At 37.6% G+C, this 72,089-nt stretch overlaps 1 protein-coding gene across 4 annotated transcripts; it reads right to left on the reverse strand.

Moving 5' to 3' along the window:
• Nucleotides 1–20,520: 20,520 nt before the first annotated feature.
• LOC131163789 (lipid phosphate phosphatase epsilon 2, chloroplastic) lies at nucleotides 20,521–37,862 on the reverse strand. 4 transcript variants are annotated; one of them, XM_058120540.1, is made up of 4 exons: nucleotides 37,211–37,862; nucleotides 22,725–22,950; nucleotides 21,984–22,057; nucleotides 20,521–20,989 (listed from the first exon to the last, which is right to left on the reverse strand). In XM_058120540.1, the coding sequence occupies exons 1-4, from the start codon at nucleotides 37,526–37,528 to the stop codon at nucleotides 20,762–20,764; spliced, it is 846 nt and encodes a 281-aa protein (XP_057976523.1). In that variant the 5' UTR covers nucleotides 37,529–37,862; the 3' UTR covers nucleotides 20,521–20,761. The 4 variants fall into 4 exon arrangements, with proteins under 4 accessions (XP_057976523.1, XP_057976532.1, XP_057976546.1 ...); XM_058120549.1 differs by having other exon boundaries at nucleotides 20,521–21,222; nucleotides 37,211–37,856; XM_058120563.1 differs by having other exon boundaries at nucleotides 22,796–22,950; nucleotides 37,211–37,825.
• Between the last annotated feature and the right edge of the window lie 34,227 nt (nucleotides 37,863–72,089).

The following is a 72,089-nucleotide window of genomic DNA, read 5'->3' on the forward strand; positions in this document are numbered from 1 at the left end:
CGATTAGCCTACCCAATTATGGTCCGGATCCCAGAGGGTAACACAACCCTTCTCAAGCCCAATCGACTGTCTCGCCACACTCTATACAAGACGTGTGGTTGCACTAACACATATGCTAGCAACGGTACCGTGCTCTCAGAATAACTCTGGTCCATCAGGGTTCTCATTTCCACATTTTAGTATTTCAATTTCATCATATCTGTATAATTCTCATCACATCTGTATATATATATATATATATATATATATATATATATATATATATATATATATATATATATATCTCATCATTTTTGTATAATTCTCTATTCAACATTTCTATATAAAACATCTCTATGTATTTCACATATCATCATTTTAGTATACAATATATATGTATTTCTCATTTCATCATTTCTGTAAAATATTTATGTATATCATATTTCATCATTTCTTAGTAAAAGCACATATGTATATAAATCTAATATCACCATGTGTATATATATATAACATAACTGGGTTTCCCATAACTTCACATCAGAATAAAAACATATCTGGGTATCTCATATTATCACATCTCTATATCATATATTTCAATATCAACCACATTCCTAGTAATAAAATTGTTATTTCATGTTCCTCATGCCACACAATTTTTAACTGATAATCATAATATAATAATCACAGGAAAAATATCAAAATCATAGTTTTCAAAACTATATACCATATGCTCATTTTCACATACTTTAATCAACCAATCAATTTCCCAAAATATCTGTTATAATTTATTCTCCTTATCTGCTTACTGAGAAAATTCCTACGAAGATCCTAAAACCTAAACCCGCGGTGTTTTGGAGCTCAAAACCCTGAAATCACATTTCCCCAACTCAATCAACTCAACCCTAGAATTACAATTATTTTAACATTTCCTAGGCCCACACACTCCCATTAACTAATTAAACCTTAAAAATAATTAACTGATTTGATTTCATTATCTTTACCTTAGTCTTGGAGTGATGTCTAGAAAACCCAAATTAAAAATTTACTGCGATTAAAATGACGAGGATCGAAGTTAGGACCCCATGGTGGTGTCCGATTGTTGATTTGACTGAAAATTTGAGAAAAAATTGAGGAGAGAGAGAGAGAGAGAAAGAGTTTACCTTATCCTAGGAGTGGTGGCTATGACGCCTAAATCACGAATCAATTCCGGTTAAAATGTTGGTGGCCGAGAATAGAACCTAGTGGTATTTTCCGTTCTTCAATCGGTCGAGAATCGGAGAAGGAATTGAAGAGAGAGAAAATGAGAGCGTGATGAGAAAGTGGAGAGAGAGAGAGAGAGAGAGAGAGAGAGAGAGAGAGAGAGAGAGAGAGAGAGAGCTACCTGAGAGAGGTTCTGGGAAAAGATTTCAATTGAAATCTTTGAAATCTCCAAAAGCTTAATGCTTTAGGAGAAAGTAATGTATATATATAATATTATAATATTATAATATTATAATATTATATTATATTATTAAATTAATAATAAAAATTTTTTCATTTATTTATTTTATAATTTAATTTTTTTTTAGGATCATTCGACTAATCTTCTTTAACTTATTTTTGAGGTCGTTACATTCTCCCCTCCTTATAGAAATTTTGTCCTCAAAATTTGTTAAATATAATCCTACTCTTATCACAATCTCCTCTAGGAATCAGTGAAATGTTTATCCGGCTCTAGGAAGAGCCAATGGCCACCCACATAGTAGCCTCGTCTCAAATTTATTAATAACCCTCACTTGTGGTGGAGGAATACCGTGGTTACAATAGGGTCTTGGGAGATTACAATCAATCCTATAAAAGAAAACTCTCCCAAAACCATTTATAACCTAAACCAAAAACACTAACTACTCTACACTGTACAAGTCAATATACATACATTGTCATTTACTTTTACTTTTCTAGTCTTAATTTTGGGCCCCACTAAATAGGTGTGGATATCCTTGACGCATTTTCTCCTCTAATTCCCATGAAACTTCTTCTACTGCATGGTTGCGTCAAAGCACTTTTACTAGCGGGATCTTTTTAGTACGTAGTTCCTGTTCCTTCCGATCTAGAATCTGCACTAGCACTTCTTCATATAACAGGGTATCCTTAAGCTCCAATGCCTCATAGTTGATTACATGTGAGGGATCGGGGGCATACTTCCTCAACATAGATACGTGGAATATGTTGTGAATTCTGGATAGCATCGGTGGAAACACTAATCTATAAGCAAGTGGACCCACTCTTTCCAATATCTCAAATGGTCCAATAAACGTAGGGCTCAGCTTACCCTTCTTCCCAAATCTCATAATCCCCTTCATCGGTGCAACTTTTAAAAACACATAATCCCCTGCGTCAGACTCCAACTCTCGACGGTGGTTGTTAGCATAACTTTTCTGGTGACTTTGGGTCATCTTGATATTGTCCCAGATAATTCTAAACTTTTTTAAAGTTTGTTGAACTAGCTTTGGCCCCAAGACCTGCTTTTCACCAATTTAATCCCAATATAATGGATATCGGCACCTCCGACAGTACAACGCTTTATATGGTGTCATCTCAATGTTGGTCTGGTAGTTGTTATTATAAGCAAATTCAACTAATGGCAAAAATTGTATCCAAATACCCCCAAAGTCCAACACACATGCTCGCAGCATATCCTCCAATATCTGTATGGTTCCCTCTATCTACCCATTGGTATGAGGATGAAATGTTGTGCTAAACTTAGCTGAGAACGCATGGCTCTTTGCAAACTCTTCCAAAACTGAGATGTGAACCGTGTGTCTTGGTCCGATACTATAGACATTGGCACGCCATGCAGTCTAACTATATCCTATATGTATAATTCAGCTAGTCTACTTATGGAGTAGTTAACTCTAATGGGAAGAAAGTGAGCAGTCTTCGTCAATCGGTCAACAACTACCCAAGTGGTAACTGATGATGCAATCAGCTCTAGCCACCTCCTCTGCCTCATATTTAATTTCTTCAGTGTGAAAAAGTACTTTAGGCTTTTATGGTCAGTGAACATCTCACACCTATTCTTATAAAAATAATGTCTCCAAATTTTTAGCTACCAAAACCACCGCATCGATTTCCGACTCAAAGCATCAGCTACCACATTAGCTTTTCTGGGTGATAACTAATGGTGAAGTCATAATCTTTAATCAGCTCTAGTCACCTCCTTTGTCTCATATTTAATTCCTTCCATGTGAACAAGTACTTTAGGCTTTTATGGTCGGTGAACATCTCACACCTACCCCCATAAAAATAATGTCTCCAAATTTTCAGCTCATAAACCATCGCTTCTAACTCCAAATTATGGGTAGGGTAATATTTTTCATATTATTTGATCTGCCGTGAAGCATATGCTACAACTCTCCCTCACTACATCAGAACATACCCGAGCCCTTTGTGTGACGCATCACTGTAAATTACAAAACCTTCTTCCCCAGAAGGAATCGTCAGAACCAGTGCAGTGATAAGTCACTACTTTAATTCCTGGAAGCTCTGTTCACACTTATCTTTCCATTCAAACCTTGCATTCTTCTTGGACAATCTGGTCAAAGGGCCTGACAGTTTAGAGAACCCTTCTACAAATCGGCGATAGTATCCTGACAGTCCCAAGAAACTCTTGACCTCTTGCAACTTTTTTGGTCTTTACCAGTCCACTACCGCCTCAATCTTACTCGGATCTACAGAAATGCTGTAACGACCCGAATTTAAAAATGAAATTTAGATAATAAGGAAAGGGAAATGGAAACCGGAAATAGAAGGAAGCCGTAGACTTCGTCGACGAACACGACATTGCATTTCGAAAAAGAAAAACAAAAAGGAGGAGTTACAGGGCTTCGTCGACGAGAAAATACCGAGAGAGGTTCAGAGGCAGTCTAAATTTCGTCGACGAACACAGGGCCTTGTTGACAAAATTTGTGAAGGACTTGTCGACGAAGGTCAGGCTCATCGATGAAATCCTGTTTTATAAGAGTGAAAAATTCGGGAGAAATATCATATTCTTAAGAAAACTCTCACTCTCCTCTCTCTCTCTCTCTCTACGGTTCTCTCTACGTTTTCGGCCCCACCAGTCGTCAGATTGACGATCCGAAGTCACCACGACGCTCGTGGCGGAGTTCTCTCCAAATCTACTATAGTGGATCGTGGGAGAAAGCTAGTTGGAAATCATCCCAAAGTTGAGGTAAGGTTTTTTAAACCATATTTGGTCTTGCACTAGTTAGAAGAAGTGTTATACGCATGAAAATACTAAAGTTTAATACTAGGGGTTTTCAGTTTCGAAATATTTGTCAGGAAACCCCTCAAGTGTTAAACTTGAATGTTTTTGGGTGAAAACTTTCTACCCAATATTTGCGTTTTTAGAAGTTGAGGAAAATATTGTATGCTTCGAAATACTGAACTTTAATTCTGAGATTTTTCATTTTCAGGGTGTTGAGTTAGGAACCCTGGGGGTGCGGGGAAGATTTTCTTAGGGGCTATTCAGGAATCAGGTAAGGGGATAAACTAAACTAGTTCTCTTTGTAATATGTATGTATATATTTATGACACTCGTTTTCAGGAAAAATACATATGTTATGTATATGTTTTATACTTGAGAAAACCCTGTTGAAAATAATGATATGATGTATACGTGGAAAACTGGTTTAGTGTGGCCTGAGTAGTAATGATTGTGACATAATGTTGTTTTGGGAATGTGGTAATATGGTTATTATGATGGGAAAACTGGCTTATGGGCCGAGATTTTTATGATGAGATTTTGTGTGATTTGCCAGCATACGGGTCGTGCCATGTGATGTGAGTTGCCGGCGTACGGGCCGTGCTATGTGATGAGATTTTCCAGCGTACGGGCCGTGCGATGTGATGTGATTTGCCGGTGTACGGGCCGAGCTATGTGATGTGATGTGCCAGCGTACGGGCTGTGCTATGTGTAGCTGGTGTAAGGGACGAGCTACGATATAATATGTAATACCGGCATACAGGCCGATGATTTTCATGATACACTGATATATGTAAAATGATATGATTAATGTGAAAATGAAAGATATGATATATCTCTGTATCACAATTTCAGTATATGTACATGATATCAGAACCTAGTTGGCTTGGTTTAGGCTAACACTTGCACGGTACCGTTGCTATGTGTCCATGGTTCTCGTGATCATGATATCTGTGTTAACGTCATTGTACAGAGTGGTGTGAGATTGGATGGTTGATGTGGTTATGTTTGAGGAGTGTGCTGTTATCGCCCCTGGTGTACGGACCAGTCTGGGTAGACCCATTGGACCTACAGACTAGACTATCGACTTGACAGTGGTCGGCCAACCATTGTCAGGCCCTGCCTTCGGGCCACACAACCCAGTCATGTGGGGGTAATACATGACAACAGCCAGCTAACCTACCAGGATGTTTTTATGTTATTATTATGATATGAGATGAGTTATGTTATGAAATGCAGTATGTTCTGCCATGATTTTGATATACGTATGTTTTCCCAGATTTGTTAAACTTGGATATGATATGTATGTTATATGTAGAACACAAATTACTCATGTTGCCACACACTAGTATTAGTTTATTTCCCTTACTGAGAGGTGTCTCACCCCTAAAATTCATACATTTTTCAGGAACCCCTGATAGGAGAGCGGGAAAGGCCCCGCTGAACTAGATCAGTTGTTTGCCCTCTTTGGAAGGGTAAGTTTTGGTAGGGATAGTATAATTTTGTGGGAATTGTCCTTAGATTTCATTTTTAAGATGTATATATGGGAGTACAGTGACTGTAATAACTCTGGTACATTGTGATGTATGTTGTGATGAAATGAATATGATTGTATATTTTTTGCTGTGTAGGCTTCTGCTGTATGTTGTGTTTTATCCTTGGTACCCATGGGTCCAAGTGAATGGTGACCTGCTGAATTGGATGTGGAATTTGTGTTATCGATAATATATATATATATATATATATATATATGTGAAAAATGAGCAAATCGTGACAAATGCCACCTCTGGATATCACATGTCCAAGGAAGGTAACTTGCTTCAACCAAAACTCACCCTTCTTGAATTTTGCATACAACTTTCTTTCTCTCAGCACCTGTAAAACCATCCTCAAATATTTTTCGTGCTCCTCAGTACTCTTTGAATACATCAGAATATCATCAATAAAAATCACAACAAACTGATCTAGGTACTGATGGAATGCCCTGTTCATCAAGTCCATGAATACGGTAAAAGCGTTTGTTGGTCCAAACGACATAACCAGAAACATATAATGGTCATACCAAGTTCTAAATACTATCTTCGAAACATCCTCTGCCTTGACCTTCACTTGATGATACCCAGACCCGTAAATCAATATGGGAGAAAGTCTATGTCCCCTGAAGTTGGTCAAACAAATCATCAATGTGGGAAAGCGGGTATTTATTCTTGATGGTCACTTTATTTATCTCTCTGTAGTCAATACACATTCTCATTGACCCATCCTTCTTTTTCACAACAATATCAGCGCTCCCCAGGGTGACACGCTGGGCCTGATCAACCCCTTGTCTAACAATTCCTGTAGCTGTTCTTTCAACTCTTTTTAATTCTATCGGCGCCATTCTATACTGAGCTTTATAAATCGGCGTTGTTCCCAGAGACAAGTCAATAGAAAACTCTACCTCACGATCAAAAGGCACTCTCGGAAAATCCTCCGGAAACAAATTAGGAAAATTCCTCACTATGGGGATATCCTCCAACTTTAATTTCCCTTTCAGAACTTCTTTTACACAAGCTAGGTATCCCTGACATCCCTCCAATAGCAACCTCCTCGCCTAAATGGCTGATAATATCTGTGGTGGGGTGCGCACACATGACCCCACAAATCTATACTCCTGCTTTTTTGTGGGTCTGAATATTACCTCTCTCGAATAGCAGTCAATGCTGGCATAGTTGGCAGCTAACCAATTCATCCCCAGAATTATCTCAAAACCATGCATATCTAAGACTACCAAATTAGTTGGCAAGGACCTCCCCTGTATACTAATTGGACAGTCTTGAAATATCTTCCTACATAACACTACAATTCCGGTCAGCATAGTCACTAATAAACTAACATTTAAGGACTAAGTTGCTATATCACACATCTTGATAAACTCCCGGGCTATAAAGGAGTAAGTCACCCCTAAATCAAATAAAACAATAGTTTTATATGAAAAAATTGAAATAATACCTGTCACTACATCGTCGGCCGCCTCTGCATCTCCCGATGCCAAAGCATAGACCTGCATTGGGGCGGTATTACTCTGCTAACTGCCTTAGGGTACCTTGTTATCTCCTCGATACGGTCTAGGAGCCGACACATTGCCTAGTGGTGCATGACAATCTTGTGCTATGTGTCCTGATCAACAACATCAATAACAAATCACCTCTCTGACCCGACATTCTCCTGGACGACTCCTATGGCACCTAGGACAGGGAGGGTACACTAGTCTGCCCTGCACAGCTCGGTTTCCCATCCCTTGTCTCTAACCTCCTCTACCACCATGCCTCCTCCAAGGCCCTTGGCTAGTACCTACTTGAAAATCGGGAAGTGTGGGCCTCTTCCTTTGGCTCTGTGCTAGGGCAACTCTTTGTAGGCTGGACTCAATAAATGTAACTTTATCTACCAATTCTGAAAAAGTTAGACTTAAAAGCCCACTACCTGCTCATATAAACCCTGTCTCAGGCCCTTCTCGAATTTCCTCGCCTTCTTTTCCTCGTCTGACATCATGTATAGGGAAAAATAGGATAGCTTAATGAATTTAGCAGCATACTGTTGTACCGTCATATGCCCCTAGGTCAAATTCAGGAATTCTATTGCTTTAGCGTTTTGGGTAGTAGCAGGGAAATACCGCTTGAAAAATAACTCCCTAAAGCGGCTCCAGGTTATGGCTATAGGCACAGACCTCTGCTCCTCTAGTAATATTGTTGATCTCCACCAGCGTGTAGCTTCTCCTGTCAACTTAAATGTAACAAATAATACCTTCTTCTCCTCAGCACACGGGAGAACTGCCAACGTCTCCTCAATCTCTTGGACCCAGTTCTCAGCCACGAGTGGGTCAGCCCCTCCAGAGAATGACGAGGGATTCATACATGTGATATGCTCAATCGTGTAGCTCTACTCCCCTAAACTCCTAGTCATCTCTGCCATCACCTGCTAGGTGATACTATGTAGCATCACAACAAGATCTCCGCCACCCATACTAGAAGGCCCTACATCATCACCTCCAACATGTGCATTCTTACTTCCAGGGTCCATCCTAAAAATGGAACAAAATAGTCTTAGAACTTTATCATCATAACACAACCGATACACTCATTGGACTAAGAACCATAAGATATTCTTCGATAACCATTCATCTTAACATTCTCATTCCCAATTTTAAGATTCAGTCTTACCACTCGGAAATAAGAACTGGAGATAGTTTACTATGGTTTTTCTGAAATTGTCACCCTAGGAAAATCAAAAAAACCACCACAGAATTTCCTATCTACAGGCTTCGAGACAGAATCCTAAATACCAATCTTAACCTCCAACAAGGACTTACTATAATCACAGTCTACCTGTCTCTTATCCTCATCAAAATCCATTTCTATACTCTAGTATTGTATTCCGCTGAAATCTGCAGAACCTAACAACTTAGGCACTAATACCAAACTATGACGACCTGATTTTTTCCTATCATTTTTTTATAAAAAATAATAAACAATGATAAATCATCTATTGAATATCTCTGATACCATATATCAATATGACCCGGCCAGAAGTGGGGAACCGGGTGATCCAACCATCACTCAATAATAATACCAAGCAGCGGAAACAAAAGATGTATATAACCCCAACTACAATACCAGAGTACTAACATCATCAAATACATCAATATCTTTCTCCAGACCTAGACTTTAATACAATATTAGGAGTCCCAAAATATCATTATACACATGACAGATCTCACCAAAACTTACCCTGAATACTAAGGTAAGTAGATCTCCTCTACCTCGGAGCTCTCTCTACTCATCTATCTTGATTTCCTGAAATGTTTAAATTTTGGGTGAGACACCTCTCAGTAAGACGGAATAAATTATTAACAATGTATGGCAACATGAGTTTTTTTATATCATAACACATTCATTTAAATAATTATATCAACTGCTTTTCATAAGCTTCCATTTCTCATAATCACATCCACCAGCATATAGCAGCACGCATTTGTAGTTCATGGTTGTTCATTTTATCATTTCATTTCTCATATCCATATTTTAGCCCATGAGTATCCACCAGCATATAGCACAACACATCTTTAACTCATGGCATACAATCATCGTGTCTATAATGAGAAACCATCTTGAGGATATTCATGCTACATCGTCATGTATTCACCCCACATGACCAGGTTGTGCGGCCCGTAGGCGAGACCTAACCGTGGTTGGCCTACCAAGTTAGATAAAAAATAAACCCGTCTGTAATATGATTGGCCTACCCAATCCTGGTCCAGACCCCAGGGCGTAACACAATCCTTTTCAGGCCCAATCGACTGTCTCGCCACACTCTATACAAGACATGTAGTTGCACTAACACATATGCTAGCAACAGTACCATACTCTCAGAACAACTCTGGTCCATCAGGGTTCTCATTTCCACACTTCAATATTCATATTTCATCATGTCTCTATAATTCTCATCACATTTGTGTGTATATATATATCTCATCATTTATGTATAATTCTCTATTCAACATTTCTGTATATAAAACATCTCTATGTATTTCACATATCATCATTTCAGTATATAAAACATATTTGTATATCATATTTCATCATTTCTTAGTAAAAGCACATTTGTATATAAATTTCATATCATCACGTATATATATATATATATAACATAATTAGGTTTCCCATAACTTCACATCTGAATAAAAACATATCTGGGTATCTCATATTATCATATATGTATATCACATATATCAATATGAATCACATTCCTAGTAATAAAACTGTTATTTCATATTCCTCATGCCACACAATTTTAAATTGATAATCATAATATAATAATCACAGGAAATATATCAATATCATAGTTTTCAAAACTATATACCATATGCTCATTTTCACATACTTTAATCAACCAATCAATTTCTCAAAATATCTGTTATAATTTATTCCCCTTACCAGCTTACTGAGAAGATTCCTACAAAGATCCTCAAACCCAAGCCCACGGCGTTTTGAAGCTCAAAACCCTGAAATCTCATTTCCCCAGTTCAATCAACTCAACCCCAGAATTATAATTATTTTAACATTTCCTAGGCCCACACACTCCCAATAACTAATTTAATTTTAAAAAAATTAACCGATATGATTTCATTATCTTTACCCTAGCCTTGGAGTGGTGCCTAAGAAACCAAAATTAAAAATCTACTTCGATTAAAATGATGAGGATTGAAGTTAGGACCCCGTAGTGGTGTCTGATTGTCGATTTGGCTGAAGATTTGAGAAAAAATTGAGAGAGAGAGAGAGAGAGAGAGAGAGAGAGAGAGAGAGAGAGAGAGATATTACCTTATCCCAGGAGTGGTGCCTACGACACCATAATCACGAATCTGCTTTGGTTAAAATGTTGGTGGCCAAGAATGGAACCCAGTAGTATTTCTATTCTTCAATCGATCGAAAATTAGAGAAGGAATTGAAGAGAGAGAAAGTGAGAGCATGATGAGAGAGAGAGAGAGAGAGAGAGAGAGAGAGAGAGAGAGAGAGAGAGAGAGAGAGAGAGAGAGAGAGAGAGAGAGCTGCCTGAGAGAGGTTCTAGGAAAAGATTTCAATTGAAATCTTTGAAATCTCCTAAAGCTTAAGGCTTCAGGAGTAAGTAATGTATATATATATATATATATTATATTATATTAATAGATAATTATATTATATTATATTAATTAATTAATTAATAATTTAATTTAATTTAATTTAATATTATTTTTTTTCGGATCATTCCACTAATCTTGTATAACTTATTTTTAGGGTCGTTATACAAGCAATACTTGAACTTCTCAAAAGTAACCAATTGCATCAGAATATCTGCTGCATTTTCAGACGTGTGAACTTTCTCCAACACAAGCTTACCCGAAGCAATCAATTCCCTAACCCTGTGGAACCTTATATCAATGTTGAACCATGGATCTCCAACATACCAGTCCTCCTATAAGTGTAAACACATATCCCTTTGTAGACTTTCTGTCATCCATATCTCTAGTATAATTAGCATTTACAAACCCCATAACTAAAGGACAACCCGATTGCTTGCTGAACATGATGTCATATCCTGATTTAACGTATAAGTATTTGAGTATCCATTCGATGGCTTCCCAATGCTGCCTTCCTAGATTAGAGAGAAACTTACTTATCACGCTCACCGCATGAGCCAAATATGGCTTCATACACACCATGACATACATTAAACTCCCCACAACACTAGCATAGGGGACTTTTGACATGTCCCGGATTTCCTCATTCATAATTGGGAAACTTGCAGTAGACAACTTAAAATGATTCGCTAAAGGTGTACACACTGATTTTGCATTAGTCATGCTAAACCTCTCCAACATCTTATCCACATAACCACCCTGAGATAGTCGTAATCTCCCTACAGTTCTGTCAAGAAGAATCTCCATCCCATGTATTTTCTTGACCGAGTCAAGATCCTTCATGTCAAATTCCTTATACAACAGGTCCTTTAACTGATTCACCTCAGTTAAATCTTTTACAGCTATCAACATGTCATCGACGTACAATAACAAGAAAATAAGATAACCATCCCCAAGCTTGTTCACATATACACAGTAGTCATGCTCACACCTTTTGTAGTCAATCTTGATCATGTAAGAATCAAACCATTTATACCATTACCTTGGAGACTATTTCAGACCATAAAGAGATTTCTTCAATTTTCAAACTAAATTTTCTTTTCCTAGTTCAATGAATCCCTCCGGTTGTACAATGTAGATTTGTTCCTCCAAGTCACTGTGAAGAAACGTTGTCTTCATATCCATTCGTTCCAAATGAAAATCATAATGGGCTACCAACCCCAACACAATTATGATAGAAGTATGTCGGACCACTGGAGAAAAGATCTCATCATAATCCATCCCCTTCTTCTGTGAGTGTTTTGCCACCAACCGTGCCTTGAATTTCTCTCATTCTTTTTTTGAAATTGTCTCCTTCTTCTTATATACTCATTTTCAACTATCGGTCTCTTCTTATTTGGAAGCTCCACCAAATCCCAAGTTTGGTTCTTATGTAGTGATTTCATCTCCTCAATTATCACACCCATCCACGTATCTTTCTCCTGGCCGTGCACTGTCTCTTGAAATGTAGTTGGATCGTTGAAACTAGTAAGGAAAGCATAAGATACTAACTCTTCAAATCCATACCTTGGTGGAGGTCTGATAGTGTGTCTAAATCTCTGTATAGGAATATCATCAACTTATTGGTTTCTCAAGCTAGAACTCCCTGCAACCATAGGACCATGATCATTGTTGTTGCTCTGAGTTTTCAACTCCACATGCACAATATGTTCATCACTGCCCCAGCTTTCTGGTATTTAACCAATTCTTGACTTATTTGTTTGATTTACCAATCACACAAGAACTTAGTTCCATTTATACAATCAACAACTCAATTACTTAAACAATCAAGTAACCAATCAATCAACCAAACCAATTATCCAACCAAACACAATATTCAAACCAAGATATAAGATACAAGATTTCAGCTTTTGTTTGTTTGCAACCCTGTAAATATGAAAGTTTGATTCAAGCCCTGTGGTTAATTCAATCCTTTTGATAATGAATTATATTTCTCAAAGTGATTTTCAACAAAGCATTCACACTCTTCCCAAAATTCAGAATTCAAATAAACTCTTAGTTAATTTATCTTTGGGTGTTTAACCAATTAACGTACTCCCTTATGGTTTCCGCAAAGTATGGTTTAACCAACGTACTTTCTTTCGGTTTTCGCAACCCAAATCGAAGTTAGACTTTAAGTTTATTTAATTTCCAAATATACATAGTATATATGATTAAGAAATTAAATCATCCATGTAATTTATATGTGCTAAAAATAAAAAGTAAGGGAAAGAGAGAGTGAGACCACTGTTTTTACAAGGTTTGGCTTATACCCAGCCTAGGTCCTCACCTTTGGAAAATCACCAAAGGATTACTAAAATCAGTTCCTTTGCCGGCGGAACAACACCGTTTACACACTCGTTTGATTAGAATAAAGCCCGCCTCTCCAAACGATATACCCTTGTTCAGTCACTCCTTCAATTAGGCTAGAGCCCATCTCTCTAAGAGATATCCCCTCGCTTAACCAACGATCCAACAATCCTAGAATTGTCACAATCTACAAGAGATACAACAAATAGATATGTACAAAGAATGCTCTCAAATAGAGCTGATTAGTACAATTTAAAAACTAATATACTTTAAAGTAAATAACAATATGGAATTTAACTTGAAACTCAAGGGAGTACATCACCAATTAATTCTTTCAATCATTGAAAGATTTAGAACTTGTAGCACAAGATTGGTGTCTGAATGTCAGCAATACTCAATTGAATTTGTGCACAAGATATGAGCAAGAGTGTCTTTCAATGATGAGAGCAGTTAAGAGAGTTTGATAGCTGAATTCGATTCTTGGTAATTAATTCAATGATCTTAAGACTTATTTATAGACTTGAAAAAGTATATAACTTGATCCCCAAGTGACTTGGAGTATCCCCCAAGTTTTTATAACATTTAGATTTAAAAAAATAATTTTTAGAATTTTCTCGTTAAAGGTCAAAATTTAAATTTTCGTAGGGTGAGTTGGTTGACCAGGCGACTGGGTGGGTGTTTATATAGGGTCAACTGGATGGACAGGCGACTGAGTGCTTTCTATCTCCCAAAAATCAATTCTTTTAACTGGTCAGTTGGCTGACTGAACACAATTCATTCTGGTCAATCGACTGACCAGACAATTTTATGATGTGCTGATAGCTTTGACCCTCTTTCAGTATTTTGGTAATAACTTTTTATATACAGATCCAAATTAGTTGATCTTGGTATAAAAATAAAGCTAAGATAAAATCCTACAACTTTCATGTTGAACACTTTTTAAAATAATGAAGTTTTGATAGAGAAAATGTACCTTAATGCTGATGTATAAAAATTAACAGCATTTGGAAAGTCCTATATTTGATGTTTTTCATTCCAAAAATGATTCTAACCTTTTTGAAATAATTTTTGACCTTATAAAAATATTTTCCAAGTATTTTAAAATATATCTAGGTCCAAGTAATTAACCTAAGAGTTTCATGCATCCATATTGAAATTATTTGAAGTACTTACATAAAATTTCCTTAAGATTCTAAATCCTTCATCTCTTGAAGTCTTCATGTATGTTCATGCTTTGAGTCCATCATTTCTTCAAGCTTTTCATATCAAGTTCATACTCTCATAGTCGTCAATATTTAATATATCATCCATGCCTTTAAGTATTCTTTAAGCTTCATATATGATCATGTTCCTTTGGAATATAAGTTTCAATTGATCCTTGAGAGTACTTGACCTTGCTTTCACATATGTGAGATCTGAAATATCATCACTCATCCAAATATGTTAAGTTCCACTTGTTTGTTAGGATCAAAATAGGATGTTAAGTCTTGTAAGGCCAACATTCTCATCAACTACTACATCCCTATTGATCACCACCTTGTTTACCACTGGGTCCCATAGCCTGTACCCCTTTACACCTTCTAGATATCCCAAAAATATACAATGACGAGACTTTGGGTCAAGCTTAGACCTCTCCTCACTAGGTACGTGAACATAGGTTGGACACCCGAATACCTTCAATCCGGAGTTACTACATTTCCCATCCAAACCTCTTTTGCCACTCTATCTTCTAATGATGCCCTTGGTGATCGGTTTATCAGAAAACAAGTCAAACTCACTGCCTTGGCCTAGAAGTTCTTTGGTAGCTCTGAATTAAGCCTGAGACACCGAGCCCTTTCAGAAAGAGTCCAGTTCATCCGTTCAGTCAGACCATTTTGCTGAGGTGTCCGACGAACTATAAAGTGTCTCTTGATGCCTTGCTTTGCACAAAACTCTATAAACCGAGAATCAGCATACTCGGTCCCATTATTCAACCTTAAGTATTTGATTCTCCTCTCTGTCAGGTTTTCTACTTCATCCTTCCAAATATTAAACCTAACAAACGTACCTAATTTGTGACGCATGAAGTAAACTCAAACCTTCTGTGAGTAATCATCAATAAAACTCACATAATACACATTTCCACCCTTTGATGCAACTCTAACTAGGCCTCAAACATCTGAATGCACATAATCAAGAATACCCTTTGTCTTGTGTATAGCTAATCTGAACTTTACTCTGTTTTGTTTTTCAAGAACACAAATCCTACAAAATTCCAGCTAACATGATTTCAAGCACTTCAAAAGTTTCCTCTTGTGTAGTTCTTTCATGTCGTGTTCCCCCATATGCCTAAGGTGCATATGCCACAAGACAGTCTCATCTGATTCTGCATCTATGGTTGTAGCTCCACCTATAATGGTAGTTCCCTGCAATGTGTAGATATTCTCATCCAGGTTTTGCCATTTCATTATAATCATATCTCTTTTCCATACTTTCATAACTCCACCTTCAGACTTGTATTTTAAACCATTACCATCCAAAGTTCCAAGTAATATCAAACTCTTCCTCAACTCTGTTATATGTCTTACATTACACAATGTTCTCACAGCACCATCAAACATTTTTATCTTTACATTTCCTATGTCAATAATCTTGTAAGAAGCATCATTACCCATAAGAACTGATCTAGAATTCACTAACCTGTAAGTGCTAAACCACTCCTTCGAAGTCATGTGATAAGAACATGTCGAGTCAAGTATCCAAGAGTCCGTTAGATTATCCGACCTTGCTAAAACTGATAGAACATCACCATCACTACACACTGAACCTCCTTCTTGAACAACATTCACATATTTTGAAGTACCCTCATGTTTTTCCAAAATTTCCCTTTTTCCAATCCGAACACCTTGGTTTCACACGCCCCTTTTTTACCGCATTTATAACACCGGATTTCTTTCTTCTTCTTGGATTGATTGCAGGATTTTTGACTTAATTCATGTTTGGATTTTCCTTTTCCTCGCTCATTATTACCCTTTTCCACAAGTCCTTCTCCTTCAGCATATATTTTTAATCTTTTATGAAAATTTTACAAAGCACTTGTTATCTCTTCAAGATCAAGAGTTTCTTTTCCCCACGTAAGAGTGGTCACAAAATTTTTATAGGTATGAGTCGAGGGCAAAGAGTTTAACAACATCAAAGTTTTGACATCCTCATCAAACTTAACATCAACTCTCATCAAATCACTAATAATTTAATTGAATGCATTAATATGTTGATCTAAGTTTGATCCTTTAACCATCTTAAGACAATACAAACGTTGTTTAAGAAAAAGTTTATTCTTGAGAGATTTGGACATGTACCGGCTCTCTAACTTTCACCATATAGCCGCTGGAGAATCCTCCTCCATCACCTGAAGGAGTACTTCGTCGGCCAAACACAAGTGTATTGTAGAAGCGTTCTTTGCTTGCAATGCTCCCCATGTTGCCTCATCCATTACATCCAGTTGAACACCAAGTAATGCCTTTCCCATTCCTTGTTGCACAATAATGTCCTTCACTCTCCTCTGCCATAAACCAAAGTTCTGGGTTCCATCAAATTTAATGATGTCAAATCTTACAGAAGACGATCCCGATGCCATAACAACAATCCCTCTTATACCAATTTGTTGTGATATGGATTGGATAAATATGAAGCACAGCAAAATAAATACAACAAGTAGATTAAACACAACCAAAAAAAGATAAACAACAAGAATAACAACAAGATTTATGTGGTTCAGCAAAGCCTATATCCACGGAAGCAATGGCACAAGAATTTCACTAAGAAAATCTCAAAGTACACAATACTCTTCTTAAATGATCACACACACTGTCAATACACGCCCAGAATGACATATATAATAGTCTCTCATTGGTTTCCCTCCAATTACCCAACAACCTCAACGTTCAAATTCAAAATTAAAAAAACTGCTCGCAACCTAGAAAGACTCGTCGACAAGAACAGGGGATTCATCGACAATCTAGAGAAGGAAACTCATCGACGAGAACAGGGCATTCGTCAATAAGCCCATTTTCTGCTCTCGATATCTCAGGATCTCTGAGTTTTTTTTGTTACTCTCGGGATCTACTTGTCGATGAGAACAAGGCACTCGTCAACGAATCCCTACTATACAACCCCCTTATATTCTTCTTCCTTCCTTTGTTTATGAAACTCCAAGTATAAGAACCACACCATAAACAACATACTTCAACTTGAAAAACTATAATACAATACAAGGCGTAGCATGAAGGGACCAAAGTTGGCTAAATAGGAACAAAAAGTATACCGGACCTTGCCTTGTGCCAAAAGCAATCAATCAACCAGGCAGAGGCTAGAAATGGTCACCTAGCCCCTGAAGACAATCAGTCGATTTGGAAAAATTTGCCTACAATGGTATTCTTCTTTTCTCCAACGACTAGTAAGCAGTCGACTTGACCCTGTAAGAAGTCAATCATTCTAACTTCTAAAAAAACTCTAATAGGGCATATATATATATATATATATGCCCTATTAAGCCTTGATAAAGTTAGAAAACGTACACACACTAAATATCCAAGTGCTCTAGTTTCAATTCTCTCTTATTCTCTCTTTATGTCTTATTTTGCTCATCTTTGAGCGATAGTTTAGAAAACTCTTGAGCTTTATTTTGGTCATTTTATGAGAGTTATTAATTTTGAGAGCACTAATTGTGTATCTTTCTTGTAAGAAATTTGAGTTTGTAAAATTTCTTGTATTGGTTCCTTGGTCTTCGTAAAAATAAGGGTTGTTTTCGTTATCTCCTCTCCATCAAAACAAAAGGTGTAATTGGTGTCCTTGCTGCCGTTGAAGGAAGAGGAATTAGTAGAAACTCAAGATGGTTGGTCTTGAGAGAGTTGACGTAGGCTGGTTGCTCACTAGTATAAAAGGAGTTCGTTGTTCTCTATTTTTTCTCTCTTTATATTGCTTTGATATTTTGTGAATTGTTTGATTGTTTTAATTTGCTATAAATTTTTATATCAAGTACTTTAATTTTATCAAACCCAATTCACCCCCTCCTCTTGGATTGCCTTTGGGCCAACAAAAATTACTTTCAAAAAGGCCAAATACACACATAAAAAATAAGTATGATAACCATTCATAGAATGGGTGTTACAAGGTGCTATTTTATTGAATTTCAATAAAAATGAATTTAAGGACTTACTTTCCTCTTCACGAAAGTACTCCCGAACCTAACCTCCTTTTAAAAAAGTTTTGCTTTATTTTAAATTTTCAAAACTAACTCCGCTTGTGATGCACTTAATGTCCTAATCTTTTCACACACAATCAGTCTCATGCTCAAGTAAAGGAGGAGGGTTGTGTTAGATAACTAAAAATCAACATAAAACTTGTCAAATAATTATAATATGAATCCTTACCTATTATTTGTTAGGGTGTCCCCTACGAATGATGAGTTGCACTTATACCACACGGTGTAGCAGAAAAATGGGCGAGAGTGGACTAGGTCGTCGCCCTAAAGTGACTCACCATGTCGGCACCCAAGTATAGTGCCAAATATAAAAAAAGAAGAAGATGCATTATCATTAATAACTTTAAGCACATTCAAAACAAATAAGTCTTGACTACAATATCCCTTAGCCACAAATACATTATTATTTATATGTTTATCAGACTCAAAAGGCTTTTGCCTTGACCAAAAAAGATACAAGCACTACATTCACTCTAATGGGAAGGATGCAAAACGCATGTAATGAAGACGGGACTTCTCCATATGTAACTTTGAAAAGAATCTTCCACTTTCATTATACACGAGTGAGGCTCGAGTCGCCCATGTACACTAATTTTTCCGTTTCCATATTAGAGTCTAGGAGGTAAAGACACTTCAATTTCCACAAATGTCCCTGATGGCACCAAAGTCTACCACCAATCTTTTCTGTCTGCAACAATGTTTAATCAAAAAATGATTGCAACAATAATCTCTGCTTCATCTAGGTTTGCATTTGGTTTGGTCTAGTTATTGTTCCTCTTGTGTCAGGTCGAGTTATATGTTTTATAGTCCAATCTCCTATACTTGTTACTGTGTTTGAATTTTTTATTATGTGATTTGAGCTTTATCTCAATCAGATTAGCCTGGAGGGCAACCCTAGGCTTTGCAGTCTTGATTTGAAGTAGGTTATTATCCTCCATGATAATGTGCACTGTCACATCTCTAAAGACATGCTTTCTTTTGTGCTTTAATTGTCCCTTATAACTATTCAAATTCAAATAATTTTTCAATGAGACAACCCACCACAAAGGTATCAAAAATAGTTTATATGCCCTTTTTTTTAAGAACCTCATATGCTATGATACTAATCTCAAGACTCCACATCCCTATCATCAGTCATCTGGAAATGTAGGAAATTTCTTGTCTTAATTTTCTTCCCCATCATCCACAATCTTCAAATTTTCTCATAGAATCTTGTATCTCACTTGTTTATGAGAACAATAGATATCAAACAAATCGTTAGACAACACGCTCAATATGGTGTGTTTGCACACTTTACTGGCATGCTCCCAGAGTTCCAAGTGTTCTTCAAAGTTATTTGGTGCTTATGCAAGTTTAGGGTTCAACAAAGAAAGTGTCATTCCTAACAAATCCAAGGCATAAAGAATTCTCTCGCTAACGTCCATCCCTAAAATACAACCCTATGACATGCACCCACCAATCAAGAAATAGGAATAATTTCCATTCAATTAACCTTGACAAACTATGAAAGATAACTATAACAAAAGGAAGCACCAAAATGTAACAAAAGTACAAAAATATATATTCATAAGAAGCAAAAAGTATTTCTGTTTTAGAGAAGGAACAATGGTCGAACAAATGACGAAAAAGGGGAAATCCCACAAGGGAAAATAAATCCTGAGGGTTATCTCGCATGGGGGCTGCACAAACAAATATCCTTGATTCAAAAATCAATCAATCAATCAATAAATAACACAATAAAGACTATAGATATAAAATATTTTACCAATAATAAGTTGGATTTTAAATAGCTAATAAAAATAATTATAGGCTTGAAGCCATTATAAAAGAATCAAAAGACTAAAGGACAAAATAGTAAGCGTGACCCAACTTAGGGATAAGGTCCCCTTGCATGCGATATTCATATTTTCCAAAATGAAAGGGCCATGCATTGGGATGACATAAGCACTCACTGGCTCCAGAGTGCTTCCACATATAATGAGTTTTCATACTTCCTAAACAACCAATGAGGCACAACCAACCGAGAACATGAAAAAGGAAATAACTCACTCTAAATACCAACAAAGGGCACCTTTATTATTATTCGTTGACAATACAAATTTTGAATCCTGCGGACAATTTCTTGTGGTTCACGAAATAATATGGCTTGCAAACGCACTAAAGTTGGTCAGGATATTTCACGTTGATGCAGTTGGATCAAATTTTCTGATCATTTTCCTTTTCTTTTCTTTTTTTTTTTTTCCTCACCAAAAGAATTGCGTATCTGCTTACAATTGTATCCATACATTTACAACGTTCAACTGTCATCCTTAAGCCAATACCGAATTACATACAAAAGGAAACCCACACAGGATCCAGCAGCTGTCAGCACAATGAAAGTTCGAACCCACAAAGAGGAAATAAATGCTTCCAGCACTATTGCACTCCATGACCAAAACCACAAGACACAGAAGATGGACCCAACCACAGCTCCCACAACCACTTGACTAATTGTATGCAGTTGTTGCGAGACTCGTAGCCATGACTGCAACATAGATAAATTAGTATGGCAGCCAAAAAAAAAAAAAACCCATATTTTCACTCTCCAATGTTCTCAATAAACCACCATTGCCACGTAGAGAATTAGAGCAAAGATATACTTGTGAGTTGGAAATATAGTTTTGTTGCTATTTTCTAATCATGTGCATGCCCAAGCTCTCTACTAATTTCAGCCCACCCAATTATCCATCTTTGATGCTCCACAAGAAGAAGCTTCAGCTATAAATTATAGGAAGGTCAAAGCCAATGATATGACATTCTACAAGTACTAAAAATTAAAAAAATAAAATAAAATAAAATAAAACAAACAAACAGGTAAGTAGATTATAATTTTAATTGCACATTTTTTTGCAAAACTAGATTTGCATTGCTTATCAGTGGACAACTATATGGCAATATCTAGGAAGGAAATTTTATTCATTATCAAATTGACCGTAATATCCATGAGGTTCAGCAATACGTGTGAGGGAAGTGGACCAGGGTTGAATATTCTTGGCAATGGGTTCAATCAGAAGTCAAAGAGATTCACTTTCGTGAATATGGAATTCACAAATTACTTGAGAATAACAAAAATACTTCTCAAATCATACAAAATATTCAGGAAAAATTCAGAGTTCTTTTAGAGTGCACAATAAAATTAGACTGCATAATAAACATGTCTTGCATCAAATTTCTGGCTCCTAAAACATTTACGCATCAGAATGGCTGGGTTAAACTGTTTACGTGACACAATTCCACCTCCTAAGGCCTTTTCAATTGTAGCCTAAAAATAATTTGATTCTGTTGATATGTAAGGGATCCTAAGTTGCATTTTGGTTTTGTTCTGATTATATAGAAGTCTCGCAAGGAATTAAACTAGCAACCAACCCATAACAAAATCTAAAATAATGTCAAAATGAAAGTAAGTGAAGAAAGAACCAGGCATATATCCTATGCTAGAGCTATCTAATAGAAGTAAGAATTCGCATTATAATGCTTACAAGATATGACCCAAATATGAGAACAAGTGCACTGAGAGTCAACGAGAGTGCATTCATCCCTAGCCATTCCACCACTGTCATTTCATGCAGAGAAACAAATGTTACACATCTGTAGAGAATGATTTTAAGCCAGCACATTTGTATTTTTTCTGAATGGATCAGCATAACAAAACACTAGCCTACACCTTAACTGCACATACACGCACACACACAAAGGCATGCAACAGACAGAGGAAATACACAAACTTTTGTGGGTGTCTGGATGCTCAATTGGTAAAGGTATATAAGAATTTCATTTTCCTATACATGTTTGAATCTAAAGTGTACTTGTCCATGATCAAACACCAAAAATGATCCTTGGAAAGATAAAAAAGAAGAATGCTCAACCGAATCCTAAAGAAGTGGTCATATAAATGTTAAGAAAAATAAAATGAGGCTGCAAATGTGTCAATTAGAATCACATTTTTTTATCAGTTTATTCCACTAACATCATTTTCTCCCCAAATCATACTCTAAAAGTAGCAAGCACATCATGCATGCAATTGAACTTCTCCAGCTTATCTTCACAATTTTCTTTAAGAAAAATATAAACATGCTTGTATTGGTTTGGGGAGGAGTGGCCAGGCAATTAAATAATTAAATTATTGAGAGATCAACATCAATAATGAGTAAAGAAATCAAATTATAAAAATATAGCTCTCAATTGGTCTGAAGTTAGTGAGGAAGTAGACAAAATATTACCAGACATACTAGCAAACAACGCACTGAAAAAGATGGATTGTGCATGTGAAGATGGCATCCCAGGGTCAGACCTCAGAGTGGAAACAGGTCGCTCTTGGTTTAGTATCCGTTTAAGTATAACTGAGAGACCCGAATTTATGACAGAACCCATAGCAGCCCACAAGGCTTCAGCATCATGCCTCCAAAGGATGACAACACCAAGAAGTCCAGTAACAAGCCACTTGCTCTGTGAACAACAAAAACTATCATTAACATCACAACTAGAGATGCTATAAATTCATGCTGAAATAAAAAAAATTGCATAATTTCTGTAAAATAGTGGATACAAGATCCAGAAGCAAACACTGATGTCTTTTTCCAAAAAAATGAGCAAACTAATCAACTCAAAAGAACTAAATTTTACAAGGTAGCAACACATTGGATCATATATGGCAACACTAATGTGGCTCCTGGATTTCTGAAAACTGAGCCTTGTCTCCCTTTCTCATCAGCATGCATTAGGACATGAAGCTGAAGCCATGCCCAAAAAAAAAAAAACAAAAACAAAAAAACAGGTACTCATTAAGGATTTTCTTGTGTAGTCCTCTAGATTCTCTCTCTCTTAATATATCTTTTTCATCTTAAAAAATTAAAAGGAGTTGCATTGCAATGTGTGGATCAAAAGATCACTTTTATCTTCAAAAATCATACAAGAAGATCAATAACAAGCCTTAAGTCCCACTAGGTAGGGTCGACTACATGAATCTTTTCTCGCCAATTTACACGATTGAGAGCATTTCCTCTACTAGATTAAGGGTTATTAAATCCTTCCTCACTACCTCATTCCAAGATATTTTAGGCCTACCCCTACCCCTTTTCATGTCAAAAATAGTAACTAGCTCGCTCCTCCTCACAGGTGCTCTACTAAGCTTATGTTTCACATGCTCAAACCATCTAAGCCGCCCCTCCCTTATCTTGTCTTCAACCAGTGCTACGTGTAAAGTATTGCATATATATTCATTTCTTATTTTCTCTTTTAATGTTAAACCACACATCCACCTTAACATTCATTTCAGCAACTTTTACTTTTTGAACATGTTTCTTAGTTGCCCAACATTTTGAACTATAAAGCATAGTCGACGTTATAGCCGTCTTATAAAACTTTTCTTTTAATTTTAAGAGTATTCTACAATCACACAACACGCCTAATGCACTCCTCTATTTTGCCTAACCTATTTTAATTCTATGTATTACATCTTCTTCAATTTTCCCTTTAGCTTGCATAATAGAACCAAGACATCTAAATCCATTAGTACTATTAATTTCTTAATTGTCAAGTTTAATCTTCTCCCCACTACTACTCCTTATATAATTGAAATTGCATTTCATATATTCTATCTTATTCCTACTTATCCTAAAACCTTTAGACTCTAATACGATTCTCCCAAGTTCTAGTTTAGATTCCACTTTGCTCCTACTATCAACAATCAACACAATATCATCTGCAAACATCATACATCAAGGGATGGATCTCATTTAGGATATTCCTAGTAAGTACATCAATTACTAAAGTAAAAAGATAAGAACTCAAAGTAGAACCTTGATGTACATCTACTGTAATCGTAAAATCTCTAGATTCTCCACCTACAGTCATAATTCTAGTCACTACTCTATCATACATATCCTTAATAACCTCAATATAACTACTGCATACCACCTTCTTTTCTAAGACCCACCAAAGAACTTCCTAGGTACTATCATAACCTTTTTCCAAGTTAATAAAAACCATATGCAAGTCCCTCTTCTTTTTCCTACTTTTCCATTGAACTTCTTAAAAGATAAATAACTTCTGTTGTTGATCTCCCAAACATAAAACCAAATTGATTTTCTAAAATCCTCATTTCTAGTCTTTTTCTTTGTTCAATTATCCTTTCTCATAATTTCATTGTATGGCTCATAATATTAATTCCATGATAGTTATTACAATTTAAAATATAACCTTTATTTTTGTAAAAAGGTATTAACGTACTTTTTCTTTATTCCTATGTCATTTTCTTGGTTTTCATTATAATGTTGAATGAATCAATTAACCAAATATTTCCTTTATCCCTAAACATATATGGTCCTATAGATTTCCCACTTTTTCATTTTTTTAACGCCATCTTAAGTTCAAGGACTCTAATTTTGCAAATAAATCCCCCATTTTTAGTCTTCTCCTCATTTGTCGCTTCCAAGTTCAATCTTTCATTCTCCACCTCTCTTTTATGTCTTCTTCTCTAATTAAGTCATTGTCATTCTCGTCCTTTATACATTTCACCTAAATCTTTACATTTTCTTTCTCTAACTCTAGCAAGTTTATATAATAAATAAATCTAAATCGGAAAAAAGAGAGCATGGTTTTGGAAATGAATCTTCTATAAGATATTTCTACGAGATATTTTTCTTTCAATCTCCAAGATTATAAAACCTTTTGGCCTCTCCTACGAAGCATGCATGTATGCTTTTTTGAGGAGTTCAGCTAAAAAAAAAAGGCAAAAGTCCCTTTTAATATTTGAGGTTTCATTGGACTTTGGTTCTCAACAGAATTAACATTAATAATTGATTCAAACAAGGAGCCTCACAAGGCTCTTTGTATAACCTAAAAAAGACCCCGGCACTAAACTCGGCATTAACTTATGTAAAGACCAAAAAATGAAAAGACATCAAGAGATCAATGGAAAGAAGGTAATATCCATTAATTAAAGCAAGGGGTTACCACATCAATCTTTACTCCCTAATAACATATCTGAAATGTAACCTCTATGAACCATTAGTAGGGAAATCAATCGTATCCCTAATGCCTAAAAAAAATACCCTCTAAGGAAGATAACGCATCTTATATCATCTCATCCTCACTCACTCTTTTATTGTTGCAATCACATAATCCTTCCAAATTCTCTGACTTAGGCATCGGAGTAATCCCCCAAAGTACACACTGGGTTCTCCAAGATATTTTATTTTTCATTCTTGGCAGGTGATCAAAATCATGATTGATCCAAATTCTCGTAGATAAATTTTGGCAACAATAGTTGGCACCATTTGTAGAAACTTGGAAGGATTTCTTTCTCAAACTCAATCATGGCTGCACCACACGATTTCGAGTCCGAACCCATTGTTGGGGGCACCCTAGTCGGTTCACTCCCCACCACTAGACAATTCACCACAAAGTGTGCCTTTAAACAAATTTCTAACCTTCCAAAGGAGGGTGGAGGACATGTTTAACATGATCTTACAACAGCAAAAAGATCCTATAGAGCATGGCCCAGAGGTTGTTCAAGAAAAAATGACACCTGAGGATAAGGCAATGGTATCATATGAAGCAGCCTTGAAATTTCAAATATGACAAAGAAAGAAGAATGAGCCAACAGTGTCGGCATTAGTGAGCAATCGTCATAGGAATTTGAAGAAAACTAAAAAAAATTGATCAACTAGAAATGTTGGTGAAAGAAGTTCACATCCAACCCTTAATAAGGGAAACCTCAATCCCCCCTTTACCAAGGAAATAATGGAGATCCCTCTAGCTAGTAAATTCAAAATGCCCATCTGATGAGAACTGCTCATGAGGCAAAAAGAGACGAGTTCTACTAGATTTTGATGAGCACCGCTCATGATACAACAAGAGACGAGCTCTGCTCAACAAAAAATCGGTCCATCTTATGAGCACCGCTGCTCATAGGGCAATAAGAAACAGACACTATTGGGTGAAGTATTGACTCATCTAATAAGCACTGCTCATGAGGCCCAAAACTGTCCATTTGAGAGTACCGCTCACAAGGCAACAAGAAATGGGCATGCTTGGTAAAGTATTAGCCCATCTGATGAGCACCACTCAGGATGCCCAAAAATACCCATTTGATGGGCACTGCTCATGAGGCAACAAGAAACAGGAACTATTTGGCGACGAATTGGTCATTTGATGAGCACTACTCATGAGGCCCAAAAGTGTCCATTTGATGAGCACTGCTCATCAAGCAACAAGAAACGAGCACTGCTTGGTAAAGTATTGGTCCATCTAATGAGCACTGCTTATGAGGCCCAAAAATGTCTATTTGATGGCAACAAAAAAAGCACTACTCAACAAAGTATTGGCCCATCTAACGAGCACCGCTCATAAGGACTAAAAAATGTCCATTTGATGAGCACCACTCATAAGGCAACACGAAACAGACACTGCTCAGCAAAAAATTGGCCCATTTGATAAGCACCACTTATGAGGCCAAAAAATGTTCATTTGATAATCACCGCTCATGAGGCAACAAGAAACAGGCACTACTCGACAAAAATATTGGCCCATCTGATGAACACCATTCATAAGGCCCAAAGATGCCCATCTAACGACTTAATTCGAACCTTGTGTTAATAAAAGAACTTATAGTAAATGCAACATACTCTCGAGCCAAAAAGGTAACTTTAAGACTCGAGAGTAGGGAGGCAACTAATATAACCTAAAAGAGACCTAGACATTAAACTCAGCATAACTTATGTAAGACCAAAATATGAAAAGACATCAAGAGATCAATGGAAAGGAGGTAAAATCCATTAATTAAAGCAAGGGAACACTACACCAATCTTTACTCCCTAATAACATATCTGAACTGAAAACCCTAAGATCCATTAATAGGGTCAATAGGGACGTATATCAAATGCCTATAAAAAGGACCCTCTAAGGAAGATAAGGCATCTCATATCGTCCCATCCTCACTCACTCCTTTACTGTTGCAATTGTATAATCCTTTCAAATTTCCTGACTTAGGCATCGGAGTGATCCCCCAGAGTATGCTCTGGGTCCTCTAAGCCCTTTTCTTTTTTTTTTTCTTTTTTTCATTTTTGGCAGGGGATCAAAGTCATGATTGATCCAAATTCTCCTAAACAAATTTTGGCAGCAACAGCTTACAAGCCAGATGTATGCATGATGTGTCATGAGGTGAATGAGATTAATCATCATTTATTTTTGCATTGTGGGGCAGCGAGGTTGTTGTGGAACAAATTGTTCTCCTGCTTTGGTGAGGTTTGGGTGGCACCATAGACTGTTAATGAATTTATAATGGTGCACTTTTGGGGTTTTGGAAGGGATACAAAAGACAGAAGTTTTTGGAATTGTGCGATTTATGCTACCTTGTGGACACTTTGGCTTAAAAAGAATGCTAGAATTATTTAAAGACCATAAGACTCCTCTGATTTTGATGTGGGAGAAAACTATGTTTTGGCTTCCTTTTGGGCTCCCTCTTTTGGGGTTTTTGAGGGTCTCTTGCTGTTCAATATGTTGGACTAGAAGACAGCGTTGATGTAAATCTTTTATATTTTTCACTTTTTCTGTTTTTGTTCTCATGGAAAACAGCTTATCCTCCCCTGTAATTGTTCGTGTTCTTGGCTTCTTGCTTTAATGAATTTTTCTGTTATTTAAAAAGTAAGTAGAATGAAAGGATACCAGACCAAAAAACAGCACACTGAGCTAGAGACCATTGGGAACCATTGCATGTGTTTGGTTGCAAATTTATTCTTACTTCATCAGTTCAACCCTCCTTTTTTTAGTCCATTGGGAGGCCTGCTGACTTGGGCCATAGAACATGGGGAAGCCCATGCTGCCCATCCCTTATCTTATCCCTACCCATTCCAACGGTTTGAAACTGAGATCCCTAACATGGAGACATCAAACTTGGACAATTTGGGTAGTTTCTACGGGACTAGATCAACCTCTTTTGTGCACACATATGACATATCATGAATTATATACATTTACATTCAGCACATAACTAATGAAAAACACCCATTCACAGCCAACAGAAATGTGAAGGAACAAAAAAAGATTTTAAAAATCAAAAACATGAAAAAAATAATAATAATAATCGCATAACAAATCTTAGGGCCCATTTAGTTATGGAAAACAATTCTCATTTTCCATTTTAGTTTTCCAAAGAATTACAAACAAAGTTGGCTAATTTTTCATTCTTACAGCATTTGTATGAAATAAATGAAAAACAATAAACTGTTTTGGGATTATTTGCTTGTGAAAATAGTTTTATTTTCATGTCTTCTTTTTCAAATAACTATAAAAAAGCCACCTTGTTTTTCAACTTTCCAAATTTATATAGAAAAGTTAGAAAACATCTTTTTGTTATTTTTCTAGATTTCTAACTCTTACTTTGCATGTGGGAGCATGGACATGGATTTTGAACTTCAATTCGTGTGGATTATGTATAAGATTTCTTCTAAACCCACACAAATCCAAAATCAAGCCCCAAAATCCATGATTCAAATTCTAAATATATCCTTAAATAAATTTTGGAAAATTGAAAAAGAAGTTGTCTTTTTTTTTATTATTTGAAATCTAGAAATAAAAAATGAAAATTTGTTTTGCAAATTTTAAAAAATTCTTCATTTTCAATTGTTTTAATATAAATCTTGAAAATTAAAAAATAAGATAAATTTTCATAATTCTCTAGAAAACTAAAAATTAGAAAACAAAAAAAATGTTTTCCACAACTATACAGACACTTAGATTTATTAGTTGACCTCAGGTTGCTATTCACAGCAAAGTCAAATCAATATTAGACTATAAAGGAGAAGCATTCAACTAATGTTTGCCATGCCTCAACCCCCTGCATTGTAATTCCAACACATTGTTCTTCCATTATTTTCCAAGTGAATATTTTTAATGCATTCCAGACTATTGTACCAATGAACTTGAGATCTGAGAACTGGGGGCTCATGAGAGGGGAGGGAAGACGATGCCAGAAATATGGCGAGAAGTGCATAATTAACACCCTGACATTCACAAATGATCACCTATGTATTCAAGGGGGGGTCCATTTTCAGTGTTTCAGTATTAACCCAAAAAAATAGTTTTTATTTCAGGAAAAAGGCAGCTATTTCATTATCACAGAGATTACTTGCCTCTCCTTTATCACAGTATCTATCGAGAAGCAGTGATGGTTATTGGTGGAGTTAAGTTCTTTTCCTTTCACAAAAAAACAGCAAATCCTTGGGCAAAGACTTCCCTGGCACCCACTCATTTCATTTTGGTTCGAGAAAAGAGTAAACAGCCACGGTCGCTTTCTTTCATTGGAGAAGATTCCAAATAAGAGTGCAGTCCAATTTATTTGCATTCCCCAAATGGCAAAGAGGCATTTGGACAATTGGATGGAAGAAATTCCTGGTACTGACGATGGGCGACACAGAGGGTTGCAGCCTATTACACATGCACAAAGTTGTCATGCCTCAATTACAGCTCTACAAATGTGATCCAAAAAGTAAGCAAGCCTGAGAAGTCTTTCACAGATTGCAGGCAGTTATTTTGAGTCTGAAAACAATGGCAGAACTTTGGTAAGAGAAGCCTAGAAAGAGAAGGGCTTAAGAAAGGAAAGCTTGACCATGGGTGGATGATGGGATTCGAGCACGGAAATAACATTCCTCTTCAGGCATATTTTTAAATTCCATGCCCAACTCAGGACATGGAACAGGAGAAGTTCAAACCATGGTTTTAAAACCTGGATTGGACCAAACAGTCTGGGAAAGGCCACTAAACCAGAAATCACACTGGAGACAACCGACTCAGGTGATCCAGCCAAACATGGTCAGATCTAAAGAGTCGCCCAGGTTAACTCACCTCCTCATTTATAATTAAAAAATAAAAAAATAAAAAATAAAAAACATCCTGCAATTGTGGCACTAGTGGGAATTAAATGCACAACCTAGTGGAAAGCAGGCAGCCTCCTCACCAAAGGAAACCATATAACTTTTGTAGTTTTTGTTGAACAAACAATGTATACACACGCGCGCACGTAAACCTCATTTACAGACTTAATCAAGATCTTATCTTTTTAAATGAATCAACCTTCTCTCCTTACCCTTCATTATTATTTTTATGAATTAATCAAATTCTTTTACCATTACATAATATTTTCTCTAATAAATTATATTTTTTTCTCTAATCAAATTCTCTCACTATTATTCAATATAAAATTGACTTATGACAATGATGGAGATAAAAATATTAATCATCATCGATTCATCATCATTATCATTAAAACCCTTCCAATATATACATGCATACATACACATACATGCACACACAAACACGCACACACACACACACACATGCATGTATGTGTATGTATGCATGTATATATTGGAAGGGGGTGTGTGTGTGTGTGTGTGTGGCAGAATATTATTGGTTCAACCACCGATCCAACCATGTTGATCATTGGTCTGGGTTTTTAAACCATCTTTCAAACAGAAATTTCACTTGCAGCGAACTCATTAGGCTCAATTGAAGGATCCAGGATTTTAACAATACAAGAGCCCAGCCCAAAAATTGGAGGGTATTAAAGGTCAGTGGTAAGCATGCTGGCCCGGTCATGAGAACCCAATGCCAGGCCCAACAATATACCAGAGGCTTTAAAATACCCTGATGCTGGTGCATCTAAGGAGGCAGTTATTGAAAACCCACAGCATGAGCCTTCATTCTCAACGGCTTGCTTCTTATGGGCACATAAAAAGAAAGGGATTTAGGGGAATATGCGAGGCAACACAAAAACAACACAGAACAGGCCACAGTCAGTGCTGGTAGCTTCAGAAGCAGTGGAGAGAGGAACCTGCAAGTGGCAAAGACCTGGACAGAACGGCTGCGAAAGCAAGAACAATACCAAAACAGTACAGTGAACTCTGTCCTTTCAGATCAAGCCTTGTGTTAGGGGTGGCAATGTAATGGAATAAATGTGGGGGAGAGATTGTTTTACATATATTCTCCAGGGATTTAGAATGGATATCAAATTAATTGTGTAGATGCTCGTATGGTTGTTCTCTTAATTGAATAAAACAAGTGATCCTTTTCATCATTGTGTATCGTTGTCTTGGACTATTGCATGAATGTCTCTTGCCTATCTAATCTGTTGTTTTTCATATTGATACTTTCACGGTTATTCAGCTGACTCAGTTGGCGGAGAGCCCTCGACGAGTGCCGCACAGCCCTTAATTGAGTCTTATTTGAGGGTCCATGACACCTTGCAACATCAGCGGTATATAAAAGAGTGAAATTGATGTAGGGTGCCGGGGGTTCAGGCATAAGACAGTGATGAGGAGTGTTCTTCTGGTGAAGATGCTAAGTTACTTATTGAGCACTATGGACGACCAGGGAGTAGCAAATCAAAAGGAAAAGCAACAATCTCAAGATGGAATCTCTGACATTTGGGAGGAAGCAGGAATAGGTATTTTAGAGGCTTCAACACCTGACAAGTGCTGCATTAATCATGTACAGGGAGGCAAGGGTACATATAACACTCCAGTCCAAGATCTGAGCCAAAATTAATGGGGTCTAAATATGCCATGCTGACTTCTTCTGATAATTCTACTGCCCAATTCCCTTCTGAGTTTGGACACAAAGAACCTTGAAATGATCAGCCAGAGACTCATCAAGTAAATGATGCAATTTCCTAAGGTAAAGTTCCTACTTTGTTGTTACCTCATACAGGTTTTGAGTCACTGGTTTGCCATCAGGAATCAATGATTGAGGGAACTTTCAAAACAGTTGACATTTTAAGAAATGAAATGGGTAACCAATCCGCCCAAGACATCCTAAATGAGCTAGGTCTTAGTTTGGTGAATCCTGGTAGTGAAAGAGTTATGCTTAGAATAGACTGGGAACAGAAAACAATTGAATAGGGAGCTGTTTAGGCTTGCGCCTTTTGTTAACTACGAAAAAGGAAGTAAGTCCCTCAGGGTAAGGGTAACTAGCAGTCAAATGAGGCTTCTCTCTTGGATAGTGCGAGAGTTAGAGGATGGTAATAATAGGATATTGGTTAGGGAATTGGTTAATAAGGTCAATCATGATATATTGTTTTTGCAGGAGTCTAAATTAGGAGAGGTGATTGATTTCTTAATTAGAAGCATTTGGATTTTAGGTTTAAAGATTAGGTGCCTTTTCCTTCTTCTAATGTGTCCAAGGCCAAATAGTTGTGCAAGATACTAGGGTAGGGTGTGTCTTTTTTCTCATTTAATTTTGTTAGAGGTTATGGGTTTCTTAGGGATGGTGGTTTATGACTATTCATGAAACCACATTGATCTCTTAGTGAACCACCTTCCCTGACGAGTTAGAATGTATTTTTGGCCTTTGTAGTCTCTGTTGCATGGTATGGGGGATTTCAATGCCATTTAGAGTTCCAAGGATAGGTTACAGGAATCAAGGGTGAGGTGGCTAGTAGTATGAGGAAGTTCAATTTCTTCATTTGGGATTGCAGGCATAGGGATGTCCCCGTGAACAATAGTAATTTTATTTGGATGGTGTCAACAGATAGACCAGCCTCTTCTAATATTGATAGATCCCAATTAACCAATGTTTGGGAAGATGTTTTTCTAAATGTTGTGCAGGAGATTCTAGTTAGGCCTGTCTCTAGCAATTGCCAAGTGCTTTAGGTTCAAAATCCTATTCAGTTGGGCCCCACCCTTTTCAAATTTGAGATATGTGGTTGATGCACCCTTCTTCTAGGGATAGAGTCAAAGCTTGGTGGGGAGAGTGTCAAGTACAAGGAGGAGAGGGTTTTAAATTGATTAAAAAAAATTGAAGCTTGCAATAAATAAGTTGAATCAATGGAATAAAGTGGCTTTTGGGAACATCGAAGAGAAAAAAATATAGTATATTTTCTGATATTGTGAAGAGTGGAATGTTGGGTGAGGAGGATTGGACCAAAAGGGCTTTGGAGGTGCTTTGTTGAGAGAAGATGTGTGTTGGCAACAAAATTCGAGCATAAAGTGGGTGCAAGAGGAGGATTGTAATTCTAGTTTGTTTCATAGGGTGGCTAGTGGTATGGTGGCTAAGGGGTTGAGGGTAGCTAGTAGTACAAGTAAGTTATATTTTTTAATTTAGGATTCTAGGCATATAGATGTCAATTTGGATGGCGTCACAAGATAGACACGCCTCTTTTCGTATTGATAGATCCCAGTAAACCAACATTTGGGAAGACATTTTTATAAATGTTGTGGAGGAGATTCTAATTAGGCCTGTCTCTAGTAGTTGCCAGGTGTGTTTAGGTTCAAAATTCTGTTCAGTACTTCAGTTAGGCCCCACACTATTCAAATTTGAGAATATGTGGTTGACACACCCTTCTTCCCCAGATAGACTCAAGGCTTGGTGGGAAGAGTGTCAAGACCAACATTGGGAGGGGTTTGAATTGAAGAAAAAACTGAACTTTCTGATAGATAAGTTGAAGCAATGGAATAAAAAGGCTTTTGGGAACATCAACAAGAGAAAACATAATATATTTTCTCAATATTAAAGGCTTGATAGGCTGCAGGTATGTGGGAGAGTGGGTGAGAAGGACAAGGCTAGAAAAGCTTTGTTTTTTTTGAGAGAGGATATGAGTTGGCAACAAAACTCAAGCATAAAGTGAGTTCAAGACTCAATAGGGGTTTTATTAGGGTGGCTAGCGGGAGGCAAAGAAGTAGTTTTATTAAGGAGTTGGAGCTAGACTAGAGTTCCACGAGGGATCATAAGTAGGTTGGCAATGAGATTACGAGCTTTCACAAGCTCCTATATGAAGATGATTGTCCACATAGGTTGATGCTTGAGGGACTTGATTGGAGTCCTATTAGGGTGAACACTACACTGTGGTTACAAAAGCTATTCTATAGAAAAAGCTAATCAAGCAACATTTGAACTCGATAGGGATAAAAGTCCATTTTCTCATGATTTGTTACCGGTGACAAGGCCCTACTGGATATCAATCTGGACATACGCATTATGTGTTCAAAGTCAAGTGACACTAGTGAGCATCTACTTCTTTGTTGTCAAGTGACTACACAGCTTAGAGCCAATCTATTGTTAGTTTTTTATGAGGCATGGACTGCATGGTGCTGCGATGGTACAGTGCTGCGACAGAATGCTGATGCTTACGGGTTTTGGGAGTAAGAAAAAGGGATGGTCTTGCAGACATGTGCTCTTTTCACTCTTTTTTGGACTCAAGCATATCAAAAGGAATGCAAGGATTTTCCCTCACATTTATTATGGGATAGAGTTGTTTTCCTTGCTTCCTTTTGAGCTCACTCTTTGGAGTTCTTTTGGGGAAGTTTATTGTCTTGTCTTCAAATGGATTGGAGGGGGACTTTTTATTTTTTGTCTAGAGAAAGTGATGGTTAAGAAGGCTTTGAGCTAGTGTGGAGGACAAGGATAAGAGGGCGTTTGAGCTCTATAGATATGCATATGATTGTGAACAAACAACCTAGACAGTGGTTCGATGCCTTCAAGGCAAGGAGATCCCTTGTCTTTGCACTTGTTTGTGCCAAGTAGGTTGATCTTGTACCCCTAGGGTTTAGGGGTGGTTATAGGTTTAGCGATAGGTAGGAAGAAGGTGGACATGTCACACCTTCACTTTGTTGATGGCACTACGTTTTTTAGGGCAATGTTGAGAAATTCCTAAAGGTCCTTAGTTGAGAGCGTGAGAAAATTTTGAAGCTAAAGATCAACATGACCAAAAGGAGGTGCCTAGCATCAATATGGATCATACAAACGTTGAGGGGTTCAAAGCATTAGCCAACTGGATTTCTTCAGCTTGGCCTTTGTACTATTTAGGTCTCCCTTTAGGTAGTAATCATATGTTCATTGCTTTTTGGAATCTAGCGTTGAAAGAGTGGGTTGAAGATTGGAGGTGTGGGAAAGGAAGTACTTACCTTTAAGGAGTAGTATTACACTCTTCAATGCTTCCCTTTCTAACGTTCCCATATATTTTTATCCATTTCTAAAGTTCCCACAATTGAAGCAAGGGTTTTGGAGAGGCTTATGAGAGGTTTTCCTTAAGGCAAGAATTAAAGAGATCATCAAGATGTGGTTAGGAGGCCCAAGTTTGAGGGGCTTGGTAATGTGATTTCTAAAAACATCTACTTAAGTGGAATATAGCTATGGTGATTCCCCTAAGAGGTGAATTCCCTATGGCATAAGGTGATTAGATGTATGGAGTTATTGAAATGGGCTAGACACTATAGGATGTGGCAATGTTTCTTATGTCAGCCCATCAAACTCGCAAGTTGCTTTTTTTTTCTTTCCTCTTAATTGGCTTAGAGTGGGTAATGGTAAATAGTATTTGATTTTGGGAGGACATTTAGATGGGAGAGGCCTCATTGGAGATTTAGGGGCCTCATTTTTTAGATCATCTTCATCTCGCAATGTACCAATTTACTTCCTTTTTTCTCCTTGGACTAGGGCTCTCTTTCTTGGGACTTCCACTTCATTTGGAATCTCAAGGAAGAAAAGGTTGATGAGCTTACTACATTGTTGAGTTTTTGGACTATCATTGTTCCCCAAACTAGGAGCAATGTGAGGGTTTGGGTACGGGATTCATTGGGTTCTCTTCTTCCAAGTTTTCTTACTTCATTTGTTGAAACCTTCAACCCCCAAATATTTCCCTTTGAATCATATCATTTGGAAGATCATGGATCCTTTTAAGATACGGGCTTTCATCTAGAGTGTGACTCTTAACAGAATGAATACACACAATGAAGGTATATGATGTGCTAAGAGTGTAACAAGACAAATGCACAACTTCTTCAGTCCAAAGACTTGTGTATGATGTGTCAGGAGTCTAATGAGACAAATGTGCACCTCTTTCTAGATTGTCAAGTCGCAAGCCAACTCTCTTTTTTCTAGCTTTGGTGAAGCATGGGTGGCGTCTCAAATGTCTTTTTTTTATGAGATGTGGGGCATTGCAAAACTAGAACAAGGAGGACTTTATGAACATGTGCAGAACATGAGAACCTTTTGAGGCTAAAACAACTTATCCCATTTACTGGGGGACATAGTTACCTTCCCAGCTTCCTTTTGGACACTTTTTTGGGGTTTTCTAGGAAATTTTGCTGTCCAATCTATAACAGGTTTGGGGGCAGCACTATTCTAGTTGTTTTAGTTGATTCTTGGAGGATATCTTGTCCTCCACACATTCTACTTTTGTTTCATTTGTTTATTGGAATTCTTACCATTAAAGAAATTTATTTGTTAAGGCCAATACTTGAGGTTTTATCACACATAAAAATCTCCCTCTCTCTCTCCTTGATCTTCACTCTAATCGTATTCCTCTCGCAACAATTGCAACTTTTCTCCATTTTTTTACCTTATTAAATTTTTTCTTAAATAACAATTCAAGAAAGTTCATAAACGAAAGAAATTACAAAAAATTTCACACTAGCAGACATCTTGGATCATAGTAACAAAGATGTAACATCATAAACCACAGACAAGCGAAGTGAGATCTTCTATTTGTAACAGACTGCTGAATTCAATACAAGAAGCGGTTACTAAAAAAAACATTTGTAATACTAAATAATCAGAAGCCATGGCAAGTAAAGGAGAAAGCAGTAACAGAAACTCATAACTCTCATAACAACAGACTCTTCATACAGACCAGACGGGCATCAAAGGTAAAAGAAATATAAGGTAACATAAACCATATTGAAAAGTTAAAAAAGGGAAGGGAAAATTTGCCAACCAGACGATTGAGAGTTGATTCGAGTTGATCACATGTAAAAGCGGAGCGGAGCTCCGAAGACTCATCAATCAAATGTTCCTGCTCAAACGCAGAAATGCCCTCGTGGCCACGACTGCTCCCGGAAAAGGAAGGGCTGATCACCTCAGTCATGATGCTTGGGCCTATCAATATCCCGTGCCGTTTGGAAGCAGAGAAAACTGAACTTGAGGCTTGAAAATGGGGGAAAGCTATCGATTTCAGAGACTTAAGCCGCCTATAAAGAGTAATTTCGGGTCGAAATGTGAAGGTTAGATGAGAAATGGCGGACGAAGCTAACATTTTTGCTCAGCTGAAGAGAAGGCGAGTTCTGGCACTGGCATAGGAAATAAGGAAGGGTGACACTGAACCATTGCGAGAAGGGTTTTATAGAACCCATTAATAAAATCCTGCGAAAAGTTGATTTGCAGGCGAGGGAGGGAATGGAGAAATCAATGAAGTGCGTTGATTGGTGGAGAAAGAGCCAGACATTGAATTTCGTCCACAATTATGAACCCTAATCTTGATTACAGTATGGACTACACGTAACGGAAGAGGAGCACCGGCTTCACTGGCCTGCAGAGGGTCCCATTTGTAGTTCGGTTGCGTTCCAACTATGATTTGTTGATTTATTGATATGGAAAACTACAATTTCTCGCCATTTAAAGTTTCAAAAATTCTAATAATCTTGCTTTAATAACCTCTTTTAAAATCTACCAAACACAAATCTCACATTATATTTTATAAAAAAAATATATTTTTTTTATAAAGAAAAATCTCTGCCTTTTGGTTTAACATAGGGGAGGTCTGTAATATTTAAATAATGGCTGCAAATTAGGTATTGATACAAATTTTAATACCATATAATATATTTTATCTTTTATTTAATTAAAAATATTATGTGATTGATACTATTATCCTAATTGTGATTACATAACTCCGTATAAGAAAAATAGATATCATTTATTTGATTTTAGGAGGGACGATAACCACAAGAGAAGAAAGAACTTTTTAATTATCATCACTTATCACTAAAATTATTACTAAGTGATGCTTTAGAATTATAAGAAGAGATTAGAGATACTGACAAATATATCTTCCTTTTCAATAAGGCAACCTATGTATGTTATAATTTTTTGCATGGATATTATATAATTTTATTCCGCTAGAGTACATCATGACGAATTATTTGAAGTGTACAAGAATTAAAATATCCTTATGGAAAGTGATACAATTCAAATGTTTTCAAGTATAATATATTTGATGTTATACGAGCACAACTGATGAATAATTTGAAAAATGAGATTGCTAATTAAACTTTTCTTGAATGTAATCATGTGTAATTTTTATTGATTTTTATGTAAGTTGTTAAGATTGCAATATGAATTATAGAATATGAGTTGAAATATATTTTCATGGGTTGCGAAATGCATATATGGTTTTAAGAACTATGGATTGTTTTAGAATTGCATAATGAACATATAAGAAAAAAATTAACCAAAGAAAAACAATAACAACTTAAAAAAAAAATGTAAATACCAATTATTTTATTAAAGGAGATAATCAAATAACACTTATTTTATAAGTACTTATCATCGACACTTATTTTTAAAAACATTCAAACGGTACTTATGATTTTCAACACTTCTTTGGTTTAATACTTATTTTCAGTAATTATAAATTTCAACACTTTTTCATAAATGCATTTTCAGCATAAGTGGCTTCAAATGATTCCTTAATTAAGAGAATGCAAAACTATTAAAAGTTATTTTATTTTTTTTCTTTTTAAAAAAAAAAAAGAGTTTTATCTAACAATGTTCCTTGAATTTTCTAAATATGACACTTCATCCCTGAAATTTTTAAAAAATATTACAAAATCCATTGATAATTTATTTTATTGATAAGATGAACCTCCCATCCACTAGATAACCATTAAGTATAAGTGAAAAAAGAAAAAAAGAATTTTACACATAATAAAATGATATTAATTCAATAAATTAAATTTAAAAATTGGTCAGTATAATGTATTGAAAACTAAGTGACTCAAAGACTTAACTGATTCTCGAATATACCAGTACAATCAGACTAATCGCTTTAGATCAACCAATTGACATCGGTATAATAAAAAAAAATTTATATTATTATTGTAAGTACTAATAGATAAGAAAAAAATGTCTAGTATTTATAATATTAAAAAAATATTTGTTAGATGTAGTTTTCCTAAAAATTTAATGATTAAACACATCATAAAACAAATGAAACATGGTTCAATATTTTTAATTCAAGTAACTTATCAAATATAGTGTTAAAAAACAAGTATACTAAAATGATAGAGTTTTTTCCTTTTTTGATTTTTTTATAATAAAATATTAAATAACGATTTGTTGGGAACTTTTTTTCCCAATTTTAAGGAAAACTCATTAGACCATCCAGTAAGCTTTAAACGACTAGGGTTGTCAGCTGATTGACGTGTGGCAACCAAAACTCATTGGATGGTCTAACGAGTTTTTCTTAAAATCTCGCTGGACCATCCAACGAGATTTGTACTGTCTTCTTAAAAATGTAATTTTTTTAAAAAAAAAAAAAGTTCATTTTTTATGTTCAAGAAATAAAAATTAATATCCATTGTCATTGTCCCTCTTGCTACACAAAATTGGAAAAAATATCAAAATGTTCTGAAAAAAAATTCATTAAGAATGTCCATATTCCTTGACCTTAATATGTTACAACAAAAAATGCAATAATAATTACTAACCGACATATTATTAAAAAGTATTGCACTTGAATAACTTTTGTATTTCAATTAGGACTTTAAATAACTACAATAATGTCATTTTGTATTTCACAACTTTCATACTCATTCACAGTACATCGAATTACTGTAAAAAAATTTGATAGTCTCCTTTTAAAATCAAGCATATTCATTCATGCACTTGTTCAAAGAAAATATTTTTCATCGACAATCGATACCAGTATGTTCACAACTTTCATACACATTTATAGTATCGAATAACTATAAAAATTTCGGCAAAGTCCCCTATTAAAATCGAGTATATCCATCCATGCACCTATTTAAAGAAAATATTTTTTATCGGGAATATCAGTATGTTCACAACTTTTATACACATTAATAGTACATCGAATAATTGTAAAACTTTCGGCAGAGTCTCCTCTTAAAATCAAGTACATTCATCCATGCACCTATTCAAAGAAAACATTTTTCATCGGGAATACTAGTATGTTCACAACTTTCATTCACATATACATATTGGGAAATAACAAATAAGCATTCCCAATTATATTGAAATAATGCAATGAGGTTATACAAATGAAATCAAATTAATTGATGTTATACAAATGAAATCAAAATAATCAGACTACTCAAGTGCCACACGGAGGTCCTCTTTGCTCTTGGGGTGGCTGTCATATGCGTCCGCCCTTTCCTTCTTAGTCATCTCCATCCAATCTTCTGCCCTGTCATCGTCCTGTATGTCTATCATCTCCGCCCTGAGGTATTGCATTATCAACATCCATATGAAGCAGATGGGGAGATGACTCATATAATGATGCTGGATGAGAACGAGGTGTCATGGTTGGTGCATCCACGTCCTCCGCATCTACACTGTTGTCCAACAGGAATGAAATGGATGGGGTGGCAACAGAGTAGGACAGGGTGTACGACCTGCTACTGGATGGCCCTGCAATATCAGCTCCCGCCGAACTTGCATAGGGTGCTGATGAGCCAAACACATACTCACTCTGTACAACATGCGGCTCACCAGAGCTGCTCCGTGAACCAGTAGATGCATGCGGAGCATGTCCTTCTCATACTGGAGCTGCTCAACCTCCTCGTACAGGTGGGTTAGAGCCTAGGTTGCTAGATTCTGTTGACTTATTATGCAGCGGAAGCAATACCAAAGTATAGGAAAGGAATTGAGGTTGTTCTATAGTTTAGATACAGGATTTCCGTGGTAGTTTCTGTATTTTTCCTGGGGTGATGATTTCAGAAAAATCATAGTAAACTATTGTTGGGTCGCGTGACTAGGTTGCAGAACTAGATTTTGAATTAAGATTAGGGTAATTAGTTAATTATGAATTAGAATAGGATAGGTTTCCATGAGAGATAAGGTTTTAAAGTATGTTCTTTGTTTTTCAGGATGGACCCAGGAAGTAGTAGCATGAATGCTGGGGAGGACAGGCCAGGACCTTCCAGCATGGGGGGTGGAGATACAAATGTTGTACTGCGCAGCGTCACCCAGTAGGTGATGGCTGAGATGGCTAGGATGTGACTACCCGAATAAATATAGAATTTAAATAATAAAGAAAAAAGGAAATACCCAGAGGACTCGTCGACAAACACAAGGAATTCGTCAACGAAGGTAGAAGAAAATTCGTCGATGAAGACTGAATTTCGTCAACGAAGAAATACCGAGAGAGTTTTGAGCCGACTGAATTTCATCGACGAGGATTGAATTTCGTTGACGAAATTATTAAAGGATTCGTTGATGAATGACGTGGCTTGTCAATGAAATCCCCTGTTCTATAAATATCAAATTTTGATTTTTAACTTCACAATTAAGCAACTCTCTCCCTCTCTCTCTCTTTCCTCCCTTCGGTTTTCTCTCTCTCTCTCTTCGATTTTGGGCTGATTTACACCGGTTCGACAATCCGAAATCACCACGACGCTCCTGGGGAAGTTCTCTCGAAATCTACTGGAGCAGATCGTTGGTAAAAGTAAGTTGGAAATCATCCCTAAGTTGAGGTAAGGTTTTTTAAGCCAAATTTGATCTTATGATAGTTATAAGAAATGATGTACACGTAAAAATACTGAAGTTTAATACTGGGAGTTTCCATTTTCAGGGTATTGATCAGGAAATCCTACAGGGGTTAGACCATGATATTTTAGGAGCTTTCTTAGTAGTCAGGTAAGGAATAAACTAAAGCAGTTACTTTTTACGTAATTTAATATTACTTATGAGCAAATTGATTTCTTGAAAATATTTATGATATTTGAATATTATGGAATAAATGCACGTTTGGTAAAAATACTGCAATTATGTTGAAACGTGTATATATGTACGAGATGTTAGAAAATTATGATTTTAATGATTTCCTGAAAATATTTATGATATTTGAATATTATGGAATAAATGCACGTTTGGGAAAAATACTGCTATTATGTTGAAACGTGTATATATGTACGAGATGTTAGGAAATTATGATTTTAGAATCAGAAGTATGATTTTATATAGCACATGTGTGGCATGAATATTATTTTACGTGAAATGTAATATGAAATGAAAGATTTTACGAGCAAAGCATGTTTTCAGGTATTATGAAAAGATGTGTTATGTTATAATGATTTTGACGAATATATATATATATATATATATATGATAATTAATTTATTTTCAGAATGTATATACTTGAAATGTTTTCGACGCGAGGCCATATTTATGTTTTCAGCACGAGGCCGTATTTATGATTTCGGTGCGAGGCCGTATTTATGTTTTGGCACGAGGCCATATTTATATTTCGGCACGAGGCCATATTTATGATTTCGGCGTGAGGTCGTATTTATGTTTCAGCACGAGGTCGTATTTATGATTTCGGCACGAGGTCGTATTTACAAAAATGATCGGCACATGGCCACTATTATATCATGTATTATATGTTATCAGAACCTGAATTTTAGTTTAGTTCAGTTTCAGGAGCTCGGTACCGTAGCTATATGTAGATCAGATATCTACGTTTAGATTAGTGCTAACCATCCCACAAGAGGATGGGAGATAGATAGTCGATGTGGCTTTCAGTAGAGTGTGGACGTCCACCTGACAGTCCGGACTAGGGTGTGGCGGGCCCATCGTACTTACAGACATATTTGACTCTGCAGTGGTCGACCAGCCATTGTCGGGTTCCGCCTTCGGACTGCACAACCCGTCATGGGGGGTAATACATGACATTAGCTAGCTATTCATCTCGGGTATGTTTTTAGTATTATCAGTATAACAGATATTTACGTATGATATGATTTATCAGCAATTATGAAAGTATATGATTTTTTAGTATGTTATGATAAATGTCTACAGATGTATGAAATGTACTGTAAATGTATAATTACATTAAATATTTATGTTGCCACACAGCTGTATTTAGTTTATTTTCCTTTATTGAGAAGTGTCTCGCCCCCAAACATTAAATGATTTTTAGTAAATCCAGAGAGACCGGCGGGTCAGGGCCACCGTTGAGTGATTGGAGCTTCCCTACTAGAAGGGTAAGCGTTGAACTAGGATCAGGAGATTTTTGTTGTATGATCCTAGTGTATTTTGACTTTTTGGAGGTTGTATATAGGAACAATATTTTGATGATATAGTAAACTCTGGTATGTTTTATGGTTAGATGATTGAGATTTTATGTTTACTGCTGCTTAGGTTTCCACTGTGATTGACAGGTGTCCCCATTACCCATGAGGTCGGGTTAACCGTTTTATTTATTATGCTACATTTTATATTAAGAAATTGAGGTTGTTACACAGGAGCTCTGGGGAGCGTAGTTGCATGATAGAGCAATTTACGCGGATGAAGCCCCCATCTTTTGCTGGAGTAGATGACCCAGCTGTAACTGAAAATTTTGGGTCTAAGATATTGAAGAGACGTTGGCTGTGCTTCCATGTACGGATGAACAGAAGGTGGTTTTTGCGGAATTTAAACTAACAGGAGAGGCGAAGGACAGGTGTAGATCAGCATGACTGATTAAGGAGCAGAGGCCTGTTCCAGTGCCAATGACATGAGACTGATTCAAAGAGTTGTTCTTCGAGTGATATGTCCCTGCTATTGTTCGGAGCACGAAAGCAGTAGAGTTTATGCACTTGTTACAAGGGCAGATGACAGTATCTCAATATGCAGCTTGATTTATCGAGTTGTCGCGATTTGCCCCACATTTAACACCAAATGAAGAGAAAAAGGCAAGAAAGTTTGAAGAGGGTCTGAGGAAGAACTTGTTTGAGCAGGTGATTGGTTTCAGGGCTCAGACATTTGTAGAGGTTGTAGACAGAGCTACTATTATTGAGAGTGGTATATAGAGAGGTATAGCAGCCCAGAGTTAGAGGAAGAGGCTTGCACCTTAGGGTTTACAGGCTGGTTTTAGCAGGGGCTCGTGGAAAGGAGGCCGTGACAGGGGAGATCAGAGACAGATGACGAGACCCAGAGAGAATCAGAGTATACAGACCTACCCTGTAACGTACTCAAAATTCTCACCATTTTTTTTTATATATATAACCATATCTACGCAGCGGATATACAAGTCATACAACCATATATACTAAACAATATTAGTATTCAGTACATTCAGACCATAGCCATATACAATAACTCCCTCCAATATCATCTACCCCAAAAATACAAAACTCTGTCACAAACTTACCCTACAACTAGGGTAACCAAGTCAACTCTTTATCCGCGAGCCTGATCTGCTCGCCTAGCTGGCTTACCTGAAAAGTGGTAAAGTAATGGGGTGAGATGACGCTCAGTAAGTGGAAATATGCTATTACTAGTGTGTGGCGACCGAGTCATAAAACTATAATAATGGTATTTAAAATTGCATGATCTGGCAAATCTGTAAAACACATGTATAGTAGCTTAAAACATTTGTATCATCTGAAATTTCTATCATTCATATTGCTATATCATACTATATACGATAAAAGTTGTAAAACTGTATACATATACATAACTGTGTTCTTTCCTTGGGACTCTGTATGTCATGATTTGACCCCTCATGACAGGGTTGTGCATCCCGTATACGGGACTTAACTTTGGTCAGCCCTCTAAGTAAGTCATCATACTCTACACTACCTCAGCCCGGCCAAACTGCATCCACTCCTAAACTCGGGACTAGCTGCTACCTCGTCAAACTGGCCCCCTCAACCTAGTGATCTGGGGAGCTGCATCCTCTCCGAGCATAGTTTGATGGTACCCACACATTATCTGAGATATATGGTTGCACTCTATTTTGTATAAGCCACGATACCGTGTTCTATAAACTGTATCTGTCTGTAATCTTTCCACAGGGATATGATACTATATATATATATATCTCTTTTTACTGTTTTTATTATGTTTCCAAAATAACCATAACACTAATAATTTGTACTGTAAATACTGTAATATCTGTAGCATCTAGATGCTATAACTGTATAATCCGTCTGTATTTTCTATCTTTATAATCTGTCTGTATACTTTGAGTGTTATGGCATTTAGGAAAACATAACATTTTGTAAATACTATATATACTGATCTGAATAAACGTCTGTGTGTGTGTGTCTATATATATATATATATATATATATATATATATATATATATATATATATATATATATCCATCTGTAAAACTATTTGAATAAAATTGTATATGTACATGCATCTGTATGTATAATATTTGTGAATATCTGGCCATATTTATATGTTCTGTATAACATCATATACTGGGAAATCTATATAAAATTCTACATCAAATAATATCTACTCAGGCCACACATACTTTATAATCTCATATTCTGTTAAAACTATATAATAATTGGTATACATGCAATTGTAAAATTTCTATTAACATAATCAAATTTCCTAGCATAGCATATTTTCCTTACCTAGTTTCTAAAAAGCCCTTACTGAACTCTAGTCCTACATCCACAGGGTTCTCCACTCACCCTGAAAATGACATCCTCAGAACAAAACATCAGTATTTTCCTGCATACAACATTTCTTATAACTGCAGGAAAAACATATTCTGAATAAAATACCTTACCCTGAATTCAGGATGAATTTCAAACCACATCCACCAACGATCAACTCCAGCAGTCTTGTAGAGAACTTCGCAAGGAGTGTCGTGGTGGCCTCGGATTTTCGATCCAATGAGAACCCTTTTAAATTTTCAGGTTATTACATCCAAAGTGCAACGTCGTCGATGAAGCCTGTTGCCTCATTCTGTTTCTATTTCCATTTCCCTCCCTCTTTATTATTTAAATACCATTATTCTTCAGGTCATTACAATCTCCCCTCCTTACAAAATTTCGTCCTCGTAATTTACTATTCATATAACTCATTATCCTTTAAAGGCAAAACGGTCTACTTATTTTATTACCTGCCCTCACTTATGGCGGAGGAATAACGTGGTTACATGGGTAGTTCTGAGAGATTACAACTATAAAAGAAAATTCTCCCAAAACTAAAATACTACCTGTCCTATATATTACATTACAATTCCACTGTGCTAACAAAATAAAATTACTATTACCTATCTACTTAGACTTTACTTGTTTACCACTAAATCTCTTGAAATAATCGTGGGTATTTCCTTCTGATTTCATCCTCGAGTTCCCATGAAGCTTCTTCTACAGCATGGTTCCTCCACAAAAATTTCACTAGATGGATCTCTTTCGTGCGCAATTCCTGTGTCTTTTTGTCTAAAATCTGTATTGGCGCTTTTTCATAAGCTAGTGAATCTTTAAGCTCTATCTCTGCATAACTGATTATATGGGATGGGTCAGGAATGTATTTCCTTAACATAGTGACATGAAATACGTCATGTATTCTAAACAGAACTGGCGGCAAAGCTAGCTTGTAGCCAACTGGTCCTACTTTCTCTAGTATCTCAAAAGGACCAATATACCTAGGGCTCAACTTGCCCTTCTTTCCAAATCTCATAATTCCATTCATGGGAGCTATCTTCAAGAATACCCGATCCCCCACATCAAATTCTAGTTTCCGGCGGCAAGCATCTACGTAACTTGTCTGCCGACTCTACGCTGTACTGATTATTTCTTTAATTAGTTGGACCTTGTCAGACGCCTGCTGTATTATTTCTAAACCTAAAACTAGCCTTTCGCCTACTTCATACCAGAAAAGGGGAGATCGACACCTCCTACCATACAGTGCTTTGTAAGGTGCCATACTAATACTAGTCTGATAGCTATTATTATAAGCAAATTCGACTAATGGCATAAATTGAATCTAACTGCCTCCAAAATCAAGCACACAAGCACGAAGCATATCCTATAGTGTCTGAATTGTCCTTTCGATCTGTCCATCTATCTGGGGATAGAAAGTAATGCTGAATGCTAACTGTGTACCCATAGCCTTCTAAAACCTTGTCCAAAATTGTAAAGTAAACAAAGGATCTTGATCAGAGACTATGGATACCGGCACACCATGGATGCGAACTATCTCTTGAATATATATTTCTCCCAATCTATCCATGGGATAACCGACTTTAATCGGAATGAAATGAGCGGTCTTCGTCAAATGATCAACAACCATCCAAATCGCATTCAATCCCTGTCGCGTTGGTGGTAATTTCGTAATGAAATCCTTCGAAACGTGATCCCATTTCCACTCGGGAATAAATAATGGTTGTAACTGCCCTGCTGGTCTCTGGTGCTCAGCTTTAACTTGCTGGCATGTCAAACACTGTTGTACAAATTCAGCTATCCTTCTTTTCATTCCACTCCACTAGAAGTACTCCTGCAGATCTCGATACTTTTTAGTGCTACCTGGATGTACGGTGTATAGGGATCTGTGAGCCTCCTCTAATATAGTTTTCCTAATCTCGATATCTGTAGAAACACAGAGCCTAGTACGGAACCACAGGGCTCCGTCATCTAATATGCTGAATTCCTCACCCTAACCATCTCGCACCCTAGCCATCACCTTTGCCAACTCTGCATCATCACCCTGAGCTGCTTTAATCTTCTCGCATAGTGTAGGCTGAACCACTAGACTGGCAATGACTGCTTGAGGACTCTCCTCTATCAATTCTATGCCAAGTTGAGTGCTAAATCTCCATAGCTGTCAGTACGGGTCCCCCTGATTTCCTACTCAGAGCATCTGCCACTACATTTTCCTTCCCTGGATGGTAACTAATCGTGCAATTATAATCTTTAATAAGCTCTAACCACCTTCTTTGCCTCATATTCAACTCTTTCTGGGTGAAGAAATATTTTAGACTCTTGTGATTCGTAAAAATCTCGCACTTTCCACTATATAGGTAATGCCTCCAGATCTTGAGAGCGTACACCACTGCAGCTAGTTCTAAATCATAGACAAGATAATTTTTCTCATACTCTTTAAGCTGTCTAGACGCATACACGACAACAATGTCGTGCTGCATCAATACGTACCCAAGTCCCTTCAGGGACGCATCTCTATATATCACAAAATCGTCCTCCCCTAATGGAATAGCTAGTACCGGGGCTGAAACTAACTGTCGCTTTAACTCTTAAAAACTCTGTTCACAATCAACGGTCCAATCAAACTTCATATTTTTCCTCATAAGTCGTGTTAATGGACCTGATAATCTGGAGAAGCCATCTATGAAATGCTGATAATAGCCTGGTCTTTCCCAATTCACCACTGCCTCTATTTTACTCAGATCAACTGATATACCCATCTCAGAGATCACATAGCCAAGAAAAGTAATCTGCCTTGAACAGAACTCACATTTCTTGAATTTTGCATATAATTTTCTCTCTTTCAATATCCGAAACACCATCCTCAAATGATGCTCGTGTTCCTTAAAACTCCTTGAGTAGACCAGTATATCATTAATAAACACAACCACAAACTGGTCCAAATATTGATGGAACACCCGATTCATTAAATCCATGAATACTGTTGGTGCATTAATCAACCCAAATGGCATCACTAAGAACTCGTAATGCCCATATCTGGTTCGAAACACGGTCTTCGAAATATCTTCTGCTTTAATTTTCACTTGATGATAACCCGACCGCAGGTCAATTTTAGAGTAAACTTGAATTCCCTAGAGCTGATTAAATAAGTCATCGATCCTAGGGAGAGGATATTTATTCTTGGTTGTTAGTTTGTTTATCTCCCTATAATTGATGCACAATCTCATGGCCTCGTCCTTCTTTTTCACGAATAGAACTAGCACTCCACAGGGCGATACACTGGGCCTGATGAAACCTTTATCCAACAATTCCTGTAACTGTTCTTTCAATTCCTTTAACTTGACTGGAGCCATACGGTATGCTCCTTTAGATATCGGTGCAAACCCCGACAATAGATCTATAATAAATTCAATCTCACGGTAAGGCGGCAAACCAGACAATTCTTCTGGAAAAACATCTGCGAACTCCCTTACTACTGGTGTCACACCCCGAACCCCGAAATGGGACCCAAGGGTGAAAATGTAACTAACCTGTCCCTGTATCCGATACAAACATCCAAAGATACAGTACAATAGATGAGAGTCCGACCCCATGGGGTCCCCAGGCACCCTAAACACATCCAATCACAAACATATACGTAGCGGAAAAAGGTCATCTATATATACATATGCAGTACCATACCAGAGTCTATACATGAGCCAAACACAGCTCTATCAAAACGTACAATCGGGTGCCCAAATACAACCCAAAATGGCAACCTAACAAAAATACAGTCTTAGCACTTACCCAAACGCTAAACTCAGTACACCAACCACTACGCTCCCAACACCAGGACACTAGTTCCGATTACTTGAAGGACCTATAAAAATGTACATATAACAGGGGTGAGACACCTCTCAGTAAGGAAGAACACAGGTTATATCGGTGTGTGGCATTTGAGTGTTATCATGATACACTAACATGCATGGATCAATAATCAAAACAATCACAACAGTTCCAGTATTTTCACAAACCAAGCAATACAATCTAGTGTCGTCACACCCTTCGGCTTGAAGCCGGACTGTCTAGTGGTATTTCACACCCTTCGGTAAAAACCAGTGATCTGGTGGTATTTCACACCCTTCAACCAACTTCGGCAGTCTGGTGGTATTTCACATCCTTCGGCAAACGTCGATGCCCCCGGTAACCTGGCATAGCATCAATGTTGAACTGGTGCAAATCTGGTGTTCGCATACCCTTCGGCTCGAAAGTTGGCCAATCTAGTGGTATCGTGCACTCTTCGGCAAAATCCGGATTTACAAACCTGGAACAATTCGGAGCCCTGTTCCTATTTCACCAAGATACAACATATGCATGCTCATATAACCAAACAAACCACACCCATTTGGTAATCTAAATCATGGTTTTTCAAACAAATACAGTTTAAACAAGTCAAGGCACGACCATCAAAATATCATAGTATAAATCAACATATACTCGCGGTTTTCAACAAAACTAGGGATGCAACTCGTCGCCCCTTTTTCCCAAAACTGTAATAATGAAAAACCCATAATTTTTCCATTAGATCCCCCCAAATGAGTTGCCAAAATATGCACAGGACCGTGAGCCACAGTTCTATCGAGTCCGATTTCAAAAATAATCAATATAAACATAGTTCCCCTTACCTTTTTCCCGAATAACAAATCCCGAACTCCAAGGCCCCTAAACGGTGAACTGAGTTCCAAAACCCACAAATCACAGTACAAAATATGCTCACAAGACATTTACCTACAAAACCGAGCTTTACCTCACTTTCACGCCAAAACCCAAAAATGGCAAAAACGAGATTCTGATCCGTAGAAATTGTAGAGAATCCTTCCACAATCCTCGTGGTCACTTTAGATTTTCGATTCCATCAACGATAGGCGAAGAAATCTAGAGATAGAGAGAGTAAGGAGAGTTCTAGAGAGAGAGAGAGAGATATTTGATGTTTCTTAGTGAGGAAGTAAAGGAAAATCCTATTTATAGCCCTTTGACTCGAGCGCATTCATCGACGAAATGGTGTTCTCATCGACGAATGTTCCACTGCCTTCGTCGACAAATCAGTGGCCTCATCAACAAATCTAGGATCTCCAGTTTTTCCGAGACTCCTTGGCTTCTCCTCGTCGACGAGTCTCTGAATTTCGTCGACAAGAAGAACAAAGGCTTCATTGACGAAATCTGGCTTCGTCGACGAAATGTGCCAAATTTCCAATTTGCCCCTCTCTTATTTATTAAAACCCATTTATCATGGTTCAAGTTCTTACAATCTCCCCTCCTTACAAAAATTTCGTCCTCGAAATTTTCCATCTCTCATTCATAAAGTCATATCCAAAATACACATATACGAACTACCAACAAGAAACTGGCGATTACTACCGTGCAGTCCCATCCTACACATACACATACAAACCCTCACTTATGGCGGAGGAATACCATGGTTACATATACAATGGTCTCAAGAGTTCACAATACACACAGACTCCTGACTACTAACCACCTATCCCAACCCATAGTAGGATCTTGTACAAGTGCTCAAAACAATTGTGGATACTTCCGGCGTATTTTCGTTTCCAGTTCCTAAGAAGCCTCTTCAACCTCGTGGTTTCGCAACTACACCTTCACTAACGGTATCTCTTTAGTACGAAGCTTCTGAACTTTATGGTCCAGAACCTGAACAGGTATTTCCTCATACGCTAAAGTATCCCTGATTTCCAACTCATCATAACTAATAACATATGAAGGATCCAACATGTACCTCCTCAACATGGATACGTGAAACACATCGTGGACCCTTGAAAGTGTTGGAGGTAATGCAACTTTGTAGGCTACCGGACCCACTCGCTCAAGTACCTCGAATGGTCCAATATACCTCAGGCTCAGCTTGCCCTTCCTCCCAAATCTCATCACACCTTTCATCAGAGCGATACGCAAAAATACCTTACCGCCCACTTCGAACTCTAACTCATGGCGACGAACATCTGCGTAACTCTTCTGCTGACTCTAAGGCGATCTAATCCTCTCCCGGATCAAACCCACCTTCTTATATGCCTGCTACACAAGTTCAGGTCCTAACACCTGACGTACACCAACCTCATTCCAACACAAAGGAGATCGACACCTCCAACCATATAAAGCCTCGAACGGTGCCATCCTGATACTAGACTGGAAGCTGTTATTATAAGCGAACTCTACAAGTGGCATAAACCGTATCCAGCTACCACCGAAGTCAAACACACAAGCTTGCAGCATATCTTCCAAAATCTGTATTGTCCTCTCCGACTATCCATCAGTATGGCTGTGGAACGTTGTACTGAAAGTAAGTTTCGTCCCCAGTGCCTCCTGCAAGCTTTTCTAGAATCGAGAAGTAAACCTCGGATCTCGATCTAACACAATGGACACTGGTACCCCGTGCATTCTCACAATCTCATGCATATACAACTCTGCCAGCCTACTTAAAGGATAGCCAACTTCCATCGGTATGAAATGGGCAGATTTCGTCAATCTATCCACGACCACCCAAATAGCATTCTTCCCGTGAAGTACTGGCAGAAATCCGGTCACAAAATCCATGGAAATATGCTCCCATTTTCACACCGGAATAGGCAAAGGCTGCAACGGCCCTGCCGGCCTCTGATGTTCAGTTTTCACCTACTGACACGTTAGACACTGCTCCACGAACTGAGCAATCTGCCTCTTCATACCAGACCACCATAAGGTCACGTGCAAGTCCCGATACATCTTCGTACTACCAAGATGTACCATATACATAGAATGATGTGTCTCCTCTAAAATTGTCCTTCTGATCTCATCATCATTTAGAACACATAGTCTGGTTCCAAACCTCAACACACCTCCCTCAGAGATGTTAAACCCTGTAGCCAGTCCTTGTCGTACCTTTCCCATAACCTCCACCAACTCTGCATCACTAGCCTGCACAGCTTTTATATGCTCAAACAAGGTTGGTTGGATCACCAAACTAGCAATGAAAACCTGATGATCATTAGACACAAACTCTACACCCAAGCTCTCCAAATCCCGTCTGATGTGACACTGAGTTACAACCGCGGATACAGCCGTAGGCCCTGACTTCTGACTCAACGCATCAGCCACCACATTAGCCTTCCCTGGGTGATAACTGATTGTGTAATCATAGTCCTTAATCAACTCAAGCCACCATCTTTGCCTCATGTTCAACTCCTTCTACGTGAAGAAATACCTGAGGCTCTTATGATCAGTGAAGATCTCACACTACACCCCGTACAGATAGTGTTGCCAGATCTTCAGTGCATAAACCACAGCAGCCAATTCCAGATCATGCGTAGGGTAGTTCTTCTCATATTCTTTCAATTGCCGAGAGGCATATGCTACTACCTTACCCTGCTACATAAGCACACATCCCAGGCCTTTCAGAGACGCGTTGCTATAAGTCACAAACCCACCATCTCCCGAAGGAATGGTCAATATTGGAGCAGTAACCAGCTGGTGCTTCAACTCCTAAAAGCACTACTCGCAATCACTGGTCCACTCAAACTGAACTCCCTTCCTAGTCAATTGTGTCAAAGGTCCAGATAGTTTAGAGAAACCCTCTACGAACCGACGATAGTAACCCACTAGTCCTAAAAAACTCTGAACCTCCTGCACATTCTTCAGCCTTACCCAGTCGACCACAGCTTCAATCTTGCTAGGATCAACTGATATACCATCCCCAGTAACCACATGGCCTAAGAACGCAATCTGACTCAACCAGAATTCACACTACTTCAATTTAGCATACAACTCCTTCTCCCGCAGAATCTGTAACACTAACCTCAAATGTTCCACGTGTTCTTCCATACTCCTCGAGTATGCCAGAATGTCATCAATAAATACCACGACGAACCGATCCAGGTACTCATGGAAAACCTTGTTCATCAAATCCATGAACACCACCAAAGCATTCGTCAACCCAAATGGCATGACCAAGAACTCGTAGTGGCCATATCCGGTTCGGAAAGCAGTCTTCGCTACATCTTTCGCTCTAACCCTCACCTGATGATATCCTGACCGTAAGTCAATCTTCAAAAAGACCCACGTTCCCTGTAATTGGTCAAAAAGTTCATCTATACGAGGTAAATCATAGCGATTTTTCACAGTCACCTTGTTAATCTCACGGTAATCAATGCACATTCGCATCATCTTGTCCTTCTTCTTCACAAACAGTACTGGAGCTCCCCAGGGCGAAACATTAGGTTGAATGAAACCCTTGTATAGTAATTCCTGCAACTGCTCCTTCAACTCTTGAAATTCTACTAAAGCCATTCGGTACGGAGCATTAAAGATCGGTGCCTTATCGGGCAGCAACTCTATCGCGAACTCCACCTCATGATCTGGAGGTAAACCGGGTAAATCATCTGGAAACACATCCGAGAACTCGTTGACTACCCGAATATCCTCAAGTCTCAACTCATCCTACGATGGTTCCTTCATACAAGCTAGGTACCCCTGACATCCATCCAAGAGTAGCCTCCTCACCTGTAGTGCCGACAGAATCTAGGGCGCTGAACGCACACACGATCCTATGAATTTGTACTCCTGCTCCCCAGGAGGTCTGAAAACTACCACCTTCCTACGACAGTTGATCACAACATAACTGGAGAATAACCAATCCATCCCCAGAATGACATCGAATCCCGACATGTCATATACAATAAGATTCGTCGGTAGCAGCTTCTCCTGAATTTGCACTGGGCAGTCTACTAACATATTCTTATAGAAAGATACACTCCTAGATGGTGTAGTAATAGATAATACCTCATTCATGTCTAGGGTCTCAACCCCACACCGTCCCACAAAATTCACAGATATAGAGGAATGGGTTGCACCCAAATCAAACAAAACAGAAGCTTTATTTGAAAGCAATAATAAGGTACTTGTCACCACATTACCTACATGCTTAGCGTCCGCTGAAATAAGAGAGTACACTCTAGCCAGAGCTGTATTCTCCTGAATGGTCTCTCGAGGTATCTGATTGCTCCCTTGGTTCCCACTAATTGCAAGCAGCTCTCGCCTCGATGCTAAAAAATCACAAAACATGTGACCTGGCTGTCCACAGTTATAGCAGTTATCTCCAAATGACTGGCACTCACCCTCGTGCCATTTTGTGGTATCTGGCACAACGTCCATGAGTCTGGCTCCCCCAAGAATCCTGGCACTCAGTATTCTGATGGTAACTGAGCCCTTTTTTCTCTTCTTCCACGATGCCTGACGAGATCCTGTCTGAGAACCAGAAGGTACCGTCCTCTTCTTCGATTCCTGATCTGCCTCATCCTCTCAGATACCAGTCTCAATCACCGTGGCTTTATCCACCAACACCGAGAACTTGCAGATCTGAAGCACACCCACCAGTCTGCAAATATCCTTCCTCAAACCCTTCTCGAACCTTTGAGTTTTCTCATACTCGCTCGAGATCATACATGGTGCAAAGTGGGACAACTCTATGTACCGAGCCGCATACCCCTGCACTGTCAAACTCCCCTGAGTCAGAGCAGAAAACTCATCCACCTTCGCATCACATACAGAAGCCAGGAAATATATGTCGCAAAACACCTCTTTGAAACGGCTCCATGTCATTTGCTCTGGACCAGCCCTCTGCTTCTGTAGCAGATTCACTGCAGTCCACCATCGACTCGCCTCTGTAGACAGCTGAAAAGTAGCATAGAGGACTCGCTGCCTATCCGTGTAGTGCAGTACTTCCAGAATCCTCTCAGTCTTCTCCATCCAGTCCTTTGCTGTTATTGGATCAGGTCCTCCAGAAAATGTCGGAGGATGCATGCGTGTGAACCTCTCAATGGTGCACCCCGTAGCAGTAGGAGAGCGCTCGCATCTCCTCACACTCCGCCCAATCTCCCGTAACACCTGCCTCGTTAAACCTTGAGGCACAGAAGGAGACTCATCATTCGTAGTTTCCTCGGAGCCACTTCCCAAGTTATTATCCTTGGGCTCCATTCTGCAACACAATAGGAATATATCAATATCCCTACAACACGTATAGTTAATACAATGATCTACACTAATAGTGTTAACTATTCCCTGCCAGGTCTAGGTCTGTCCTATCACACCGACATGAAAGTCATCAATGATTTACCCTGCTTTTACTGGAATCGTCATCCCAGGAAAAACATGGAATACCGCCGATAATTCCCGGTCTAGCAATCGAACAACCCTCAACCAACTCTACCCATATCCACATCCTATACTCTGGAATATACTCACAACTAAGCCTAACCAAGTCTACAAGATCTAGTAACCTGGTTAGCTCTGATACTAAACTGTCATGCCCCGAACCCCAAAATGGGACCCAAGGGTGAAAATGTAACTAACCTATCCCTGTATCTGATAAAAACATCCAAAGATACAGTACAATAGATGAGGGTCCGACCCCATGAGGTCCCCAGGCACCCTAAACACATCCAATCACAAACATATACCCAGCGAAAAAATGTCATCTATATATACATATGCAGTACCATACCAAAGTCTATACACGAGCCAAACACAGCTCTATCAAAACGTACAACCGGGTGCCCAAATACAACCCAAAATGGCAACCCAACAAAAATACAGTCTTCGCACTTACCCAAGCGCTAAACATAGTACACTGGCCACTACGCTCCCAACACAAGGACGCTAGTTCTGGTTACTCCAAGGACCTGTAAAAATGTACGTACAGTAGAGGTGAGACACCTCTCAGTAAGGAAGAACACATATTATATCGGTGTGTGGCATTTGAGTGTTATTATGATACACTAACATGCATGGATCAATAATCAAAACAATCACAGCAGTTCCAGTATTTTCACAAACCAAGCAATACAATCTTGTGTCGTCACACCCTCCGGCTTGAATCCGGACTGTCTGGTAGTATTTCACACCCTTCGGTAAAAACTAGTGATCTGGTGGTATTTCACACCCTTTGGCCAATGCCGGCAGTTTGGTGGTATTTCACACCCTTCGACAAACGCCGGTGCCCTCGGTAAACTGGCATAGCATCAACATTGAATCGGTGCAAATCTAGTGTTCGCACACCCTTTGGCTCGAAAGCCGGCCAATCTAGTGGTATTGTGCACTCTTCGGAAAAAGCCGGATTTAAAAACCTAGAACAATTCGAAACCCCGTTCCTATTTCACCAAGATACAACATATGCATGCTCATATAACCAAACAAATCACACCCGTTTGGTAATCTAAATCATGGTTTTTCAAACAAATACAGTTTAAACAAGTCAAGGCACGACCATCCCAATATCACAGTATAAATCAACATATACCCACAATTTTCAACAAAACTAGGGATGCAGCCCGTCGCCCCTTTTTCCCAAAACTGTAATAATAAAAAACCCATAGTTTTTCCCATTAGATCCCTCTAAATGAGTAGCCAAAACACGCACAGGACCGTGAACCACAGTTCCACTGAGTTCGATTTCAAAAATAACCAATATAAACATAGTTCCCCTTACCTTTTCCTCGAATAACAAATCCCGAACCCCAAGGCCCCTAAATAGCGAACCGAGTTCCAAAACCTACAAATCACAGTACAAAACATGCTCACAAGATAGTTACCTACAAAACTATCGGATTAGAATTGAAAATCGAGCCTTACCTCGATTTCATGCCAAAACTCGAAAATCTCTGAAACGAGATTCTGATCCATAGAAATTATAGAGAATCCTTCCACGATCCTCATTGTAACTTCAGATTTCCAATTCCATCAACGATCGGTGAAGAAATCTAAAGAGAGAGAGAGTAGGGAGAGTCCTAGAGAGAGAGAGAGAGAGAGAGAGAGAGAGAGAGAGAGAGAGAGAGATATTTGAAGTTTCTTAGTGAGGAAGTAAAGGAAAATCCTATTTATATCCCTTTGACTCGGGTGCATTCGTCGACGAAATGGTGTTCTTGTCGATGAATCTTCCACTGCCTTCGTCGACAAATTGGTGACCTCGTCGACGAATCTAGGATCTTCGGTTTTTCTAAGACTCCTCAGCTTCTCCTTGTCGACGAGTCTATTAATTTCGTCAACGAGAAGAACAAAGGCTTCATTGACGAAATCTTGCTTCATCGATGAAATGTGCCAAATTTCCAATTTGCCCCTCTCTTATTTATTAAAATCCATTTATCACGGTTCGGGTTTTTACAACTGGTATGTCAGCTTGTTTTAATTCTTCTTTTGGTAAATCTTTTATGTATGCGACGTACCCTTGGCAACCAGCATGTAGCAGTCTCCTCACCTGAATAGCCGACACCAGCTGTGGAAAGGCACGCACACGTGATCCCACGAATCTGTATTCTTGCTCATTCGGGGGTCTAAAAATTACTTCTTTTTAGTGGCAATCTATGCTAGCGTAATAAGTAGCTAGCCAGTCCATGCTTAGTATCATATCAAACCCCTACATATCTAGGACCACAAGATCGGCTGATAATACTCTCTTCTGAATACTTATTGGAAAATTCTGAAGTACTCTCCTGTATCTCACCACAAACCCCATCGGCGTACCCACAAACAGTTCTTTATTTAATGGTTGTGTCTCTATTCTAGTTGTTCTCACATATCCCGCCGATATAAAGGAGTGAGTGGCATCTGTATCAAACAAAACAATAATTATATATGGTAAAGCTGTAATAATACCTGTGACCACGTCTCCAGTCATCTCAATATCACCCAGCGTCAACGCATAGACCTTCGCTGGCGTAGTATTCCTCTGCTGACCTCCGCGGGGCGCCTAATATCCTCCCCGAAATGGTTTAGGAGTCGGCACATAACCTGGTGGCATCTAACAAGATCTAGCCATATGACTGGGCTTCCTGTAGCGATAGCAAACATTCTTCCCCAACCAACATTCACCCGGGTGTCTTCATCCACGTCTAGGATAAATGGCAGGGGGCTGTCCACTCTGAAATCCCCTATGCTCTACCATCTGTCTCTGACCTCTGCCAAATCTACTTCCTCTCCAAGGGCCTTGACTGGGACCCGCCTGAAAACTCAAGGGGACAGTCTCTTCTTCTATTTCTGTGTCTTAATCTCCCTAGGTAGACTCTCCTCTGCTATAATAGCCCTGTCAACCAACTCTGCAAAATCCTAGATCTTCAGTACTGCCACTTGCTTGTAAATATCTCGCCTCAGGTTTCTTTCAAACATTCTGGCCTTCTTCACTTCATCGGGGACAATATATGGACAGAAACGTGAGAGCTCAATAAATCTCGCTGCATACTGCTGGACTGTCATCAAACCCTGAGACAGACTCAAAAAATCTTATACTCGAGCCTCTCTGATTGAGGTAGGATAGTACCTATCGAAGAATATCTCCCTGAATCGAGCCCAGGTCATCGACATTGGTATAACCCTCTGCTCCTCCAATAGCCTAGTAGTTGTCCACCATCTCTCGGCCTCCCCCACCAGTCTATATGTAGCATATAAGACCCTTTGCTCATCGGTAAAATGAAGTACTGTCAGGATCTTCTCTACCTCCTGCACCCAGTTCTCAATAACTGTAGGGTCAGCCGCTCCAGAAAAGGCTGGCTGATTCATCTTCATAAATTTATCTATGGTACATCCCTGAACTAAAGATGGACCTCCTTGTTCTCTAGAGCTCCGCGCTATCTCAGCCATAACTTGCTGAGCCACACTACGTAGCACAGCATCTGAATCTCCACCTCCCGCACTAGAAGGACCCGCTTCATCATCCCCACTGGCGTGAGCGCTACAGCCTCCTATGTCCATCCTGCAATTATATGGAATCCCGTTTCAGAATTATAGTTCCCTTACAAACCTAACTTATTCAACTAAAACTTCAAATCTTTTATTAACCATTCCTCCTGATCCTAATCCCAAAATCCAATCATGCAACCCAAACTCACGACTCGTTGATAGTTTACTATGACTTTCCTGAAATCGTCACTCTAGGAAACACACACAACCCACCACAAAAATCCTGTATCTAGATCATAGAACAAAACTTCGAATTGTTTTTCCTATATTCTGATATTGTTTTCCACTACATTCTAGAGTCTACAAAACCTAACAACCTAAGCTCTGATACCAAAATGTAACGTTCTCAAAATTCTCACCATTTATATATATAACCATATCTACGTAGCTGATATACAAGTAATACAACCATATATACTAAACAATATCAGTATTCAATACATTCATACCATAGCCATATACAATAACTCCCTCCAGTATCATATACCCCAAAAATACAAAACCCTGTCACAAACTTACTCTACAACTAGGGTAACCAAGTCAACTCTTTATCCGTGAGCCTAATTTGCTTGCCTAGCTGGCTCACCTGAAAAGTGGTAAAGTAATGGGGTGAGAAGACACTCAGTAAGTGGAAATATGCTATTACTAGTGTGTGGTGACCGGGTCGTAAAACTATAATAATAGTATTTAAAACTACATGATCTGGCAAATATGTAAAACACATGTATAGTAGCTTAAAACATTTGTATCATCTGAACTTTCTATCATTCATACTGCTATATCATACTATCTACGATAAAAGTTGTAAAAATGTATACATATACATAACTGTGTTCTTTCCCTAGGACTTTGTATGTCATGATTTGACCCCTCATGATAGGGTTGTGCGGCTTGTAGGTAGGACTTAACTCTGGTCGGCCCTCCAGGTAAGTCATCATACTCTACACTACCTTAGCCCGACCAAACTGCATCCACTCCTAAGCTCGGGACTGGCTGCTACCTCGTCAAACTGGCCCCCACAACCCAGTGATTTAGGGAGTTGCATCCTCTTCGAGCACAATTTGACGGTACCCACACTCTATTTGAGATATGTGGTTGCACTCTATTCTATATAAAGCAACGGTACCGTGCTTTATAAACTGTATCTGTTTGTAATCTTTTCATAGGGATATGATACTATACATACACACACACACACACACACACACACACACACACACACTCTTTTTACTGTTTTCATTATATTTCCAAAATAACCATAACACTAATAATCTGTACTGTAAATACTGTAATATCTGTAGCATCTTGATGCTATAACTATATAATCTATCTGTATTTTCTATCTAAATAATCTATCTATATACTTTGAGTGTTATGGCATTTAGGAAAACATAACATTTTGTAAATACTATATATATTGATCTGAATAAACATCTGTGTGTGTGTGTGTGTGTATATATATATATATATATATATATATATATATATATATCCATCTGTAAAACTATTTGAATAAAACTGTATATGTACATGCATCTGTATGTATAATATCTGTGAATATCTGGCTCTATTTATATGTTCTGTATAACATCATATACTGGGAAATCTATATAAAATTCTACATCAAATAATATCTACTCAGGCCACACATACTTTATAATCTCATATTCTGTTAAAACTATTTAATAATTGGTATACATGCAATTGTAAAATTTCTGTTAACATAATCAAATCTCCTAGCATAGCATATTTTCCTTACCTAGTTTCTGAAAAGCCCTTACTGAACTCTAGCCCTACATCCACAGGGTTCTCCATTCAACACCCTGAAAATGACATCCTCAGAACAAAACATCAGTATTTTCCTGCATATAACATTTCTTATAACTGCAGGAAAAACATATTCTAAATAAAACACCTTACCCTGAATTCAGGATGAATTTCAAACCACATCCACCAACGATCAGCTCCAGCAGTCTTGTAGAGAACTTCGCAAGGAGTGTCGTGGTGGCCTCGAATTTTCGATCTAGTGAGAAACGGGGCTGAAATCGAAGAGAGAAGGAGAGGGGTGCGTTTTAGAGAGAGGAGAAAATTTACGCCAAATTTTGAAAATTAACCCAAGTTTTCACTATTTATAGCCCTTGATTCGTCGACGAGACACGTCATCTCGTCGACGAGTCCTTAAGGAATTTCATCGATGAACTTCCTCCCTTATTGACGAATTTCAGATTGCCCAATCTCTCTCGTTATTTCTCATCGACGAAACCTGGCCTCGTCGACGAGCTCCTCTTATATCCTCATCGACGAGTCCCCTGTGTTTGTCGACAAGAACCCTTTTAAATTTTTGGGTTATTTCATCTGAAATGCAACGTCGTTATTATTTAAATACCATTATTATTTGGGTCATTACATACTCAATATGTCAGACTTGCAGGAGATGACATTTGGGGGAGTGCCGGGTAGGGAGAGGTGTTTGTTACCGTTGTGGGAGACCCGACCACATGGCACGAGCACGACTAGGACAGCCAGACCAGGTTCCACCTCCTAGACCCTACCGGGGAGGATATCAGGTGCCTCGTTGAGGCCAGCAGAGGAATGTGGCCCCGATGAGAGTGTACGCTTTGACACTGGGTGATGCTGAGGTTGCCGCGGATGTGGTGATAGGTACGTTTACTATTTTATCATATCTAGCTGTCGTTTTGTTTGATTATGGTGCCACTCATTCCTTTGTCTCTGCATCTTATGTTAAGTTATCTGGAAGTAAGACCCAATCATTAAATATAGAACTGTCAGTAGCTACACCATCTGGGTTAGTGATGAGGTGTCAAAGTGTACTCGACTATCCGATAGAGATTTATGGGAGAGTGTTACCAGTTGACCTAATCGTGTTGGAGATGTGTGGGTTTGATGTAATACTGGTTATGAATTAGTTGGCAGTTAATCATGCCAGTATTGATTGCCATCGGAAAGAAGTGATTTTTAGACCCTCTGGCAAGCCGGAATTCAGATTCACTGGTTCATGTGTACGTGCTCCGTCATAGTTAGTGTCTGCTATACAGGCAAGCAGATTGCTTTTGAATGGAAGTTAGGGGTTTGTGGCTTTTGTAAAGGAATTTTCAGAAAATGAATTGAAGTTTGACAGTACATTAGTAGTACGATAATTTCTAGATGTTTTTCCAAAAAAGCTACCTGAGTTGCCTCCCGAACGTGAGGTGGATTTTGCTATAGATTTACCTCTAGGGACAACATTGATTTCCAAGGTTCCTTACCATATGGCTCCAATTGAATTAGGAGAATTGAAGGATCAGTTGCAAAACTTGTTAGATAAGGGATTTATACGATCCAGTGTATTACCGTGGGGAGCTCCAATGTTGTTCGTAAAGAAGAAAGATAAGACTATGAGGATGTGTGTTGATTACAGAGAAATAAATAAAGTCACTATTAAGAACAAATATCCTTTGCCTCGTATAGACGACTTGTTTGATCAGCTCCAGGGTACGCAGGTGTATTCCAAGATCGATCTCAGATCAGTATATCATCAAGTGAGAGTAAAGGCAGTGGATGTTGCGAAAACAGCCTTCAGGACCCGGTATGGACACTATGAATTCCTCGTTATGCCTTTTGGTCTGACGAATGCCCCAGCTGTGTTCATGGACTTGATGAATAGAGTTTTTCAACACTAACTAGATTAGTTTGTAGTGGTTTTTATAGATGATATACTGATTTACTCGAGGGGTTTTGAGGATCATGAGATGCATCTAAGGCAGGTATTGCAGACTTTCAAGGAGGAAAAGTTCTATGCCAAGTTTAACAAGTGTGAGTTCTGGCTTGAGAGGGTGGAGTTCTTGGGTCATGTGATCTCAGGAGATGGTATTGTAGTGGATCCTAGCAAGATTGATGTGGTGGTGAATTGGGCCAGGTTACTACCATCAATTTGTTGAGGGGTTTTCAGCCTTATCAGAACCTCTCACGCATTTGACCAGGAAAAATACCAGATTTGTGTAGGATGAAGAATGAGAGCAGAGTTTTCAGGAATTGAAGCAGCGGCTTGTCACTACACCAGTATTAACGATTCTATCAGGAGGTGATGACTATGTAATTTACAATGACACGTCTTTGAAAGGGCTCGGTTGTGTACTGATGTAGCACGGTAGGGTGGTAGCGTATGCTTTCAGGTAGTTGAAAGAATATGAAAAGAACTACCCTACTCATGATTTGGAATTGGCTGCAGTGGTGCACGCACTAAAGATCTGGAGACATTACTTATATGGTGAAAAATGTGAAATATTTTCTAACCATAAGAGTCTAAAGTATTTCTTTACACAAAAAGAGTTGAACATGCGACAAAGGAGGTGGTTAGAACTCATCAAAGATTATGATTGCACCATCAGTTACCTCCCAGGTAAAGCAAATTTGGTAGCGGATGCATTGAGCCGTAAGTCAGAAGTCACAGCACAGTTAGCAGTAGCAATTTTGCATACTATTCAAATGGATTTGGAAAGGCTCGGTGTGGAGTTAGTAGAAAAGGATCCTCAGGCGTTTATTACTAGTTTATTTGTGCAGCCTACGTTATATAAGAGGATTAAAACAGCTCAGGAAAATAATCCAGAATTAGCAGAAGTAACAGCTAGAATACAAGATGGTCAGGGAGAAGAATTCAGCATTTCTGATGATGGGGCTTTAAGATTTTGCACCAGATTGTGCGTGCAAGCTGATGCTAGCATTAGGAGAGCAATTTTAGAAGAGGCTCATAGATATCTATACATTGTTCACCCTGGCAGTACGAAAATGTATAGGGATCTGCGGGAGTATTTCTGGTAGAGTTGCATGAAGAGGGAAATAGCAACATTTATGCAGCAGTGTTTGACGTACCAGCAGGTTAAGGCTGAGCACCAGAGGCCGACTAGTTAGTTGCAGCCACTTTTCATTCCTAAGTGGAAGTGGGACCACATATCCATAGATTTTTTTACAGGGCTACCGCCGGCATCACGTGGTCAGAATGTTATATGGGTGGTTGTAGATAGGTTGACAAAGACGACTCATTTCCTACCTATTAAGGTTAGCTACCCTATGAACAGATTAGCAGAGATTTACATACAGGACATTGTTTGACCCCATGGAGTGCCGGTGTCTATAGTCTCAGATCGTGATCCACGCTTTACATCGCGGTTCTGGAGGAGTTTACAGGAGGCTCTGGGGACTTAGTTAGCATTCAGCACCGCTTTCCATCCTCAAACCAATGGTCAGATAGAGAGAATGATACAGGTACTTGAGGATATGCTACGAGTGTGTGTATTAGATTTTGGGGGTAGCTGGACCTAGTATATGCCATTAGTGGAAATTTCCCACAACAACAGCTATCAGACTAGCATAGGCATGGCTCTGTATGAAGCGCTCTATGGTAGGAGGTTCCATTCTCCTTTGTACTGAAGTGAGCTTGGTGAGAGGCAAGTGTTCAGGCCAGAAATAGTACACCAGGCGTACGATAAAGTTTGACTTATTCAAGATAGAATTAGTGCAGCACAGAGTTGGCAGAAAAGTTACGCGGATACTCGTCGCCGAGAACTAGTTATTGAAGTGGGTGATCATGTATTTTTGAAAATAGTACCACTAAAGGGAATCATGAGGTTTGGAAAGAAGGGTAAGTTAAGCCCTAGGTTCATTGGCCCATTTGAAATACTCGAGAAGATTAGGTCAATTGCCTATCGGCTAGATTTACCACCATTTTTATACAAGATTCATAACGTATTTCATATTTCTATGTTAAGGAAATACATCCCAGATCCTTTCCATATTATCAGCTATGCAGAATTGGAACTCAGTGATGCTTTAGCATACGAGGAAGCTCCAGTACAGATCCTAGATAGGAAGGAACATGAATTGCGCAGCAAGAAGATACCACTGGTGAAAGTCCTGGGAAGAAACCACGCGTTAGAAAAATTTTATAAGGAGGAGATAATGTAACGACCCAAGAAAATTTACTAGGTCCTCGTCGATGAACACAGGGGATTCGTTGGTGAGGGTACAAGAGGGTCTTGTTGACGAGGACATGTTTTGTCGACGAGAAGATACTGAGAGGTTGTTTTTCCAAGTTCTAAAGTTCATTAACGAGGAAATGACATTCGTCGACGAACCTTCTTCTTTGCCTCATCAATAAGATGACGTAGCTCGTCGATGAAGCCGACAGTATAAATAGTGTTAAAATTGAATTTTACGCAGAAATTTTTAGCAGAAAAATCCTCTCTCTCTCCTCTACCATTCCTTCCTCCTCTCTCTTCGATTTCAACCCCGTTAGTCGCTGGATCGACGATCTGAGGCCACCACGATGCTCCTGGGAAAGTTCTCTCCAAGTCTGCCGGAGCGGATCGTCGGTGGGGTTGAGTTGAATTTCATCCCAGATTCAAGGTAAGGTCTTTTATGCAAAATTAGACTTTCCAATAGTTGTAGGAAATGTAGTAGACATAGAAATAATGATATTTTATTCTGAGATATATGGTTTTTAGGGTGTTGAGTGGGAAACTCTGCGGGTGTAGGACCCGTCACAGTAGAGGATTTTCGCAGGAATCAGGTAAGGGAAATATGCTATGCTAGACAATTCCAGTATGATTTTAGTATAAATTGTATGTTTTTGCTAAATTATTATTCAGAGCAGGAATTTATACACTTTATCAATTATGTTTAAGATGTTTTAAATTACCGTGTGGCATAAGAATATGAATACAATACAAAATCATGTTTTATAGTATTTATACAGAAACATGTTTTACAGTATTTTCAGGATTATGTTTTACAGAATATACAAACATGGAATTTGCTTTACAGTATACCATGATTATACAGTTTTTACAATACCATGACATACAAATTTACAGTTTATTTCAGAAACATAGTTGATATAGATACAGTTTATTACAGTGTCATGGTTAATACAGTTATTACAAAATCATGGTAAAACAGATAGTTGTATATAGAAACGTATTATATGGTATCAGACCCTGATGGACCATTACAGATACAGTTTACAGAGCACGGTACCATAGCTATATACAGTTCATAGTGCAACCCATATTTAGATAATATGTGGTATATAGAAGTCGATCGTGCCTATGTTGTGGACAGGCTCCCCATCAGATATGGGTTAAGGGGGCCGATTTGACTGTTAGAGTATAATGATTTATCCTGGTAGGCCAGCTAGTGATAGATCCCGCCTACGGGCCGTATAACTCTATCATGAGGGGTTAAATCATAACATACAGTTATCCATCCAGGGAAGTTTTTCAGATATTATATGCATATACAGTTTTACAGAAATAGGGAATGTACTTATATATATATATAAAGTATTATAAATAGAAAAGCTAAAAGGACAGATATGTTAAGCAACATGAACAAGGGTGGTGATATATATATTAATTGTACCTGTATTTTTAGATTCAGTTTTCATGATATTCAGAATTAGATTTTTCTATAGAAATGTAACTCACTTGCCACACACTAGCAATAGCATATTTCGTCTTACTGAGCGTCGTCTCATCCCATTACTTTAACATTTCAGGTGATCCAGGTAGGCGAGCAGATCAAGCTCGCAGGTGGAGGGGCTTTAGTGCTGTCCTGTTAGTAGAGTGAGTATTTTTGGGAGATCACTTCTGTATAGCCTAGTTTCAGTTGAGGGTATTTTGGGAACAGCAGTATATGTATATTTTGGGAGCATTTTAGCACTCTGGTATTGTGTATATATGTGTTTATGGTTATATAGATACAACTTCCTAGTGCATAGGTTGATGGTTATATACATATATATATATATATATATATATATATCTGAAAGTATCAGAGATATGGAATTTCATGGTATTTATTATTGGAAAGTTATAAAATATTTATAAAGTATAGCAAGTCATTACAGGGAGGATTTTGTACTAACAAGTACGGTCGACCGAACATGCAACATCAGTGCATTTCGGTTCTTTTCACTTATGTAATCACTCATTCCATTTAGCCATATATATATATGTGTGTGTGTATGAGTGTCCTAGGGTCATTCTAGGTCTTCTTTAGGACACCGAAAAAATCTGGTGTAGGGTGTTTCCTAAGGTCTCTCAAAGGTAATGATTTTGTGTAGAGACCTAGAGTCGTTCTAAGGTCTTTGAGCTAGTAGTTCCTACATGCATGAAATGCAGATTATTACAGACATTTTCTTAATTAAGATTACATACCCAAATAGAAATTACAACAAATAAATTACAACTAGGGTCTTCAGGGTCTTCATTTTCCTCCGGGTCTTCGAGTGCCATCATATGATACTGCCAAGATAAACCTGCACATCAACTCGACAGACATTAAATACCTGAGTATTTGTCATAATCAAAATAGGGTATGACCCATAGGGTCAACATAAGACTTGGAGAGTAATTGCTCAAGGGAATTTTGTACCCATGAAAATTTTCAATAATATTGAAATTTCAAAGTTAGAAAATGAGTTTAATAAAAATGACATGGAGTTGATGCAAGTAAATTTCAGTGCCATGAATATTCTATTTCTTGCCTTAGATACTAATTTTTTTCATGAAATTAAATCATGTCAAAGTGCTAAGGATATATGGGAAGAACTCGATAGGAGATTTGGAGAGACGAAGGAAAGAAGTCCACCACTTGGGAAAATTCATGCTCAAATAATCAGGTAGTGGAAAATTGTGGCCTGATTGCATTAGTTGATGAAGAGGTACACTCTACTTATTCTACTTCTCTTAATGATTCTCAAAATGATTCATGTAATGATTGTGATACATCTTGTGATACATATTGTGATAATTCTAGTAGTGAATATAATGATGAATCTGATAATAATAACATGCCATCTTATGAGGAACTACAAAAGGGATTTGCTAAGGCTTATAAAATTTTAACAAAGATGTCTAAAAAGAAAATAATATTGGAAAATGAAAATAAAGACTTAGCAAAATAGTTAGAAGATTTTAGAGAGTCTCGTACTTCTTGGGAAAAAGAAAAGGTTGAAAAGGAATTAGAAATTAAGAGATTAGTAACCAAAAATGAGGCATCTTTGAAAGATTTAGAATAAAAAATTAGTGTTGAAAAAGAAAAGGATTTGAAAATTATGAAATTAGAAAACAAGAATGATATCATGACAAAAGAGTTGAAAGAGTTAAGATCCAAGATTTCGAGTGAGAATGCAAAAGATCTTAAAATTTCTGAACTTGAATGTAAAGCAAACAAAATAATCGATGAATTTGTAAAATTACAAGCTGTTTGCAAAGGCTTAAAGAATTTAAAAATTCAAGACCCAGAAAGAAAGATAGAGGATCAAGCTAAGATCATCCACACATTTACTAAGGGAAAAGAAAATTTTGACAAACTCTTAGGTTCTCAAAAGATGACCTTAGACAAAGAAGGTATAGGTTACAATGGAACTGAAAATAGGAGAAGAAAGAACCTATACATGGGGTATTTTGTTAAAGCGTCAAAATTCTATACTAGTACCTTCTCCAGTCCGTATGTTCACACCACTTGCGTATTATGTAAAAATAAAGGGAAAATTAAATTTGATTGTCCTTTTAAAAGGAAAGGTGTGAAACCTAAACAGGTTTGGCGAGTCAAAGAGTACCAAAAACAAACCCCAAAAACTCCTCCTTAGACTTTAGGATTGAGAATTTAGTGAAGTTGGCCATATAAACAAAAAGGGGTCGTGATGACTAATAAGCTTAAGGAATAGTATCTGCTTAAAATGTAAAATCTTAGTATATGTATTTACTACACTATTACTATACTAAGAATCCTATAAGAAAGTTAAGTCAATATGATCTCTTTAAGCAATATATCCAATCTGACTACTTAATGAATATATATATCATAATGATTGGTTAAGATATAAAATATTGGTTAAAGTATGCTAACTTCAAGTTGTTAAAAGTATAAGGTTGAAGGCTTAACTAGTTAAAATATCACGAACCTTATATCTTTGCAATGAGTAACATAAATCATAACATTGAAGAATAAATGCACTTCCAAATGGACTAAAGTATTGCTGTTTAATGAATAATTCTTATTGCTTAACACTTGCTTAAATATTAAAATCCTAAGTTAAGAAGATCATGTCCATTGCATAAGACTGAGCTTTAGGAATAAATCATATATTAAAAATCATCTAATCCTAAACTTATTCTTGGAGCCTCAAATGGTTAAATCAGTCATCATTCTAGCCACAAGCACTGATAAATCATAAATTCTATATCTTTCAAGTGCTTATTAAAAGATATCCCGTTATAATCAAATCAGTGGAATTCTCTAAGGGATCAAATTGTTTACCAAGACATTTTTAATAAATATTCCCTTTGTGCTTAAAATGTAAAAATCTCTAATTTTGATTTGTGATTAAGCAATGTCCTCTAAAAGAAATCTTTATCATACCATGATCATATCCGGTAAAGATTCATCTATTATAGGCTTGTACCCTTACTTAAAATTGAAGACATACTTATAAGGTACTGTCCAATGATTGGATAATTAGAAATACCTAAAGAGCAGTATTCAAAAATGAATATTCTCCCAAATTGCTTGATGTCTAAGTAGTTGGATATATTCACTTCCACAAAAATATTTTGAATATTGTCCACACACAATGAATATTCTTCTGAACTTAATGATAATTAAATTGTTAAGAGTATTTGTTAAATCTCACTTCATAAGCTCTCAAACTTCAAATCAAATCTATTAGAAGATTTTGAATATGTCAAATGACTAAGTTATATACTATAGGTTTCAATCTATATGATAATGCAAATGATTAGGAAACCTATGCGTTAAGATCCATAAGAAAAGAAGCAATATAGGCTTATGACCCTGTAGTGGAATTGTTTATGACTTTTTGGTCCTTTAAGCTAAAGCAAGTAAAACCAAGTATAAATCATTGAAAATCTTAGAAAACTTGGCTAAACTGGTGAAGAATGATTGAAAGAAAAAGACATAAGAATATTTAATAAGTGCATAATTGAAGGGGAGCAAATTAACTTGAAAATACTATGTCTCTAAAAAATATGCATAATCACATTTAGTATCATATGTTGTATTTATATCTGGTATCAAATCATGAATGGTATGTGTAAAATCTTTTGTGCATATTTGATGCAACATGTTAACCACATGAATTTTTTTTTAAACTAAACTGAACTAAACTTGTTGCATGCTTGAAAATATTTAGGGGAGCTGAGCTCCATTCATAGAGAAAGAGCATACAAAACTCATGTGCATTATAGTATCTCTATAGTTGGTCTAAAATATTTTACAATGATTGCTTATGTGGCTTTGAACTAGTAGTGAAATTAATCCTTGATAAGTATAAGCATTTCATTTCATTTACACAAGTATTCAAATTCATAAGGGAAGCATCTGGAAATTATTTCCTATCTTATTATGCTTACCAATATTTCTTTTTCTTAGATGTGCAGTGAACTTATTTGTGGCATGCACTCAATTATGATGATCCTATTGAATATTCTAAATGGAAAATATATTTCTTTGCCATAAATTCCTTGAGTTAACCATATGATCTTGTTTTGAAATGCATTGATATAATTAGGATCTATATGGTTAGTCTTTTTGGTTATAATTCTTTTTGGAATGTACTTAAAGCAAAAATCTAGAGCACAAATTGTTTTGAAGATCCAAAAGGGGAGAGATATATACTAGAGTAAAATTTTTATGAGAACTAAAGGGAGAGAGAATTTTTTTTTTTTTTTTTGAGATAAAATGGAGGAGAGATATTTTTTTTAATTGCATAATCTACAATGTGTATAAGCTTAAATAAATAAAAAGGGGGATAAAAATAGAGGACTACAGCAAAAATAGCAAAAATAGTTTGGTCAGCAAGGGGAAAAAGTACATTGAATAACACAGGGAGACATATTTTACAGTACAATTTTGAAATATACAAGTTGCACTTTTTGTGCAAAGATGAGTTATAATTATGTTAGAACATTTTATGTTATATACCTTTTTGTTGATGTCAAAAGGGGGAGAAGAATATAAGATTAGTAAAAATAGTTGGCAAAAGTACATAAGTACATGAGTTATACGTGCAGAACTATTGCCTATTTTCAATTGTGTATGAGCATTATTTCATATTGTTAAATATTTGATTGTGCATTATTTGAGGGGGAGCCTTGTTAGGCGTAACCCATTTTATATTTTTACTCGTGTATTTGTCATCATAAAAAAAGGGAGAGATTGTTGACTCTATGAGTCCAATCCTGTTTTGATAATGACAAATCACTTGGTATTTGATCTGTGCATTGAGATTGAGAACATGAACAATATTTAGCATGCACGGAAGGTTAGAAAGTCGTGGAAGCCATGAAGATTAAAGGATATACAACTTGACACAATCCATGGAACTAAGAAGAGTAGAAGA

Source organism: Malania oleifera, chromosome 1, assembly GCF_029873635.1.
Source record: "Malania oleifera isolate guangnan ecotype guangnan chromosome 1, ASM2987363v1, whole genome shotgun sequence".
NCBI lineage: Eukaryota > Viridiplantae > Streptophyta > Magnoliopsida > Santalales > Ximeniaceae > Malania > Malania oleifera.

Coding starts and splice junctions, on each gene's coding strand:
- LOC131163789 (XM_058120540.1), bottom strand. CDS start 37,528: ATGTTAGCTTCGTCCGCCATTTCTCATCTAACCTTCACATTTCGACCC. Junction 22,951..37,210: donor AATCAACTCTCAATCGTCTG/GTTGGCAAATTT, acceptor TGTTGTTCACAG/AGCAAGTGGCTTGTTACTGG. Junction 20,990..21,983: donor TCATATTTGGGTCATATCTT/GTAAGCATTATA, acceptor TCTATGTTGCAG/TCATGGCTACGAGTCTCGCA.